At 33.0% G+C, this 72,089-nt stretch overlaps 2 protein-coding genes, 2 long non-coding RNA genes and 1 other non-coding gene across 6 annotated transcripts; 3 read left to right on the top strand and 2 right to left on the bottom strand.

Annotated features, from left to right (window-relative positions):
- Positions 1-14,084: 14,084 nt before the first annotated feature.
- On the top strand, positions 14,085-19,319 carry LOC8268837 (E3 SUMO-protein ligase MMS21). 2 transcript variants are annotated; one of them, XR_001535494.3, is made up of 8 exons: positions 14,085-14,328; positions 14,811-14,882; positions 15,798-15,908; positions 15,997-16,107; positions 16,644-16,783; positions 18,448-18,533; positions 18,600-18,817; positions 18,941-19,319. XR_001535494.3 is itself a non-coding variant. In XM_002523227.4 (7 exons), exons 1-7 carry the CDS (start codon positions 14,233-14,235, stop codon positions 18,743-18,745), a joined length of 762 nt encoding a protein of 253 aa, XP_002523273.1. In that variant the 5' UTR covers positions 14,085-14,232; the 3' UTR covers positions 18,746-19,319. The 2 variants fall into 2 exon arrangements, 1 of the variants encoding a protein (XP_002523273.1); XM_002523227.4 differs by having other exon boundaries at positions 18,600-19,319.
- Positions 19,320-20,658: 1,339 nt separating this feature from the next.
- LOC125371077 lies at positions 20,659-21,259 on the bottom strand. The gene is made up of 3 exons (XR_007217280.1): positions 21,116-21,259; positions 20,982-21,036; positions 20,659-20,887 (listed from the first exon to the last, which is right to left on the bottom strand). It is a non-coding gene; the product is annotated as an uncharacterized LOC125371077 (long non-coding RNA).
- A 6,777-nt stretch (positions 21,260-28,036) lies between these two features.
- Positions 28,037-30,410, bottom strand: LOC125371069. Its single transcript, XR_007217271.1, has 3 exons — positions 29,620-30,410; positions 29,159-29,223; positions 28,037-28,391 (listed from the first exon to the last, which is right to left on the bottom strand). It is a non-coding gene; the product is annotated as an uncharacterized LOC125371069 (long non-coding RNA).
- Positions 30,411-32,360: 1,950 nt separating this feature from the next.
- LOC8268834 (uncharacterized exonuclease domain-containing protein At3g15140) lies at positions 32,361-36,617 on the top strand. The gene is made up of 6 exons (XM_002523224.3): positions 32,361-32,722; positions 33,487-33,689; positions 33,926-34,006; positions 35,016-35,141; positions 35,550-35,679; positions 36,198-36,617. Exons 1-6 carry the CDS (start codon positions 32,471-32,473, stop codon positions 36,393-36,395), a joined length of 990 nt encoding a protein of 329 aa, XP_002523270.1. The 5' UTR covers positions 32,361-32,470; the 3' UTR covers positions 36,396-36,617.
- A 19,089-nt stretch (positions 36,618-55,706) lies between these two features.
- Positions 55,707-55,813, top strand: LOC112535509. The gene has a single exon (XR_003079625.1). It is a non-coding gene; the product is annotated as a small nucleolar RNA R71 (small nucleolar RNA).
- The last annotated feature ends 16,276 nt before the right edge of the window (positions 55,814-72,089 follow it).

Genomic DNA, 72,089 nt, shown 5'->3' with positions numbered 1-72,089 from the left:
TTTCTTATTTATAGAAAGCGCTTCTTAAGGAAGTGAGCCAATAGCCACTCATCTAAGCTAGTTGGACGACTCGGAAGTGACTCCCCTCCGAAGTTCGTATCCCAGATCAAAGACTATTGTGCTAAGCCACAATTTTCAACAACTCTCCTAAATTATGAGGAACTTGTCCTACAATGGGGGGGCGTCTCGGTGACTATGCCGAGATATTGATGCTACCGTTAACACGGGACATCGACCAGTGTTGATCTATCCATATCGCTTTCCCAATCGGTCAGGCCTTACTATAACCAACCTCACAGATCCCACTCAATTTTTTACACCGATGTATCATACTCCCTCGACCAGGTCATCATAAGAAAATACTGTGAAATCTTTCTGAAGTGAGAGAATGAGGGAAGGCGCGCTACAACTAACATAATAGCCAGCTGCAAATGCTAGCCAGCTAGGCTAGCGCGTAATGGCTTTCTCTGAGAGGGGAGGGGCTACCTTCTTCAAGCTCCGCCCAACCTGGTAAAGGTGCTACTCGCTTTCTCTCAGCCACAAGTGGCTTAAGTAGGGGTTGGCATTCCTACGTGCTCCTCCTTGTGGACCCCTACTTAAGAATAAAAAAGTAACCTTTGGATGTTATCATCACGCTTTGGTTATGAAGATTACAGGGTCTGGCTTTATGGGTGAATTCAGTCAGCGAAAGTCCTTCAAACTTAATCAATATCAACAACATGTCGTGACTGGTTAGGCTTAGTTGATTTTGTCAAAAAAGAAAGTAGGTTTTGGGGGTTCATTGATTAGTGCACCTCTAGTGCTGGTAAGGTTGGGACCCTGGTTGTCTGTCTCAAGTTTACCGGTCGATAAGATCTTTGAGATTGACCAGACGACTGGCTTGGTTTGGCTATTCCTTTCTATTGAAAAGTAGTCAATTGTTTGCGTGAGTCACCGTCTTCTAGGCTCCGCTGGACGACCCGGTATTGTAGTTCAAATATAGGCCGGCCGTACTTATGATGGTTCCCAATGATCCAATATGATACCATTTAGGTCTATGTTGCCACAACATTGATCTATGGAAGCGGGCGAGCTTGTTAGAAGTTTGACCTTATTTTTTTATCGTAGGGAAGGGATTGACCTTTATAACACACATTCAGTCGTACCAGCATGGCCCCACTGATTTGTTTTCCATCGAAGCATCAAGCAGTGCCAACCCGGTTCTACTTGACTAAGCCTTGTGCTCGTCTAAGGAGGGAGTTTGCTTTACCCAACTCCCTTTTTGATAATAAGGCGGAAACCCTCTATCGAACATTCATTAGTTTTGAATGAAGAATGAAGAGTGCCCTGCCCTAGAAAGCACCTACTCCTATCAAAATGAAAAGTATAAGGTAAGGTCGACTTTCGAGCTGTAGCTTTACAACGACCCTATTATTAGTAAGATAGGTTTTTTAAGTGCATGTTTCCCATTTCTATTAGTAAGGTTATCAATAGACTTTCCTTGAGTTTGATTGCAAGGGCGCCCTATTCACAGTAAGGGGCCTTTTCAGGCTTGTGCTAGGCGCTCACATTTTTTGGCTTCCCTAAAAAACATATGTTATTAATATCTTTTAGGAAATAAAATATCTAATAATAACCTGCCTCAAAGGATATGTCGTACTTTCTAATCCCCTCACTCAGGAAACTATAGTCACAAATAGGCTTCATTGCCATATCCCGAGGTAGCCTTCCAACAAGAATTGAGTTAGATGGGCCTGGAAAACTGTGAACTACCACTCCAACTGGCTTGGCTGGCCAGGATAAGGTATGGCCGAGAGCGAATGCTAGAAGAAAGATCATTGGTTTAGTCCTTTAAGTTGATACTCAATTGCACGAATAACTCTTTGGCAGCTCTTACCTACAAAGATGGTTTTATCTTATTTTTTTCTTGCAGTTAATCAAGGGTTGGTTTCCTAAATGGAAACTGTAATTGATGAAAATGTTCTCCTAAGTGATTTATAAGAGAGAAAGATAAAATATATAATAGCCTGCTTGGAAAATGTTCCTTGAAACCTGCAACAATACCCATAATCATAATATCAGTTGGTGGAAACTAAAATGATTCATAAGAGAGAAAGATACCGCGTAGAGAAACGCTCGAATTTTTTTCATAAGTGCTTTATAGCCGGTCATAGTTATACCGGGGAAAAGAAACTCCAACTGGAAAGAAAAAGGTAGAAGACTGGAAGGCGATGTAACAGACTCCCCTAGGTCATAGAGAAAGAATAAAACTTGGAGTGAGAAAGACTAGCACTCTAGATCCTCTAACCATGAGGAAAATAAGAATCACAAGGCATTTATTTAGGCCACATCAGCATTTCATTCAGAATCTCTAAAGCAAGTAGATATGCTAGTCTAACTACTTGTTGGATAGTTAGACTGAAGAAAAAAAACCTACCTCATATGGAACAAAAAAAAGGGGGGGACTTACACTTCAACTATATAGGCTTATCTTTTAGGAAATAAAAGATCTGATAATAACCTGCCTCAAAGGATATGTCATACTCTCCAATCCTCTCACTCGGGAAATTGTAGTCACAAATAGGCTTCATTGCCATATCCCGAGGTAGCCTTCTAATAAGAATTGAGCTAGATGCGCTTGGAAAACTGTGAACTACCACTCCAACCACTTATGTTCTTCACCGATGTTCTAAGGTGATAAGGCTTCACTTGGTCATATATACTCATTTTAAAAACAAGATGTTTGACAACTTCTCGAACGTACTTTGACTAGTGAAATTACGCTAAAATCTTTGAAACATGCCGTGCCAAAATTGCTCTGTATTAAGGGAAAGATTCTCTATATGAATATAGTTTTTTTCTAGCTCTGGTTTTTACTCGCTTTCTTTCATTCTACTCTACTGCTTTCGAGCGAGGCAATTGGCATAGAGGAGGAGAATCTAGCTTACTTCCAAGAAAAAGAAATTTTGGATCAAAAAAATTATGCTTAGGCAGTTCCTTCGTTGAGCATAACAGAATAAAGAGAATTTTGTATCATTTTAAATCCTATCCTTATCGAAGAAAAGGAATATTTGAAAGCCATTGAAAAGAAGGATGAAGTTAAAGAAAGCTGGGGGAGAATGGACATGGGTATGGTTTAAGTACAAAAGGCTTCCAAACTTTTGTTTTCTCTATAGGATTATTAGACATCTTGATAAATTCTGTGAAAAGTTTTATGATCTTTCTAACAAGAACGTTGAGAAATTGTAGGGGCCTAAATTACGTGCCTCCAATCGTAGACAATTTTAAAATACTGGTGAAAGATGGCTCCGGTCTACTTTTCGATAAGAAACTGATTCTGATCGAATGCGGCAGGAAGACCGAATCTCTGAGATTTTGAAAACCCTGAAGTCTTGAGGATAAGAAGTCAATTATTGAGCAAATCTTGTCTTTTTCCAAAATAAGCACAGAGTTAGTGGTCGTGAATATGTGGATTCGACTAGACATGGAAAGCAGATAATGGAATGAGGATCTCGGGCAAGAAAAGAGCCTATACATGCAAAGTCAAACGTGGAAGGATTAATTATAGTAGATCCAAAGCGACGTCGTCGAGTAGAGGGCTTATTAAACAATGAAAAAGAAGTTGAGGAGTTGGTCCAATCATTAATGGGCCAAGAGGGATTAGAGATTGATGGGCCAGAGGATATGGCTTATGAGCTAGACTTCCATGACCCAAAAAACTTGCAGCAGGCAGGCTCTGGTTGCCAGGCCCGCCTACAATTATGAGTTCCTTGAGTTGGAACTATCATGGGCTAGGAGGCCCATAGACAGTTCAGGATCTTTTGGACATAGTGTCCAAATATAGGCCCAATTTTTTGTTTTTTTTTAATGGAAGTCAAAATTAGTAGAAATGAGATAGTGAAGGAAAAATTTCAGTTTGAAGATTTATTTTTTGTTGAAGGAATAAACAATGAGGAAGGCTTGCTCTTTTCTGGAAAAATAAAGAGATGGCTTAGCTTCTTAGTTTTTCCTCCAAGCACATTAACATTGTGGTTTCAGTTCTTGATATGGCTACTTGGCATCTTACTGGATTCTACAGTGTTGAAGAAATAGGAAAAGAAGCTGAGGTCTCAGAGGCTGCACAAGCTAGGTTGCTTGTGCAGACCTATCATCACAGACCTCAGGGTAAAAAGGAGCAACCTTTCCTGCTGTGCAGGAAAGGTCACTTCAACCCATACCCTTAGCAGAAAGAGCTGTTAGGCAACCGTTACAATATTTTTCTCAATATAAAAAATCATGTATATATACCAACATCTTCCTGTAAAGAACTCAGAATTCTTATTTTTCAATATACAACACTCTTCATTGTTCTTTTCACATGGTATCAGAGCCTGGTTTTCACCAGTAACCATCATCTACCAATTTTTTTTTAAAACAAAAAATCCCAGCCATGTCTCAAAATGAAAAATTGACCAATATCATCCTCAAAGGCAACTTTAACTATTTCGAATGGTCCAAAACTGTGTATATTACCCTCAGTGGCATAAAAAGGTTGGGATTCATCACCGGGACAAAACAATGGCCAAAACCAGAAAGGCTGGAAGCCCCAACCGAAGAAGAGATTGACAGAATAGAGGAATGGCAGACATCTGACCATTTGGTCATGTCTTGGTTCATAAATACTATGGAGCCCCAAATATCCCGTTTCTGCATCTTGATGGAATCATAAAAAACAATTTGGGAAAAAATGCAAAGCCTTTATAGCCAACAACACAATTTTGCTCACATATTCAGACTCAAACAGGAGTTAGCACAAATCACTCAGGGTACCAAAAATTCCTCACAATATGCAACAGAAATTCTCACTCGGTGGGAAGAGTTGCAGAACTATATTCCGCCTTCAATCGACCCACAAGAAATTCAAAAAAAGGAACGAACAAGATCTAGTATACACTTACCTTGGAGGACTGGATCCAAGCTATGAAAGCCTGATATCGCAGATCCTCCTCACAACCGAGCTCCCCAGGATCGACGAAGTCATCGCCAGTGTTCAGTGCGAAGAAACGCGGAGGAACACCATGAGCGTCTCCTCCCCCCCGCAACTCACGGACAATCACGCCTATAACGCTCGACGCGAAGACGCTCGTCAGCGCGGAAGGCCAAGCATCGCGCGCTGTGACCATTGCCAAAGGCAGGGTCACTCACGCGAGGCTTACTGGCACATACACCCGCACTTGAGGCCTTCGCGGGGGTGGGACGGAACTGGAGCAGTGCGAAGAGGGGGAAGAGGAGAAAGGAGAGGGGGCGGCGGCAGGAGAGAAGAAAATTGGAAAAAATAAAGAATGGGGGAAAGGGATGTAGGGTTAGGAGTATATGCCGGGTCGGGTATCTTTAATCAAACCCAACCTGAACCTAGACTTAACCTCCGACCCGACCCGACAACCCCGGCCCTTTCCAACTTCGGCCTAGTTCAAACGTCGGCCCAACAGTCCTTATGGGCTTCTCGAGTCCAACAGTCTACGGCCCATTCGACCCAGCCGGCCCCCGACCCACCTCACTCAGCCCAACAGCCTTCTCAGGCCCAAATGGCTGACATCTTGGCCCAACTCCAGGCCTTGGTCCAGCAGCCCAGCCGGTTCGGTTCAAACCCATCCGATAGGTCAGGTTCGGTCCAACCACTATTAAATTCATCAAATAAATGTCATAATACTTGGATTATTGACTCTGGAGCCACTGATCACATGACTTGGGATCCCACCCAATTATAAAAAATTCATTCTATCAGTGATTCTCATCATGTGACAGTTGCCAATGGCAACAAAGTCAAAATTCAAGAATATGGCACCACAAATTTACTTCAGTCAAATATACATGGTATTTTATTATTGCCCGATTTTAAATCTAATCTCTTATCTGTTGGCAAAATTACTCGTGACTTAAATTGTAATGTTATTTTCTCACCATCTTCAGTCATTTTTCAGGATCGAATTTCCGGGAAGACGATTGGTGAAGGTCAATTAAATAATGGTCTTTATTATCTGCATAACCCTCCAAAGGCCTATTTTGTGTCCGCCAATTCGTCCCAAGATATGCTAATGCACCAAAGACTTTGGGCATCCTTCTGACATTATTTTAAATAAATTATTTTGTTCAAAATTAAATTCTAGCAATTATGATGTGTGTAAATTTTCAAAACACACGCGGCTACCTTTTTCCTTGTCATCTAGTGTGTTTGAAGACGCATTTGATTTAATTCATTCTGATGTTTGGGGACCTGCTCCCGTTACTGCCTATAATCATTTTCGCTATTTTGTCACATTTATTGATGATTACTCTCGCACCACCTGGCTATATTTATTAAAAGGAAAAAATGAAGTTTTTTCTCGTTTTCAAGATTTCTTTAATTTCATCAAAAATCAGTATAATGCCAAATTAAAAAATTTTCGCTCCGATAATGGTACGGAGTACGTAAATCACAATTTCTCCATTTTCTTTAAACATCATGGTATCATACATCAAACCACTTGTGTTAATACCCCCGAGCAAAATGGAGTGTCTGAACGCAAAAATCGACATCTTCTCAATGTCGCTCGCACTCTCCTTTTTCAAAATCATGCTCCTTCTATTTTTTGGTCGGATGCCCTGTTAACTGCAGCCTATCTCATCAATCGGCTCCCTACTGTCACCTTAAAAAATCTCAGCCCTCTAGAAGTTCTAAAAAATTGAAAAATAGAACTAGGCCACCTTCGAGTTTTTGGATGTGTTTGTTATGTTCATATCAAGTGCTCACACAAACTCGAAAAAAGCTCAGTTAAGACCATCTTTTTAGGCTATTCCTCCACCCAAAAAGGGTACAAATGCTATGATCCTTTAAACCACAAAACTTATATTTCTCGTGATGTCACCTTTGTGGAAACCGAACCTTACTACTCAACCTCCACCAATGTTCCCTTCCCTCCTCCCCCTTGTCAGTCTTTATTTCCACTTAACTCTGACTTCTCTCTTAGCAGCTCTGAACAAGGTTATCAGCCTCAAGGGGAGTCTCCGTCTGTCTCAAGGCCGCTTCCTTCAGGGGGAGAAATGCAGCCTCACGAAGAAGAAATTGCCTTGAGAAGATCAACTCGCCAATCCAGACCTCCTGTAAAATTTAGAGATTATGTGTCTCATACGGTAACATATCCAATTCAAAAGTTCATTTCTTACAATGTCTTATCTAACCAATATCGCAACTATCTTTGTCAGATCTCAAAACACACTGAACCCACAAATTTCTACGAAGCCAACACCGACCCTAAATGGTGTAAGGCTATAGAAGAAGAACTTCATGCCTTAGAGAAAAATGACACATGGAGTATTGTCCATCTTCCAAAAGATAAAAAACCTGTGGGATGCAAATGGATATACAAGATCAAGTATAACAGTAATGGAACTATTGAGAGATACAAGGCCAGACTTGTAGCCTGAGGCTTCACTCAAACTTATGGAGTTAACTATCAAGAGACATTTGCTCCAGTGGCCAAAATGAATACAGTCAGAATCCTCCTCTCAATAGCAATTAATCAAGGCTGGAGCCTATTTCAAATGGATGTCAAGAATGCATTCCTACAAGGTAATTTAGAAGAAGAAGTTTACATGAGACTTCCTCCTGGTCATAAGTCAACCTCAGACACATCCATGGTATGTAAACTAAAGAAGGCTATCTATGGTCTAAAATAGTCCCCGAGGGCATGGTATGCTAAACTCAGTCGTTTTTTATTAAGTATTAATTTCAGCAAACGCGAATCTGACTCATATATGTTATGTTCGTCAAAAACACTTTTAATCTCACCATTGTTATCTTAGTATATGTTGATGATATTATAATAACAGAAAATGATGATCAAAGTATAGAGGATGTCAAACAAAGTCTAAAACGAAATTCAACATCAAAGATCTTGGTTAACTGTCATACTTTCTAGGCATAGAAATGGCAAAATCCAACAAGGGCTTATTTCTATCCCAAAGGAAATATACCCTCGACCTCTTGAAAGAAACTGAAAAAATAGGTGCCAAACCTGCCTTCACACCTATGGAAACCAAAGTTAAACTCAACTTAGAAGATGGAGACCTCCTAACCAACATAGGGCACTATCAGCGCTTGGTAGGAAAACTGATTTATCTTACTGTCACTAGACCTGACATTTCATTTGCAGTTAGTGTAGTAAGTCAGTTCATGCATGCCCCTCGCACCAGTCATCTAGAAGCTATATATCGAATCCTCAGATATCTCAAGGGAACTCCCGGACAAGGAATCTGGATGAAGAAGAACAATACTACTAACATAGTTGGCTTTTCTGATGCAGATTGGGCTGAAAGTTGTGACAGGAAATCAACCACTGGTTACTGTGTCTTTGTAGGAGGAAACTTGGTAACATGAAAAAGTAAAAAACAAAGTGTAGTGGCCAGATCAAGCGCCAAAGTTGAATATCGTGCAATGGCTTCCACCGCAAGTGAACTCATTTGGATCAAACAAGTCCTCAAGGACATGAAAGTTGCAAGTAAAGGACCAATGCAAATGCATTGCGATAATCAAGATGCTCGGCACATCGCATCAAATCCCGTGTTTCACGAACGAACCAAGCACATTGAAGTTGATTGTCACTTCATTAGAGAAAAGGTTCAAAAGGGAGAGATTAAGACTCCCTACATCAAAAGTCAAGACCAGCTGGCAGACATATTCACAAAAGCTCTTGATAAGCAGAATCATCATACGATCCTCCGCAAGATGGGTTCTATAAACTTACTCGAACCCACCTTGAGGGGGAGTGTTGAAGAAATAGGAAAAGAAGCTGAGGTCTCAGAGGCTGCACAAGCTAGGTTGCTTGTGCAGACCTATCATCACAAACCTCAGGGTAAAAAGGAGCAACCTTTCCTGCTGTGCAGGAAAGGTCACTTCAACCCATACCCTTAGCGGGAAAGAACATTGAGCAGATTACAATATTTTTCTCAATACAACAAATCATGTATATATACCAACATCTTCCTGTAAAGAACTCAGAATTCTTATTTTTCAATATACAACACTCTTCATTGTTCTTTTCACATACAGCTATCCAGAGAGACATCGCCGTCGAGAGTCTTAGAATCCTCTCCACAATCTCAATCAAAAATCTAATTTTCCCTGGTGTTGTATTGGGGATTATAATGACTTGTAGGCTCAATTTAAGAAGAAAGGTAATCTGTGTCACCCTAATTGGCTCATCAAAGGTTTGTGTGATACAGCTAATGCTTGTGGTTTACAAGATATAGGTATAAGGGTTATCCCTTCACTTGGGAAAGAGGTTCGAGGTCTTGTATTGAAAAATAGTTTAATAGAGCTCTGGTTTCATCTATTTGGAGATCAATTTTTCCTGATGGGGTTGTGCCGAATATTAAAGTGGCTACATCTTATCACTCGACAATTTCTCCATTTTCCAGTGTCAAATTTTCAAAAAAATCATAGATTTCATTTCGAGAACAATTAGATAAGGGAAACCGATTGCTCGAATACTATGGAGCAGAGCTGGTCCAGCACAGTGGGATTGGCATTTCCTTCTAGAATCTCTCAATGTGGTAGCGACTTGTAATGTTGGGGTGAAGACTTGAGGAAGAAATTCAAATCTCAAATTTCAGAACGTAGAAATCGTATTAGTCAATTGAGAAAAGCTATTGGTCGCAATGTATCAGATCAGATTGAGGCAGCCAAAACTGAATTTGGTTTAATTCTAGCTAAGGAAGAAGATTTCTAGAAACAAAGAGCAAAGTTGTTCTGGTTGAAATCTAGCGATTCAAATACAAGATGTTTCCATGCATATGCATCGGCAAGGAAAAAGAAAAATAGTTTTGATAGATTAAAAGATAGAGATAGGAAACGGCACTCATGGGATGAAGGTTTGGCTGAGTTGATTTCATCTTATTTTACTCAGCTTTTTCAATCTAATTGTATTGCTAAAGTCTTACGGGCAGTACCTTGCAAAGTCACAAAAACTTAGAATTGGGATTTGATTAGACCTTTTGTGGCAGATGAAGTAAAGAACACAGTATTCTCGATGCATCCAGTCAAGTCTCCTAGACCTGACGGGATGAATCCTGCATTTTTCTAGCATCAATGGTCTATAGAGGAGCCTAGTGTAACTGAGTTTTGCTTATCATGCCTTAATACTTGCAATTATCCCTAAATGATTGAACGACACTTTAGTAGTTTTGATTTCTAAAAAGAAGCAGCCTATTCAGATGACAGATCTCCGACCAATTTCATTATCCAATGTCGTTGTTAAGATCATGACTAAAATAATTGTGAACTGATTTAAGTTTATTATGTAGGATGTAATCTTAGAAATGTAGAGTGCATTGTACCCAATCGTTTGATCATCGATAATATCTTGGTAGCATTTAAAGTCAATCATTATCTAAAGCGCAAGACTCAAGGAAAGGAAGGATGGGTTGCACTCAAGATCGATATGTCCAAAGCATATGATCATATTGAGTGGAGTTACCTTTGCCATGTCTTGTTGAAACTGGGTTTACAGAATCAGTTTGTGGAGCTTGTGATGCTTTTTGTCTCTTGTCAGATATTCAGTCTTACATAATGGTAAGGAAATTGGTCCAAATATCCCTAAGCATGGTTTAAGACAGGGCGATCCACTATCACCTTATCTCTTCATCTTATGAGCAAAATGCTTATCTTGTATCATTGATGATTATGCTTCTAGTGGGCGTATCCATGGCTGTAAGGTTTCTAGAGCTGTGCCGGCAATCTCGCATCTTTTTTTCACCGAGGACAGTTTTTTTTTTTCAAAGCTAAAGAAACTAAGAGTTGTGCGATTAAGGCATGTTTACGATCCTATGCGAGAGCATCAAAGCAGGTTATCAACTATGAGAAGTCATCAACTTTGATTAGTTCTAATGTTAGCCTCGCCTGTCAGAACTCCATTTGCCAAATTTTAGGAGTTAATTCTACATCTGATCACGGATTTATTTTAGAGTCCCTTCATTTATTGGAAAGAATAAAACAAAGACCTTCTCTTATGTGGAAGACAAGGCTTGGAAAAGAATTCATGGCTAGCAAAATAAGGAGCTATCTCGGGCAGGTAAAGAAATACTACTCAAGACGGTGATCCAAGAAATACCGTCTTATGTTATCAGTGTCTTTCTATTACCAACAGGTTTATGTAAAGATATTGAACGAATGATGAATAACTCATGGTGGGGGATCAACAAACAAAGACTCCTTTGGTATTAAATGTAAATCTTGGTCATCACTAAGTGCACATAAGAATGTTGGGGGCTTGAGCTTTCGCAGATTACATGAATTTAACATTGCACTCCTTGCAAAACAAGGCTGGAGGCCTCTAAATGCTCTAAATTCTTTGCTATCTCGTGTTTACAAAGCTTGATATTACCCTTCTTGCTCGTTTCTTGAAGCTAAATTGGGTTCAAATTCGAGCTATTCTTGGAGAAGTTTGATGGCTATCCAAGACTTAATCCAACGTGGAACTAGATGGAGGATTGGTTCAAGTGAAAGGATTAAAGTATGGGGCGATGCTTGGTTACTTGATGAGGATAATCCAACTGTTGTGACTCCTTGTATTGAAGGTATGGAAGGTACTATGGTTAACTCATTAATCCTTCCAAATGCTAGGTGGAATTTTGCTCTTATTGACACTTATTCTCTAGCCGAGATAGAGATCTAATTATGTCTATTCCATTGAGTATTCATCAGCATGATGATATGCTAATTTGGAGTAGTGATAGGAAAGGTTCCTATTCTATAAGTGGCTATTATGAGATGTTAAAAAGTTGTTCTAATATTCATCAAGCTACTCCTACCCCATGGCAGAAAAGGTTCCTATTCTGTTAAAAGTGGCTATTATGTGATGTTAAAAAGTTTTTCTAATATTCATCAAGTTGCTCCTACCCCATAGCAGAAAATCTGGCAACTGAAGGTTCTTAGGAAGGTTAAGAATCTCGTATGGCGAGCATGTGCAGCTTACCTCCCAACCTAAGTTGCCTTGAGAAGTCGTTAGGTTGATGTTGATATTCAATGCCCTCTATGTCATAGCACTACGGAAAATACCATTCATGCAATGGTCACTTATAGCGTTATGAGAGTGATTTAGAACTTATCACTAATAGGCGATGCTTTAGGAGACAATCAGACCTTTATTCAATGGTAGAACTCGATCTTATCTAAGAAGTCAGCAGAGGATGCATCTAAAGCTGCAATGATCCTATAGTCTTTCGTCCAGTCGAAATGAACTGATTTAGGAAGGTAAAAGGAAAAGTAATGCTCAAATTGTTCATTATGCTATGGATTTGTATGCTAGCTGGTTGGTAGCGAACCTGTCCCAACAGTCTTTGTCTCCTGCTATGTCAAGTACTTCCAGTATATGGTCAAAACCTCCACATGGTATGTACAAATGCAATGTTGATGCAGTAACATTTTATGGAAGGACTGGTTTTGCTCTTGTGCTTCGAGATCATGATGGTTCCTTCATCTCAGCAAGTTTAGGCTCTTCCCCTGTGTCTGTTTCCCCCTTGGTAGCAGAGGCTATGGGGTTGAGAGAAGTCTTAAGTTAGCTAAAAGCTATTGCAGCTCAGAATGTATTGGTTGAATCTGATTCTCTTGTTCTTGTTAATGCTTTTCATAGTTCTTTGTCATAGTCTTCAAGCTTTGGTTTAATAGTTGATGATTGTAAATTCCTTCTCAAGGAATTAATTTGTGTTTCTGTTTCTTTTGTTTCGCGATCAGCAAATCATGTTGCTCATGTTCTTGCTAGAGCTCCTGATTCTATTACTAATCTAAAGGTTTGGAACGGTACTCCGCCCCCATTCCTTTGTGATGTTCTTAGTTGGGATTCGATTTAATGAAATTATCCTTTTATTTCAAAAAAGTGGTTTCTATTACCCCTTTATAGGTCAAGATATTTCTTGATCACAAATCCAAAGAAAGAGAGCTGTTATAAAAGTTTAAATTTTAATACCAACTATTCACTATCCTTTTTAGTTTCTTATTTTAACATTTTATAACAATGAAAATCCTTATCCTTTTTCTTATTTTAGCTCGAAATTTGAAATTTAAAATACTTATTAAAGATTTTTAAATTGATAACTTTATCCACCAATTTTGTAAAGTATAAATAGCAAATTAGATGATTTAGTTTATAGAGAATATAGTCTTCTAATTTTATATTGATTTTCTATTTTTTTTAAAAGATAAAACTCAATTTTCTTTAAATGCAATTATTTTTTTTAAAAGATTGATAAAAGGTCAATTTTCTAAAGATAAAATATCACTAATTATATTTACATGAAAATTAAAAATAACATTCACTAAAGATTGATATCTTCTGATATTGTTTAAAATTTTCAGATACTTATCTACCGATTCTTCATATTTTGCTTTTGGATCAAATATTTTGCCTTGATGAACTCTTTGATTAGCCTTCTCCCTTACTTGTTTCCAGAGAATATTTTTACTAACATGCAACCATATTTAAAGAAAAAAAGGCTATGCACAAACAATAAATAAATCTAAAATTTTGTTATTATTAAAATCAAGTTAGTTATCCACTAAGACTAGCAAGAAATTTAAGCTTAGCTTGTAAAACTAATTTTATACATTTAAACTCTATTTTATGTATGATAAAGCTTCAAATAGCTCACTCATCTCTTTTTTCCATCTAAGAAATCAAGTGACCATGTTCAAATTTTCTCTTCTCTAAAATTAAAAACTATGGTGCTTCCCCCAATTTGTATTATGATTATGACATTGTGAAACTTATAATTAAAATAATCGCATGTGATATATGATTATTGACATTATGAAATCTATAATTAAAATAATCGTAAGTTACATTGTGAAACTTTACTTCTCATCAATATGAGATTAATAAAAGAACTCTTTTTTCATACAAGTATCATCCTTTTTATTGATAATAAGGCGATACATGCACTTTTTACAAAAAGTGAAGGCGAGCATGTCTATGCCAAGAAAAGGGGCCACATTGAGCTTCTTTTATTAAGTATTGGGCTAAAAGGGCATAGAAAGGCATAAATGGCTTATGTGGTCTCGCATGAAAAGTTCAGGGGGTTAATTTGGACCTTATTCCCTAAGTTTCTGTTCCCTCGTCAAAACTCCCTCCAAAATACCCTCTGCTCTCGCACACACATCACTTGCGGAGCCAAGCGCATCTTCACCAGTGCCACTGAACCTGCCATCGACGAACCTGTTTCCTCAAACCAAAACCATCCTACATGGCATCCACTTCAGCTTCCCGTGACGGTGGTGTAGCTGGTAGAATCAGAAACTTAGCCTCAACACTTGCCGCTGATAACCAGACTCTCCGTACTGTAAGTCGTAAAGAATTTCCCACTCCATGTTTACATTTGGTTATATTTTTTATTCAATTAAGTTAAGGAAAAGATCGATTGGAGACTGTTAATTCAGTCATGCGTTAGATTTATCAAGTTGTATGTAGCATTAGGGTTTTTAATCATGCCATTATTATGCAAAACAGATTGTTTTTAAATTTAGAAAAAAAATATATGTTGTTCTCTACTTTGTTGAAGCAAAATGAGGAACTTATTTCATGTTTAAACCAAAATAGTATTTTAGAAGTTTTTTTTTAAGAAGGGGAATATTTGCATCAGAAATGCGATTATATTATGCCTCAGGTTCTCAGGTTTAGTATCGTTGGCTTTTTTGGTACCATTTTGGATGTTTTATTGCTTTCAAGAGCTAAAGATGTCAAAATTTTGACCAGCTAATAGGAGTTTGTAATTTGGGTTTCATCTGATATCTTACCAAGCATCAAATTAATTCTTTGTCTCAGGAAATTCTCAAGAGTTTGATTATGATGAAGAAAATTGCAATTGACTTGGAGAGTGATCATGAATCTGCACAGGTGTTTCAGAGCTTTTATTTGAAAATGCTCGCACATCGAATATTTAAGTTGTATTTGGTTCAAATCTTATGTTTTATTCATTTCATTTATAGTTGAATTTCTAATAGAATTCGTTTACAAATCTTTTGGTGTTTGATATGCTGTATAATAGATCCAGAATCAAGTGTGAAATTCAATTTTTATATTTCAGTTTTTCAAAAGTACTCTTCATATATATATATGTATTGCATATAAATATTATGTATGCAAGTTAAGTATTCTTCCTAAAAGAAAAAAAGATAGTTAAAATGAGCGAGCGAGAGGGAGGAAGAAAGAGATAGAAATAGAAAGAGAGGAGAGAGAAATAAGAACTTGAATTAATAGTACTTTTGTCATAACAAAAAGAAAACCTCACATTTGTAGAATTCGTTTGAAAGTCCTATCAAAATTGAGAATTTGGTATGTTATAACCAATTCCATGAATCTAGTAAGATAGAATTGCAAATGGATTTCCATTTATACCGAACACACTAAATTTGGAATTAGAAATGAATTCCAAAAACTTATACCCAATACAATGTTAGTATTTAACTTGATTTGATTAAGAATTAAGAATCATTTTGCTTTATTTATTAGACAGAATATCTCAAGAAATTTATTTTAATTGTCATTTTCTCTGCAGTCCTTTGACTAATCTTGATGTCCATTAGGTAAAAATCATTTTGTGATTGTTACTCACTGATTGTTCCTTTCTTGCCATTAAGGCCTTTCTTTTCTTTTTCCCCCTTTGTAGCTGTCATAGTAGAAATATAAAAACGAAATGTTAAAGTACGTTTTAATTTGGATGTGTATTTGCTTTAACTGGAGAATCACAAATTTGAAGATGGGATTCTCGTTTTTGGTCTCTTCAACTAATTGATAGATTAACTATTCCAGGTAAAGGAACTTGAAAATGCTGTTGTTAAGTTGGTTGAGTCTTACAAAGATTGTGGACATCATGCATCAGCAATAGAATCAGTTGGAAACATATACCAGCCCGGGTCAGAGGTGCTTGAAAATTGTGCATACTTTAATTCCATCTTCCCACTTTAATCATGTTATGTGACTTACTGCTGTTATGATGATTAAATCACAGTTAACGGATTTCAAGAAGTTGCTTCAGGCTGAGTTTGAGAAGCTTAAATCTGGTTCGACTTCTGATTTCCAAAATGATATGCTTTTACGTCAGTTTAGAGAAGCTGTCTGGGTATGTTTTCCAGATATTTTAAGCAAATTCCAAGATAGTACCTATTCATAACATGGTCCTCATTTCTTGCTAATTATTATTGCTTTCCTTAGTTGTTAAAAGCCTAATTACTTTATATCTTGCTTAAATGAAGACTAAAACCATGCTCTTATCTGCATTATAGCTGTTATGCTTATCCGCGCATACTCTTCTTGTGATATTGTGTTATTTGGAAGTAAATATGAATGTCTGTATAATTCCAAGAAGTGGGAGAAATGACAATCAAGGAAAAATATTCTATATGTATCGTTACACCGACCATATTGAAAGCTTCTGTTTTTGTTTTCTTGGTTCTAATGGTTGCCTTGATGTTTAGAAAGCCTGAGTTGATGTAATATATTAAGTACTCCACTTCTAATCGTTTCTTGATTCTTTCTCACTTATACAGACATCACTTTGCGTGGAAGCATACCCCTGCACATAAACACGTGCCTTCTGCATTATAATTTATTATTGTGGGTAATCACCTTGTGTTCTGTGCTCCACTTTTCCTTCAGGATGTTCATCACAAAGGGCAGCCAATGCCAGGTGAAGAGCAGGAAGACATTGTAATGACAAGTACCCAGTCCAACCTTTTGAATATCGTTTGCCCACTGAGTGGAAAGCCTGTTATTGAACTAGAACAGCCAGTTCGTAGGTACTCTTTTCTTGCTTGGAATTTATGTTCCTTACTGTCATTAATGATTCAAGTATTGGTTTCGTGGGTCAACTGCTAAAGTATTGACAGGTGTTACTGCACATGGAAAACCCATGTGCATGCCTAAATAGATGCAGGCTGTTTTCCCGTGCATGGAGTGTTGAAATTACTGAACATTTTCCTTTACAACATTTGACCCGCAGTTTAGAAAAAATAAATGTTGGATTGGTAATTAGAAAAGCGCTACTTCCTCCCAACCAGCCCCCCTCTTTCCCTTTATCCTTTAACCAAAATCAAGTTTTATTCATATATCTTTTAAATTCTTTCCCAGTTTTCCTTTGCATCAACATTCATCTTTCAAAAGTTTTTATTGCCTGTAATTCCCTTTTATCGAAATTGGCATAACAAAACGATTCAAACATCACTTTTAGCAGAATCAAACTGGTAGAGCTACAACTCTTGAAGGCCTCTATATTGATGCTGTAGTTTATCATGTTAATATCACTCTTGGAGTATCCACAGTTAACAAACCCTTTGATGGAACATTATCCGAAGCATAGAATCTTATTATCCTATATTATGCTACCATTACCATGTTGGAAATATTTTGGATACCAAAACCTCCAAAACATCTTAAAAACTTTAGAAAAGTTTCCCATTATGTTTTAATATCTTCTTTCATGTTTTGAAAATGTGATAAAAAAAAATCTTAAGTTAAATATTTTAGGATGGGGTTTCTCGTTTTCTTTTCCTTTGTCATAGTTTTAGAATATTATATGCTTAAAGAAAAAGAAAAAGAAAAAAGAATGAAAAGAAAAAGCCTAAATTTCATCCTTTTGCCTATGTAATTGTTGAAAATTAAAATCCTTTTTGAACTGTACTTAAAGATATTAAACTCATTGAGGTCATTTTTAGACCAATTGAACACTTTTTTATGAAATTTCTGAAAGGATGATATGTAATATTAGAGTTTGACAGTTCATTATTAAAAGTAATGCTTGTAGTGTAGTGTCAGAATAATTTTTATATCTAAAATTATATTATTTTTGCATTATCTCTTTATCAACATGTGTTCTCATGTATTGCCGTGTGTCTTGTTTCCATTTCTTCAATCTTATTCAGAAAATTACATGTACCAGTTGTAGATATCTATTTTCCATGGCAAAAATTCCATTACTTTTTTATCTGGCGAAATGATGTTATCTTAACATAAATGCAAAAGCAGTTTATCTAATTTTTTTTGTACTAATATAATGTTATCTCCCATTTCCATTGCTGTATGTATATCAATGGTGGTAAAGGACTTTATAACTGGAATAAATTTTTTCACTTGTCATCAAAGTTGATATCAATAATTCTCAAGTCACAAAAAGAAATAGGTTATATTGAAAGTATTGGCTGTGGCAGCAACATTGTGAAAATTTTGTGTTTGAATAGGGTTACTTCAGGTCTGCTTATTTTATTTCCCTCTGCCCCGAAGCCGAAGTGTAATTTGTTGATTCTGCCATTCCAAGTTCTGCATTGAAGGGTACTGTAAAATCTGACCCATGGCTTACATGGAATATTGACATTGCTGAATTGTTTATTCCAAATCTTCTGTACTGACAATAAAGTTTACATTTTTTTTTGCCTTCCATACTAATGCTTTATATTCCTTCGTGTAGTGTGGAATGCAAGCATATTTATGAGAAGGAGGCAGTCATGCAGCACATAGCAATGACGAGAGGACAAGCACAATGCGCCATAGCAGGTGTTCAGTTTATTTTTTGTTTAAATCTTAATATGCTAGTCTTATATTTATGTTTCTTCTTGTCAGGTTGCCCTAAGATTCTGCAGGCAGAAAAATTAGTATGTGATCCATTTTTAATTATTGAAATTGAGGAAATGCGATCGAGTAAACAAACTGCTAGGACTAATGTTGTAGAAGATTTCACTGAGCTCGATGAAGACGAGGGTAACTGATAAGAGTGCTTACTTGAAGATGTCAATCATAGCTAACATCAAGATTCTGAATACTCATTAGTCCTCACTTCGGTAATCTGCTGTAAATATGCTAGGGAGAAATGAAATATTAACTTCAGTTTCATCATTCTAAGCTCTTCTGAACTCGGACCTTGTGGTAATCTTTTGTGAACTTGCTTTTGTCTTGAATGCCAGTGAAAGCAGTAGTAAGTTGCTATAGTTCCTCGCTAGGCTTGCACAAGTCTGTGGAGGCAAGTTGCGCAAGAATGACTCTTCATTTTGATTATCAATTTTGAAAGATTTTTATTGATCTAGTAATAAGGTCCCCTTTTATTTAGGGATGGAAGTTTGTGTTGGTATTCCTGAATACCCGATAGAACGGATTTGGAATTTGATTTTACCAGTGCCGGTTCGGGTAGGGTTCGGATTTGAATTGGCAAACACTTGTATTTGAATTCGATTATGTTAAATTTTATTGCATTTTATTTTAATTATCTAGAACATTATTTTAAATTCTATTGAATGTATTGCTTGGATTGTATTAATATATTGAACATTTAATATTGGATACTTAGATTTTGATTATTCTGTCTTATATTTTTTTGCTGGACTAATTACCTGAAAGTTTTCAAACTATTCATAATTTTTTAATTTTATCCCATTGAAATCTCTATTTTTTAGTTGTTTTTTTTGTCAAAATAACAATTTGGCCACCAGAATTCAAAATACACGGTGGTTGAATGGTGATGTAGCATTTTCAATAAATTTAAAAAAAAAAAGAAAAAGAAAAAGAAATTACTAAGCAAAGTCATCAAATTGCTAAAACTCCCTGCCTTTGTTGTCCTAAACCCTTTTCTCTAAATTTGAATAAATGCTAGGGTTGAACCATCTAAATCCTTTCCCTAAATTACAAAAAGTGATTAGGACGCATAATGTTTGAATGATCTAACAATCAAAGTTCTTCTGTCTCGTCGATCACTAGGGTTGTGTGTAGGTAAGGTAATGTTGAATTATTGATTTTGTGGATGCTGGAAAACTCATGCATGAGGTTCTTCAGGTGTCGACATAGGCAACAGATGATATTATTTTCTTCAATTGTTTTGAAATTTAACCATTTGACCAAAGATTGATTTTCTTGAGTGCGGATGATTTGTAAGGAGGAGATTGTAAAAATTTTTAATGGATTGAAGATCCTTACACTAGGAGGGTGCGAGAAGTTTTAATTGAGATTTTCACGAAGATGTTAGAGGAAGCTTGTAAGCTTAAAAATACAAAGATTGAACTGTTAGAGCAAAAACTAAATGTTTACATCAATAAAAATCATAGTGTTTTATATGAAGTTGACAGTGCTAATGAAGGGAAGGCTATTCTAAAAAATGGAAAGAAGAAGTTGATGATTGAGAATAAGAACTTGATTAATGATATAATTCAATTGAAAAAGCATTGTTTGTTGGCAAAAATGGTGATTATTGTTTTATTAACATTGTTAATCAATTGTTTTATTTTTATGCCAATAGATAGAGCAAGTGTTTTGTACTTGCCTTAGGTTGGTCTATGAAATTTGAATATTGTACTGAAACTTTAAGAAGTAATAGAACAAAGCTGCTTTGCAAATACTTTGATTTAAGTATTTGCAATTGTTTGTTAAATAATAGATACATCAATACTGGACAAAAGCATTATAACCCTAAAATTGTACTAGTGCAGCACGCAGTAGTTAGAGCAGTTTCTATCTAAGTCTTACATATGATCAAAAGCAAAATATCCATGTGTTTCAAAAAGAAAAAAACTATTATTTTGTGCCCAAAAACTAGAAATAAAATAACAAGTATCAATAATTGCACCTTTGCTGAAATAGTAGTATTTAATCAATAAAAAAGTTCCCTTTATGAAATAACTTCATCAATCCTGCAAATTCACATCCTAAGTAACAATTGATCTCTATCTACTAATTAAATTGTTTGTGCTTTATCGACCACTGGAGCTTATGCTGAAGCCTCTGTTAATGCCTGTGTTGATGCATGTGCTGCTGCTTGTGCCGCTTGCACTGCTGGTCCAGGTGGTGGTGCTTCTCTGATTGGTGGTAGATTGACTGATCTAGCAGCTGCAGCTGTTGCATTACCTCCACATTCATAATTCATTCTGCTTTTACCAGACATTTGTAATAAAACATTCCAATTAATATTAATAACAGAATCATACATTTATTCTAACACAAGAAAGTGGAATTACATACCTTACTCCACATATTACCACTAAGAAAAAACCTTCACTCCATAGCCTTGTTGTGTCTATAGTAAAAACACAATTTTAGTAACTAAGTTTACTTTTCACCAATCACTACAACATTCACAGAAAACAATTACTCACCATATGTTGCTCTTTGAATTCAGTTGCAACTTCAGGATTAATTTGTCTTACAGGCTTTCTTAGCTTGTGTTGTACATTTCTTGTTGCAGGTTTTCTCCTAGTTTTGTTAGGCTGTGAAGTTTCCTATTTTCTTCGTCTTCCTTATTTTCCCTTGTGTTGAAAGTAATAAATTAATATAAATTGGATATATGCATCAAGATGGACATAAGAGTATAATATTACCTTAGGTTTTGGTGCAACAATCAATGTAGCATTAACATCATTCTTCTTTAGGCAGATTCTTTTATTGTGATCAAATATGCCACAAATATGACATTTCATTTTAACTCCAATTTTGGGTAGCTTGTGAGGGTTCCTTTTCTCATCCTCAACCCCTTTTCTTCTTTTTAAATCTTGGTCTCCCGAGTGGTTTCACAAACACATGAGGTATTGGGTCTTCAGTGACTTAAGGCCACTGTTTTTGTCCATTTAGAAGTGCTAGAGAATGCTCATAATTTAAAAAGTTGGTAGAACAATGGTAACATCCATCAACATAATTAACTGGGTCATCCATCAAGTATTGTTTACATGCAACAACATGGCAATGAAGAATATCAGTTAATTCCCAATACCTGCATGTGCAATTCTTGTTATTCAAGTCCACAACATATACTTCATCAAAAAAAGAAACCTAATACTTTTTCCCATAGCAAGTTTGATAGTGCAATATTTCACCAATTTCTTCATCTTCTAAACTTTTTTCCTAATCCTAGGACAAACCAGGTCTTTGCACCTAGAAATTTGAGCAATAGTTTTATACATCCTAACCATGAAATGTTTCCTAATATCTTCTAGCATGTCTATTATAAGTTTGGTTCTACTTTTGACAATATATCCTTTGAACATCTCACAAATATTGTTATTAATAACATCAAATTTAGTACATGCATTTATAAAGGATTTGCAGAAAAGTGCATGGTTTCTCTTCAAAAAATCCTCATAAGCTTCCTCTGACTCATCTTTCAAATCCTTCAAACATGAGTGGTATTGAGACTCACATGTAGACTTGGCAGCATTCTAGAAAAGTTGCTTGAACTTTGCCCACTGTACTATTTCTTCCAATTAGCATAGTTTTTGTACTCAATTTGTGAGGCCAATTTCTTTAGAGCATTTAAAAGTCTCTGACCTATAAGCAAAAGACATAGAAAAGTAAGCAATAAAGTCCCTCAATTAATACACCACATAAAAATGGACAAAACATAAGAAAAAAGATTGGATTGGTGTTACCTTTTGTTGAACACTAATGAATAATCAACCAAACCCATCAATTATGCCAAACTCTTGAAATAGAATTTCAAGACACTAAGTCCAAGTTTCTTCATTCTCTCTTTCAACTACTGCCAATGTAATAGGGTACATCTTATTATCTGAATCCTTTGCAACAGTAGATACAAGGACACCTCCTAATACTGTCTTCAAAAAACAAGCATCAAATCCAAGCATGCTTTTGTAGCCAACATAAAATCCTCTCCTAAGTGCACTAAATTTTATGTAGAACCTTTGAAACACGCATTTTCCCTGATTATCAAGTTCAGCCTTCAATTCAAACTGGTCATCTCTATTTATTCTCTTTAATTCAACAGCATATTATCTCAACTTACCATGATGCTCCTCAAATGAACCCTTGATTTTATTGAGTGCCTTCCACTTAGCCCTATAAGCTGTAATAAGAGTCATATTGACATCATATTTCAGCTTCATATCATCAATTATATGCTTAGCACCATAATTTGGATTCCTTTTAATTAAGGCTTAGTACTCTTTTGCTAACTATTTTGGTGTAATTTGCTTATTATATGGCTATCTAACATAAGTATGCTCCCAATATAGAGTCTTTTATTACAAAAGTGTCTTCTCCTAGCATCTTTAAACCATGAACTCTCGAATTGCATCCTTCCACACATTTAGCATCAAGCTTCCCACTACCAAATTTGTGCCAACGAATAGTATGGCCATTTAAAATAGCCCACATTCGAAATGTTTTCTTGCATTCTATATCATCTTTGAGTCTCAATCCTAGCTCTAACTTCAGGTTCATGTGATTACAATTAGTTGCATAAACTTTAGGTCTCTCTCTTCTTCTCACATGGAGACTAAAGTCACTCTTTTCACTAGAAATAAGAGTTAGGATAGAATCATCTAAAGATTGATATTCAAATTCATACCGACTCTCTTCTTTTTCATTGGCAGCCTCAATTGGAGCTTTAGATGCATAACTTTCTTAGCTTGTCCCTTAACATTTTTTTACTTTCACTTTCTTCCAGTTTTTAACAATTGAAAATTTTTTCCACTTAGGTCTGCTTGTTGCCTCATTGTCATCAGAATCTTGAACTTCTTGTTCATGTATCTTGCCCATTTTAGGTTCCTTCTTACCTCTAATAATTTCTCATCATCACTACTAAAATCTTCATCATTCATCCCATCATTTGTCTTACTCTCTTGAACAAGAACATATTTTGGGTCTTCACTTTCGCTAGCACCATCTATCCCAAATTTTGCATTGCCTTCCATAAACCCCTCAAAGGTTTCTCCTATAATTGAAGCTCCCACATTTGCTTCAAATTCATCTGGTTGTGCTTCATCATTGCTTTCCACATCATTCTCAATAGCACCATTTTCTCCTGTATCATTCTCACCTTCAAAATCCACAATGAGTTCACCCTCTATATAAACATGGAATACACCATCCCTCACACAACTAAGCATCTCCATCACTCCCTTATTATTATAAAAGAAGCAAAACACTCCTTGTTCTAGATTCAAATATGTTATTTTGCTTAAACTAGAATAACCTAGTTCTCTAACATCACTTAAAATATCCAGATATCCACTCTTATCTAGGTCACAGTTATCAAAGTGCATAAATTCACCTCCTTCATATTCAACGATACCTATATCATTTTCAACAAACAATCCTCCATGGTGAAGCACCATAGTGTACAGATCACCCATTCTGCATGTAGCAGCACAAAAAATAACTTATTGCATGTACATTGCTATTTAACAATTATTGTTAACTCATCTCTACCAAATATAAGTTAATCATAAACATTTCACTCGTATCCCCAAATAGAATCAACATATATTATATTGCTTGCAAAACTCTTGAAATAATAAATAAACATTGAAAAGTCGTACCTGTCAATATTTTAGTCTTTACTGCATTGAACTCCTTACAATAAAGAATCAATGGTGTTCCTCTTTTGTCGCCTACCACTGAATCGAACGACTAAGACTTCGCTCTCTACCCAATCGAATGACCAATGTACCAACAAGAACCATAAAACTCTAGATTATCCACACTTTCTTGTCGTCTCTAAGTCATAAAGTTAGGGTTAGAAAAGTGAGCTTTAGACTTTGTCAATTTTTTTCCTGATTTGGGGAAAGGGTTTTAGGACAATAACGACGGGAAGTTTTGCCAACTTTGATGACTCGGCAGTTTTTCTGCTTAGTCATTTTTTCTAAATTTATTGAAAATGTCATGTCACCATTCAACCACCACGTATTTCGAATTCTGGTGGTCCAATTGTTATTTTGAAAAAAAAATAAAGAATAGAAATTTATAAGCTCAAAGTTATAGAATGGGATATAAAATTGAAAAGTTGTGAACAGTTTAGGAATTTTCAGGTAATTAGCCATTTTCTGTTTTCATTAATTTTTGTTAATATATTTTAGAATTTAATTATTATAAACGGGTTCAGTAAACAGAAAGTCATTTAATTACTTGAATATTTATATAAACTGATATTTAATAGGTAGGGTACCAGCTACTCATTTAAATATCTATAAAATATATTTAATAGTTATTTAATTTAAACAAATTTTAATTAGATCCAAAGTAGTGTGTGGGTATTCTTATTCAAATTTGAGACAGGTTCAGCTATTTGCTTTTAATCGGGTTCAGGTTTGAATATATTCAAATCGGTGAATATCTTAAATGTTCCCAGTCTTAATTTTATTGCTTATTAATTTAAAATAATTGTTGAAAAGAAAACTCTAACCGCTTTTTCTTTCTCTTCTCTAATTGTTCTTTTTCTCAATTCTTATTTTTGGTCCGCTGCTAATTATCTTTTAGGCTTGTTATTATGTTTGATTCGATAAATATATATTCTATATATTTTTTTATTTTTTAAAATTTTCTTTTAAAGAGCATTTGATTTTCTTTATGGAGTTTATATAGTATTTGGTTTGCTTTGTGGAGAAGATAATGATATTTAATTTTTCTTTCATGAAGATATTTATGGAATTTAGTATTAACATAATAAAAAAAATTTGTTGTTCCTACAATGGGGTTCAAATAAAAATCAAAGGGTTAATTTGTAGTTTCATATAGCCACTTAATGAAGCACATTGATTGTTGAGTTACATATTTAAGAGCTTTTTATAATAACTAGTATTGCTAGTCACTCATATTGATTGTTGAGTTACATATTTAAAGAGCTCTTTATTGTAACTAATATTGCTAGTCACATGCATTGCACTCAAATTTTTTTATTATTTTATAAAATAAAAATATTTAATAAATTACTAGATAATACAATATGACATAATATAATATTTATTAAGCATACTTAACTATTTTATGAATTTTTTTCCGTATAGTAGGAACTTATGTGTTATTATCTAATGAATAATTAGACTTCAAATTAATTTATATAATTGATAACTCATTATTAATACTAAGCTTTATATGCCTATTTTATCCAATTATATCTTTATTAAAATTATTTTTTATCAAAAATAATTTATTTTAGTTGAAATAATTCTATTTATTTATTTTCTTGCAATAATATAATTATATATTATATAATAATTATTTAATAAAAAATAATGAGATAAAATCTCCATAATAATAAAAGAAAGAAATATGAAAAAATTTAATATTTTAGTTTTAATATTTTCAATTTTTTATTTTGTAATATTATATTTTTAATTGTAATAGAAATTGTTTTAAAAAATAATAATAATAAATACATGAAATGAATAAAATAAAATTAAAAGTGTCTTATTTTTTATTCTGACTTCTTATCTTCAATTTTTATGAAAATTTGTATTAAATTATTTGGATTTATTATAGGTATTTATAATGATACAGTAATTTATTAATTTCTTATAGAATTAGGAATATATATGAAATTATGATAGGAGTGGGATTGAATTAAATTAGTCATTAATTAATATTATTAAAATTAAAAAATTGAATTAATTATGTATAAAATTGGAATAAAATTAATAATTACTAATTAATTCTAAAGATATTTTAGTCAGTTCAAAAATTTCCTTCTCCTATAGCATAAGGACTCATGTGTTAATATAAACTTTATAAATTTAATAGATAATTTGACTTCAAATAAATTTATATAAAATCATAAAATATTTAAATTTTTTCTTTGCTTTGATTTAATAACTCATTATCAATACTAAACTTTATATGTTTTATTTTATCTAATTATATTTTTATTGAAATTATTATATAGAAAAAATTATTTATTTTAATTGAGTAATTATTTGAATTTATTTTCTTAAAATAATTTAATTATATTATTTGATAATTACTTAATAAGATATTAAAATAAAATGTTCGTGTTAATAAAAAAATATAAAAAGAAGTTTAATATTTTAGTTTTAGCAAAAAAATTTGAATAACTAAAATTAAATAATAGTATAATTTTCATTTTTCAAATAAAAGAATAAAGAATATAAAAATATAAGAAGAGGTGGATTGGATTTTAATGATAAACAAGAGCAAAAATAATAATAATTAATTAAATAGTAAATAAATATTAAAATTGAAATTGTATTTTTATGCTAATTGATATATTGCATTGGATACACTAACAATAAAGCTAGAATAGTTCTTTGAATTTATAATATTTCAAAATTTTTATTTACATTAAATAAAACTTAAATTTACAATAAGATATGATAATAAAACTCAATTTCATATATATGGACACTTGATGTTTAATTAATATACTATATAAAAGAATTACTGACTATATAAAATAATTCACTTGCAATAATCCTACTAATGATGTATTATAGTAATAATGAACACATTAAATATATATTAATAAAATAAATCAATTCCTTTTATTTTTTTCTTACTTTTTATCTTTTATTTTTAGTATTTTAAAATAACCAATAAAGTCATAAGTCTTTTTATACATTTTATATACTATATTCAAATTAATCTCTTTAATTTAAAATTAAATTGTTGTAATTCTTTAATCTTATAAGTATATATTATGAATGAAATCAATTAAATAAAAGTTGAAATAATAACAATATAATTAGAAATGCTCTATATAAATTATCCTTTTAAAATTTAAGAATTTGATATATAATAAGTTTAATGTGATGCATAGGATCATAGTAATTTATTATATAAAATTTGAACTATTTTAAGAAAAAATAAAATAATATATTAAACCAAATTTTAAAAATATCATAAAATAGAGTCGATATGTGTATCACTTAACTTCAAAAGATGGTAGTAACTAATCAATACCTGCACTTTTCGTGGAATTTAGTTAGATATTTTTTTAATATATTCTACATGTTTTATTTATGAATTAATTTATATTGACTAAATTTATTATACTTTATATAATAATTATATTAGTCAACTTTAATTTTTAACATAAATTAAATAATTTATGGATATGGATGTTAAATATTTTTATTAGTATTAATTTTGTATATTAAATATAAATATAATAATTATTCTAGCATTTATAAGAGTATAATTTATGGCAACAGAATCGGGCAGTTCTGATTCACAATTCTGATTCCAGCCAGTTCCAACCAACTTTTAAAAAATAAAAAATTAATTTTTTATGAGTTAGAATTGGAACCGATAGTTCTGATTTCAGCTGAGGAAAAACCGATCTTAAATTGGTCTTCTATGTGACGACCCGATCTGTGGGCCCGTGACCGGCACTAGGGAATGGGTAGATGTAAGGCCACCGAATCCCGTAGTAAGCCTGACACTCATTAACTTAATTACATCTCATCTAATATCACTGATGTCACAATTTCTTAACCATTAAATTCTACATATTTAATTCGGTCTGCCATAAGAATTAGGCGAGACCCGAAACTATATAAAATTACAACTGATAAGTCTATTACTTCTACTGTGGAGAATATAAAATTTTACAAGTCAAACATACCAAATCAAATACATCACTCGATGATGAAGGAGTTGGGTTGCTAGGTAAGAGCTGCGAGAAGACTAACAATCACAGATTTGAAAAACAGTAAAATTGAGACTGTCAGTCAGTGAGTTAAAAATCATATATCCAAAAATATTTACAACACTTCCATAATACATTTATTTAATTTGAAATAAATAATAAGTCATGCAAAAATAAACGTGTCATATCATGCTTATATAAAATAATTTTCACATACTACGGGACGGAGTATCTTAGCAGAATTTTAATCCCAACACCAACTCTCTCTTATTCTAACAGAAATGGTGCCCAGAGAGCGAGGCTCGACCAGGGTCCTTAAATCTAATTTAGATACTTAATTATCATTAACACTCTTAGCCTTTCGGCTCTCTTACTCCAATAAGACTGGCGCCCAGAGAGCGAAGCTCGACTAGGGTCCTTAACTCTAGTCTGGTCACTTAGGTTTCCAAATAAGCCGGTGCCCAGAGAGCAATGCTCGACTAGGGACCTTTACTCCGGCAACATACTGTACTAAGCCCAGAGAGCGATGCTCGACCCCAGGGCAAGTCCTAAACTTACTTTTTTAAATTTACCAATTTACCCTTTTTCCATCCCTTTCGGATTTATACCGGTGCACTCATCAAAATAATAGGTTCTATTGCCGTCCCATCCCGAGTCAACAAAAAATTGATAAAATCATAATGCGGAAAATGAAACATATATAAACAGTATATAACTAAATAATCAAAATATTAATCATTTAATCAGAGATATCGCGTAAAATATTAGCATGACACACGTAAGCAGATATATGACTTTAACTCACAGCTTTGACGACCTCATAGCTCTGCTCCGATGCCTCGGATGGAGCGAGCCGAACCGACAGATTATCTAATCACGAAAAATAATTAATCAATAACGCTGAAACAGTTGACTATTAACCCTAGGTCTAGATTCCTAGGACTGACTATCTAAAAAATCTCGACTCGGAAGAATTCTACTGAAAATCCGGCAGAACCTCCTTTAAAATATGGACATTTACCCCCCGTAAAACGGATCCAGGACCTACCAGAAAACACTTTGAATAATCAACATTTCATTTTAACAGGAGTCAGGTCCCCAATACTTCACTATTTTCCCGACTCCGCCACACATCACAAAACACGACCTAAGGCAGGCAGTCCGACAAACAATTATTTTGACTCACAATATTTTCTAATATTCAACACAATTCAATAAACATAAACTTTACCAAAGAATTCTAAAATCAACGGGTCGAAGAATTACCAAGACGCTTGATCGCTCGGTCAACTCGCCACCAGCCGCCGGAATCTGAGCGACGATCCGAACGCACCAACAGACTCAAAATGACGCGCTGATGACGATCCCTGCTTCCGATTTTTCGATTCGACCCCTGATCATCCGGAGAGATTTACAGACGATCTCGGCCGTCGATTTTTAAACAGGGTTTGATCGCCACGAAACCGGCGCCATTGTGAAGCTTGAGCTGAGGAGAGTCCGGATATGCCATCCGATCATCCATCCCTCGCCGGAAAAGCTAGAAAACGCGACTGCCACCAAATTTCTCTCTCCACTGCGAACTTCCAATTTCTGCCACCATTCGCGTCGCTGCTACTGCCAAAACAAAGCCAAGACCAATGGGAGTCGATCGCCACCAAAAATAGTGGCTACCGACGCCAGAAACGCCATGAACGGTGCTGGACAGCCGTTGCATCATCTCTCTCCTTTTTTTTCTCTCTCTTCGGGCTGCCGCTTGCCGCCAACTGAAGCTGATGCCGCCGGCGCCGGCTCTTTCGCCAGCTACCGCCACCACGCCCCGAGCCGACGGACAGCAACGCCCTCTCTCCCTCCTTCTTCTTCTCCCCCCGACGTCGACTCCCTCTTCCTTCTTTTTTTCTTTCTTTTCCCTTTTTTCCTTATCAGCATTTAGCCCTTGGACTTTTCTTCATTACTATTTGGTCCCTCAACTTTTTAATTACAACAATTTTGTCCTGCAGAAATTTCAATTAACCCCTAAACTTTTCTTTAGCTTTTCAATTAAACCCCTAACTATTTAATTTGGGCCAAATTAGAATTATTGAAAATACCCAATTACATATTTACTATTGCTTTTAAATATAAAATTACCAAAAAGCCCTTGCCGATATATTTAATTACAAAAATACCAAACATATAAATTTCCATTAAAACCCCATATTAATAAAATTATACTTTTAATCCTTATTTCAAATTAATTTTTTAATTTAATCCTAACACCCAATTAATTTAATTAATCAATTTTCTAAATATTTTCTAATTAAAATTTAATACCATTAGCTAATTAAAATGCCATTTTCTCTAAAAATTCTTTTATAAAATATCCTTTACAAATTCTTCCATAATTCTCAAATATAGAATTTAATTTATATATATTCATTTGGGGAAAAAATTTGAATAACCAAAAATATAATCTATTTCTCAAATAATTTACTTAATTAATTTCTTAAAAATCAAACTAATTGGATATGGAAATTAACTCCTTTATTTGTCTAGCATTAAAATTTCTATTAAATCATTCCAAATTAAAGCAAATAAAAATAAAAAAATTAATTTAAATAAAAACTCATTTATCAATTATTATTAACATTATCATTATTAAAGGAAAATTCCGGGTATTACATCCTAGTTCTAAGCCGGTTCTGCTTCGTTTTTACCAATCTAGTTCCATTTATCGAACTTATAAATTTTTGACACAAATATTAAAAATTAATATAAATAATATGAGAATCTATGAAATATAATTATTAAGTTCTATTTACATTTCAGTCATATAAATAGAATAAAAATGAAAAATAATATTAAAGTATAAAGCATAAAAAGAGAAAAAAATTGATACAGTTTAAAACAAACTTAAATAACTTCAATACATTATTATTGAAATAAGTTTTTTTTTCTAAGGCTGTTTATAAGTAGAATTTATAAAATGTTATAAAAAAATAATAATATTTATGTTTTTTATAATTAATAAATAATAAATAATTGAAAATAAAATAAAAGCCATAAATGAATGTAAAGATTAAAAAACAAATAATTAAATTATAAGAAAGAAAAGAGAAAATAAATTTATTAATAAACTCAAAAATTAGTAAATAAAGAAAAATAAAAAAATAAAAAATAAATATACCTAATCTAATATATAGAAAGAAATATGGTATAAAAATAAAATAAAATAAATAAATAATTCAGAATAATAACAAAAAAAAACACATATAAAAATTGAAATTTAAAAAATTTATTATTATTACAATTATAGATTAAAAGAGAAAAAAATATTTTTTTATAAATTAATATTTACAAAATAAAGTGTCAAATGTCATATTTTAGCACTCCTACATAATTAAATTTTTTCTTCAGTTTTAATATATATATATATATATATATATATATATACACTGAGCTCCACATATTCTTGTACAATCAAAAGGGATCGATTATGTAAAAGATGAGATCGATGAAATGCAATTTCACCGAAATTGAATCTTTGTGAGATCGTCAATATTGTACCAAAGGTTTCTTTAAAGTATACCGAATCAAGATAGTTATCCTTCTTCCCGACGCGAAAGAACGCAACTTCAATCAGTATCGAAATGAAATCTTAGATAATACCATAGTAGCAGCATGTATTAGAGCCGAAATAGGAGTAGGCCCTTCCATGGCATCCGGTAACCATACATGGAGAGGAAATTGCGCCGATTTAGTAATTCGCGCCAGAAAATACTACAAAGGCACACAAAGTAATAAATAAATAAATATATATATATATATATATATATATATAAATTTTTTATTAAATTATAATTTAATATATTTTTATTTTAAAATTTAAAATTTATTTTTTATCACTTTAGTATTATGTGAATATAACTATTAACAAATAAGGTTAAATTATACAATAAATGTTAGTAAATGAAAAAACATGTCTGTATTTGACACTTATTTATTTAGATTTTTAAATTACTTATTTTTATGAAGGTCCGAGTTCTTTATGGTATTTAATGCAAAAGCAATAGACCAGTCACTCACACCACACAGCTTGATTGTATGCGTTCTCTGCTGAAGCAGCAGAAGCAAGAGTATTATGTCTCTTGTAAGGGTAATTACTCCCTGTAAAATTCCTTCTTCCTGCAGCAACTTCGTCATCCCTGTCTTCCGAAATCCACGAAATAATCCTCTTGCATTCCGAACGCTCCCTAAATTCAATATCACTGCTAAGTATGCCCAAATCACTTCTTCTGCTTCTTCAACAACGCCGTCTGCTACTTATGATGATACTAATACTTATCGATGGAAACCTATGTGCTTGTATTTTACTCATGGCAAGTGCACCAAGGTCAAGCTCAAAATTCGCTTCTCTATGCCACCTGTTTGATAAATTGTCTCTTCTATTTTCATTTTTAGTTTTTCTTTTTTTTTTTTTATGATTGGATTCCGCTTGCATTTTTTTTTTTTTTCTATATATGTTTTTATCAATCTATCAACCTATCCGTATATGATGTACATTGGCTAATAAGCACAAAAGTGTCCAACTTCTGGTTTCTCTCTTATGCTTGCCACCCGTTTGATGAATTGTCTCTTTTTTTTGTTACATTCTTCTAATGTAATTTTTTATTTATTTCCCTTTACGTGTATCTGCAGATGGTTTTATCAATCTAACATATGCATGCTTGTGTACTTCTGTTACTTATGTATTTTGAACGTAATGCATTATTGGGTCTGCAAATTGAACAATTACCAGGCCTCAAACTGGAATTTAAGGCTTTTAAATTTTACCCAATTGCTTTACGTTGTCATTTTTTATTTCCCCCATTTATACTTTCACAAGTTGTTACTGGAAGAGAATATTTCTTTTTGCTTATTTGTTGTATATTTATGTCGTTGCATCCCGTTTTGCAAGAATAGGTGATATTTGTCTATTTTTAGTGGCTCAATCTAAAATCTAAGCTTTTGTTTTTTATTAGTCTGCTTTTATTTTGTTTCCGTCTATAGTTATTAACAGGAAAAAACTTTTTATTTGAATTAACCCATTGAGATGCATTAGATGTTGGGATTTTGAATTGTTATCTTAATAAAATATTAAATTACCATGGCGTTCAGATGGATGATCCTACCCACCTAGAGGTGTTTAATCATGATTGCTCTAGGGACCTCCCAGTGAATGCTGCTGACTTCAAACGCAAGCGTCCCCAAGATTTTGAGTTTTTCTTGGTGTTTGATTTGGAGGGTAAAGTTGAGATTCTTGAGTTTCCTGTACTGATAATAGATGCAAAAACCATGGCTTTTGTGGATTTGTTCCACAGGTTAATCTCTTTTTCATTATGATTTGCTCTTTCGAATTCTCTGGTTTAGTTTGCAAACTGCAGTGCCTTTGTCACTGTAAATGAGATTCTACTATAAACTTCACTAAGGAAGAATCTGACTTTTACATTTTGCACCACTTATGGCGATTATTTGTGACAATTATTGTTGCTTCTCTGCATAATCTGTTAGAATTCCTTACTATGTATTATTAAAGTTCCTTATTGCTTCTTTACAGGTTTGTCAGACCATCTGCAATGAGTGAACAAAGAATAAACGAATATATTGAAAACAAATATGGCAAGTTTGGGGTTGACCGGTATGCTATTTATACTTGCAGTGTTGAATATGTTCCTATTAATTATCGTTTCTTTTTCACATTGCTAGTACACAGAAAAGCTCCTAGATGATTTAGGAGTTGCTCCGGAGTTTTTACTTGTGCTTGCTTCTTTGGTGAATGATAAATATCGAGTTGTCATCTGGCTGCTTTCTAATCTTTGGTCCACGTATCATGTTTTATGTGTTAAGTAAACCAGTGATGTTACCGTGATAAAATTGCTTAAGGAAAAGTTCATAAAACATATTTGTGGTTTAGCACTTTTCCAAGTTAGTTCAAGTTCGTTTATTTTTTCCTTGCAAAATGTGGTATGTGCTTTTTGCAATTATCAAAATCTAGTATATTGCCATAAGGCCTTCGGTTTTTGCTGACATGGCCCTGCGTGGCACACTTACCACTTATGCGACAGTCCTTTTTGTCAACATGATGCTTGTGTAGAACACTTTCTGCTTACCTGGAAGACCTTCCTCTTCAACCATGTAAGCACCACAATCTGCAAAACTGATGACATTATACTGCATTTCGTTGTAACCTCTTGCCAATAAAAATATCACATATTTAAAACTTGAAAACCACTAACTACATGCATGTTCTTATGCCCTGGGACTTCTATGGTAGCATTTGTTGTTGCCCTTATGTACAATTATTACTGTTTGTGACTGCTTAAGATGTGCTTTATGAGGCATATACCTTTCAAATCATTTAAATGAGCTGCATATCCCCACCCCTGGATTATGTCATCCTTACTATTTTAATCACTGCTAGTGTATGCCACAAAGGAGGCTATACGACTACTGTGTCAGACTTAATAAATAAATAACTTTGTTCAATAAAATTTAATAAATAACTACTAAGTATGGCATTTCAGATGCAAAAATCAGTCCGGAATGTAAATAATTATCTATTTTTCAAGTGTGATTCCTTTTTCTTTTTTTAACTATTATTCTTTGTGTGTGCTTGGGGATTTTTGATCTCTGACATTCTTTTACAGTGTGTGGCATGACACAGCTCTACCATTTAATGAAGTTATTCAAGAATTTGAGGCTTGGTTGACTCACCACCATTTGTGGGAAAAGAAGCATGGTGGACATCTTAATCGGGCTGCTTTTGTAACTTGGTGAGTTTGATTTTTTTGGATTATTTGTTTATTCTAGATTGTTTAATAAAGCATAAGATTTTAAGATCTAGTCTGGTTAGATCATTATTGCATAATAAAGCATAAGATCTCATCTGTTAGATTCCATTTTGATCTCATAGAGGTATATCTCTTAAAGATCTTATAAAGAGACAACTATTTTGTTTTTTTTGTTCTTATTATCTGGATCCATTGAAATTTGCAAGCACTACTTAGCTATTTCAGATGAAAATTTAAACCAGACAATCTATCTACATTAGGCATCTGTCAAGCTTCAAAATTTCAAAATGGGATTTCATTTTAGCGTTACTTTATAATATTTAGTCGAGTTCAGACGATAAATCTCTTTATATTTTGTTGGCTGATGTGTTTTTGTTAAACTGGTAACAGCGGAAATTGGGATGTGAAAACACAGATCCCTCGGCAATGCACAGTTTCAAAGATAAAGCTTCCTCGATACTTTATGGAGTGGATCAATCTAAAAGATGTTTATCAAAATTTTTATAATCCAAAGCAAGAGGTATGTATGTCTGTCAAGTTGATTATTATCTTTCATTAAAGAACAGCTGTTTGTCTCTTTTCTCATGGTTCAAATCATGGAACTTAAAATCAATGTTTCAGAAAAAAGAAAAAAATTTCAAAGATTGATGGGTGTACCACATTTATAATTTAGAGCCTCAAATTGACAACGGAACAAACCGGACTGCTGATTTTCTTGTCAACTAGACCTCGGTCATTTTTTGGAGCTTAATATTTTATGCTTCAGTAAAGAAGAATTTTAAGGGGCCACTTTTGGTTTAATTCTGCTGACAGTGGAGTAAACCAAAGTGATAATCAAGGCATCAATCTAATAGCTGACCAAATTATAATGATGAATTTCCCAACTGTATGTGCGGGTTCTTACTTACCCAGTCAACTCCATCTGTCTTAATTGTGAACTAGACCTAGATCATTATTTTTGTTGATATGGGATGGTGGAATCTACTTTTATCTATATTTCTTGGTAATGTGTATGTTTTACCTTTGTATGGATGACAGGCTAGAGGAATGAGGACAATGATGCAGCAACTGAAAATACCAATGCTGGGAAGTCATCATCTTGGAATTGATGACACTAAAAACGTAGCAAGGATTTTACAGAGAATGCTTGCAGATGGTGCAGTGATACCAATTACTGCTTGGAGGAATCCTGATTCAATTGGAAATGTTAACTTTCTGTATAAGAACCGCATTTAGCTATTTAATTAGTTTTTGAAGGCTAATTATAGGAACAATAGTACTTGTTTATGGCGACTTTTCATTTCATTCTTTACATAACATGTAGCCCTGTTCAAAACTCTGGCCAGCCAGGTCTGTTCCGGGTTTAGTTGGGTTTGAATTTTTTTAGCCTTGGCTTGACCCTGTCCCGCCTCTTCCATGGGGCCTTAGAAGTATATAGCTTTTTTACTTGTTTTTTCAGCGGACTGGCGCTATTGAATAGGGTTTTAAAAATTTACATTCTCAAGCTCGTAGAAAAATAATTGGCCTTTCTGGGTCTAAGCTCGGTTGGATTTAAAATAAAATAAAACATTGTCCAAATTTAAAAAATTTTGAAAACTTTTTATAAATATTTAAAATCAACAAAAAAAATATTATTTTTACTGTGTAATTTTTCTAAAAAAATATTATTATTATTTTTTTTAAAATACAGTTGATTTCTTTTGAAAAAATACTATTTTTATGATTTTCTTTTTTGAAAGTACAGTGATGACTCTAGTTGTTCTTTTGGGTTTTCTTTTATAGATTTTTTGGTTGGTTTATTAAAAAATAACTAAAAAAAACTATATTTTTGAAAAGAAAAATTAAGAACCTGTACTTTTTATATTTTAACATGATAAAAATAAAAAGATAGCAATGTGTTTTTTATAAAAAAATATTTTATATTTTTCAAACTTAGGGATGCTATAGATAAAAAGTAAACAACATGGTTTGACAATGAACATATGGAAAACCTGTGAAGCTTTGTAGGCTTGTCCAGGCAAGCGTTTGAAAGTTGAAGAAGACCAAACGAAACTGGACTCGACAACCAAGTCTGAAAACTGCAGTGTCCATTTCTCTTTTGTGTTTTTTCGGAACAAAGGTCTAATTATGAAGAAATTGGCTATTTTTTTCTAATAATCTCTTATAAATTAAGGACAAAAGGATAAGAAGTTTAGACCTTAGATCTTATTACTGAAATCTTATTACTGAATTACATTTGTATATTGTACAACATTCTGAATGTTGTCAATAAATGTAAAAAAAATTATAAATAATAAATGTTTAAAATAAATATTGGGTCAGTGAACATCTAGTCAAGTGAAAAAAAAAATTACAATGTCATTTAGTAGTTGAGTCTGAACCTTATAAAACTACTATTCATGTTAAATGTAAATTTATGACTGTTTTGTGAAGGTTTTAAGACAGAATTTTAACAGATTTGAAATCTTAAATACTTTTATTTAAAAATATGTTTTTTTTTTTTGTAAAATCTATTATTAAACTCTTGAATTTTTATTTTTATTTTATTGAGTTCTTTAATTTTTATTTTTTTCTTGAGACTTTTATTTTTGTTTGGATTAAGAATTTCATATATGTATTTTATGAGATTTTTATTTATTTTGTTAAGTAATGTATTTTAATTTTGCTTTGATTAAAGACTTTTGAGTCAATCAAAATAAAAATAAAAATAATAAAAACTCAATAAAATAAAATATAAAGTTGAAAATCTCAATAAAAATAATAAAAACTCAATAAAATAAAATATAAAGTTGAAAATCTCAATAAAAATAAAATTGAAACATTGAGGGTTTTAAAAATATAATTTACCATGTCTTTCTCCAAACAGTATCATCCAATGCAAATATAAATTTGCAACAGAATTTCAAATTGATCTTAGCCATCCATTTTATTCAAAAAATTTCAGCCATTAATTTTGTGACTGATTATTTATTCAACTAGTTACATTTCACTTTTCTTCTACACTTACCAACATATGAAATTTTTATTATTTTTTTTCATTTTAAAGACAAAAAGCTAAAATTTCTTGAGTTTGAATTCTTTTCTTTTTTAAAATGTCTCATGAAATTTCTTCAAATTCTTTCTAAAAGTATTCTTAAGAAATTTTAACAACTGCACCAGCACATTAGCTGATTAATAAGTTATTAAAAGGTACAAAAGATTTATCATTTCTATAATTTAACTTATATATATATTTCATCTTACATAAAAAAATTCTTTTAGTTTTTTATCCATTTGAAAGAAAAGAAGCAAGACACGGATAGAATAGGTATGATAAAATTAGGATTAAAAAATCAAAATAAATGATATAAAAAAATAGAGTTGTAAACACCAAATTTTGAAATTAGATATTAAGTAATTTTTAGAAATCTAGTGATGAAAATTTGATGTTCTAAAATTTCACGGTGGATTTAAAAGTCAAAATTAAGGGTTGACTTAGTTCTAATTAACTTGGTTAAAATTTTAATATTTAATCAAATCCTTTTTAATAAAATAAAAACATCTTTAAAAATTGGTTAAATCTTTTTAATTAGATCAAAATCCTTGAAAATAGTTAAAATTTGGATCAAAATCTTGAAAATATTCAAAATTAGATTTTTTGAAGACAATTACATATATATATTTTTTATAAAATTGGAATGATTATCATATTAATTTTAAAAGATTTTATTTGATATTAACAATATTTATCACTTAAGATATAATTTTTAAAATTATCTTTAATTATCTCTAAATAATGATTTTTTTATTTAGTAATTATTAACAAAATTCTATGATTTTTCTTCTCCGATAACTAGAAGTCCTCAGGCAAGAGGTTATCAACTAGACGTAAAGAAAAAGCACAGACTTAATATTCTAATATTGACCTAAATACTTTCAAAAATTCAAATCATATCTTTAAACTCAATTCTCCTACTAAAATTTACGAATATGCATTGAATGGCGAAAACCTGAGGGTCCTGTAGACTTGGTTAAATGAGGTAAGCTAACAACAAGGTCTTCAAATCTGACCCGAGTTCTAGAGTATTTGAAGTAATGGTTAGAAAGCTCTGGAGGAGGTTATCCAGCCACTCATTTTGATGGCTAAGTCAGTAAAGGTTTAAGGTGGTATGAAGCATAATGAATAAGTAAAATGGGATGTCCTTGACATGTTGTGTCGCGGTCCCTTATATAGGGATTGAAAGTCTCCTAGTCCTACATGAGTAGGACTTTATGAATGCAAGGTGCTTTAATCCTATTATTTTTGGTTGTATAACAGAGTCCTAGACTAGATCGGACTACTAAACTAGAGTCTGACCATGACTTAGTCTCCAAGAATCCTTATTGAACTTGGATTTGGACTTGAATCTTGTGTTTCTCGACAATGACAACTCAGGCTTTGATGCTCGATTATTATTAGTCTCCCCCTTTTGCTAGAGAGTATTTATGCTCAAGATAATCTGTATTTTCATGCTCAGTCATTCTAGTCGTATAACGAGTTTGATACCTCTCAGTAAGCAAGATCAAAGGATTCAAACTTGATCGGATCACGAGCAAGAGATATACTTGGTGGTACAATTTGAATTTTTGACCTCTGGTAGGTGAGACACTTGATATTCCTTTTGACGTTTCTTACATCGTGTCTGTAACTATGACTGATGTTTCCTATCTTGCTCTTTCAAATGACCATATCGTCCCTTATTTCTAAAATATTCCTTTGATAACCTAAGAGTACCAATGGTCTTTAAGATGACCTATAAAATGGTCATTCTTTATTTTTGTTACCTTTATGCATTTTGCAATATTTTTCCTCTATCTTCTAGTCTTTTCCTAGTTCATTGCTTTTGTGCAATTCTCGCATTTTTTTTCTCTACTATCGTCTTGCTTAGGGTTGTAAGCATTTGCTAGAAGTAAGTTTCCTTTACCCATTCACTTCTTCTTCTTTTTTCTTTTCTCTCTTTGTTTTCATTCTTCCATGGATAGTATCCCAACTTCTTCCTAAAACCTCGCTCTTGGGCCTAATAATAAAGAGGAGCATGTCCAAACTCACTCTCAAAAACATACTAATGAGTTTGTCAATAAAGAGGATCCTTCCTCTCATCAAGAAGAGACTAAAAGTCTTGAGTCTTCTTCTCAGGATGGTGAGAATGATCACCATCTCTTTCCATCTAAAATGAACTTTCTTCGTCTAATCATCTTAGAGCTTGGTATAAAATCCTAATTGAATTTTTCCTTAAGGAGTGTCCTAAGCATTCTCTCAATAATAACACTCCCGAAGCTAATCACATAATGTTGTATGAAGAGCATTTAAAAGTCGGTCTTAGGTTGCCTTTAGATCCCTTTGTTAGGATCGTCATCCTAGATAAAAACATCTCTCTCACTCAATTACATCCCACTTCCATATGTCTTGTTGCTTTTAAGCAACTTTGCATAAACTTTAATATCGTCCCTACTTTTTATTTCTTCTTCATTTTATTTGGTTGTTCGGGCTACCAAGTATGTCTTTGTGACAGTCTGGCCTAGAAAGCGGTCTGATGAGGGCAGGAAGTGATTGCTGAGGCAAAGAAAAAAATAGGATGCCTGGACAAGGAGCGGCTTCTGGAAGGCTTCTAGGATGGCAGCACTCTAAGGTACGGGGGTACATGAATGAATCAAATTGCACATCGAAATGGGGTGGGGAATGGTTGACATATATATAAAGAGTTGGAACCAATCACATGAGGCGCCTTTTGGTTGTTTGGCTGTGGAGTTGTAGGAACTCCAAAGTTAAACGTGCTTGGTTCAGAGAAATTCCAGGATGGAGGACCTTTTGAGAAGTTCTCGAACCCGCCAAAGGGATAAAACCGTGAGGCCAGTTAAGGACCAAAGCGGATAATATCTTATGTGATCTGGTTTCGGGTCATTACAAATGGTATCAAAATAGGACCCCTCTAGTAGATGTGTGGTTCGAGGACGAACCAGGCGAAAGCTGGTGGGCATGTGATAGCCTGGCCTAGAGAGCGGTCTGACGAGGGTGGGAAGTGATCGCCGAGGCAAAGAAAAAGATAGGATGCCTGGACAAGGAGCGGCTTCTGGTAGGCTTCTAGGATGTCAGCACTCTAAAGTATGGGGGTACATGAATGAATTGAATTGCACATCGAAATGGGGTGGGGAATGGTTGATAACATATATGTAAAAAGTTGGAACTAATCACATGATGTGCTTTTTGATTGTTTGGCTGTGGAGTTGTAGGAACTCCAAAATTAAACGTGCTTGGTTCAGAGAAATTCCAAGATGGGGGACCTCCTCGGAAGTTCTCGAACCCCGCCAAAGGGACAAAACCGTGAGGCCAGTGGGGGGCCCAAAGCGGACAATATCTCATGTGATATGGTTCCAGATCGTTACAAATGGTATCAGAGCAGGACCCCTCTAGTAGATGTGTGGTTCGAGGACGAACCAGGCGGAAGCCGGTGGGCAAGTGACAGCCTGGCCTAGAGAGCGGTCTGATGAGGGTGGAAAGTGATCGCCAAGGCAAAGAAAGAGATAGGATGCCTGGACAAGGAGCGGCTTCTAGTAGGCTTCTAGGATGGCAGCACTCTAAGGTACAGGGGCATATGAATGAATTGAATTGCACATTGAAATGGGGTGGGGAATGGTTGATAACATATATGTAAAGAGTTGGAACTAATCACATGAGGCCTTTTGGTTGTTTAGCTGTGGAGTTGTAGGAACTCCAAAGTTAAACGTGCTTAGTTCAAAAAAATTCCAGGATGGGGGACCTCTTGGGAAGTTCTCGAACCCGCCAAAGGGACATAACCGTGAGGTCAGTGGGGGGCCAAAGTGGACAATATCTCATGTGATCTAGTTCCGGGTCATTACAGCCTTCATGTATCTTAGGGCTTGTTTTGGCCATAAGATCCTAGATGGTCTCATATCTTTTATTCATTATTGGCGAGATCATTATTTTCTTGTTTACCACTACCGATTTTGCCAACCTTCCAAGAATATGACATGTTCCTCATGCTAGGAAATGAATAAAATTAGTCCTTAAAAGAGGACCTCAAAAATAGAAAAATATTAATGAGCGTTAGGAAGATAAGGACTCCCATTTTTATTTCTCCCCTTATATCTTAGTCTCTAACTGAGCTTAAGACGCCCGAACATCGAGGGCCTGAGCTAGGTGACAATTCTTCAAGTATACCTACTTAACCTTTTCTTATTTGGTTGCTACATTTTTTGTTTATGAAATTCTAATATGATCTTTATTCTTATTGTTCTTGCAATGATTGATTTGAAGCAGTTGAAGAGAGCTAAGCTCGTTAAAGGTAAAAATTCGATGAGCTCGTCTTTTGCTCTCCCTAAATCTACTATCGAGGATGGGACCTCTAAAGATAATTATGGCCAATTGATAACAACTTCATCAGGTCCTTCTCCAAGTGCCGATCATGAGGTCAGTATCTTATCCTTGCCACTGCCTTCTTTTATTGGGAAGCATCCTCATCTTATTGATGAGGATGATTGTGTTGAGGTGGAGAACCCTCGATCTTCCACTAAGTGTTCGGATCCCTAGACGTATCTTCAAAAGAAGTATGGGACGACTCCTACTGTGCAAACAATGCCCTTAATTAAGGAGCTTGCTAGTTTGATCAACTTCTAGTATGATTAAGGGAGCTGGAGAATGTCCATCATGACAATCTTCATGCTTATCAAATGTCTCTCATCCTTCAAGTATATCGATCTTTATAACCTTAGTTTTATAAATGGTTCTTCTTTTTCTTTAACTATTCCTTTATATAGGATATGACCCTTGGTAATGCTCGAAAGCATTACGAAAGGCAACTGAGCAAGCAAGCCTTCCACGATCAGACTCGTGCACAGACTGGTGAGTTTGTGCTTCAAAAACAAGCTGAGGATCTCTCTGCCGAGGAGAGAAAGCTGGAGAGTGATCTTTAAGCCGAGAGTGCAGCTACCTAGCTCAGCAAAGCTTTATCGGAGAAGAAAATGTTTGACCAATGGGTTGCTAATCTTCATTTGGAGTATGCTTCCCAGACCTTGAAATGTGTCGATCAGAGCTCTATCAATGAGAAGCTTGAACCTGGCAAGGAAGAATCTTACTCTGAGCTATCTTTTATCCTCAACAGCTACAAGAAGGTAATGAAGGAAGCTGTTAAAAGTAAGTTTACTAATGCTTATATGAGTTTCTTTGATGATATAGATTTTAAAGAGATAGGTAACAAAGCTTAAGAGAGGGTCACTCAAAAGGCTTTGGGTGGCGAGGTAGCTCTAGGTGCAAATATAAATCCTCCTTTGAAAGATGATTTGAATGTAGAGAGCGACCTCATTGAGGCTGGGGACATAGTTAACGATAAGTCCTGAGCTTAATATATATGTAACCATTCTTATTAATGAAATCTTTTTTCCAATCCGATCTTCCTTAATTGCTTTCTAAACTTTTGGTGTTTGTCTGAATGTTGAAGCTAGTCTGCTTGTCTTTTCCTTTCTTTTTGCATAAAATATTACCAAGTATAGTAACTCGGTAATACTTAAAATTGGACGAATTTTCATACTTGAGTATTTTATTTATTCTTTCTTCATGCCTAAGTGTAGTTACTCGATATCTTTATATGATGCACTGATAGTAAATCGACATTTTTAGGAAAATGCTCTCATAATATGCTAAGTGCTCTAAACTGAGCTTGGTGCATTTAGATCGGTGTCTTTTATGGGAATGCACTAATAAGGTGCTTTATGCTTTAAACTGAGCTTGATGCACCTAGATCAGCATCTTTAGGAGAATGCACTAATAATGTGCTCTATGCTCTAAACTGAGCTCGGTGCGCCTAGATTGGTGTCTTTAGAAGAATGCCTAATAATATGCTCTATGCTCCAAACTGAGCTCGGTAGGGCTAGATCAGCATCTTTAGAAGAATGCACTAATAATGTGCTCTGTGCTCCAAACTGAGCTCAGTGGGGCTAGATCAGTGTCTTTAGAAGAATGCATTGATAATGTGCTTTGTGTTCCAAACTGAGCCCAATGCGCTTAGATCGATGTCTTTAGAAGAATACACTAATAATATGCTCTAAAGAAGATACTTTATTGATAAAGTAGAAATAATGAAATAAAATTAAAAAGTTTACACTTAAGGTGCTACCATCTCAGCTTTTTTTATTGTCTATTGATAGTACTTTTTTTAGTACCTGAACATTCCATGACTAAGGAAGCTCTCTCCCTGCCATGTCAGCTATTCTGTATGCACCTCCTTTGAACACTTTAACAACCTTGTAAGGACCTTCCTAGTTGGTTTGCAATTTTCTAACACCATCTCCCCTTTTGCTAAAGTCAGCTCTTCACAAAGCTAACTCGCCTTTCAAAAATGAACTAAGTCTGACTCTCTGATCATGGTATCTCACCATTCTATATTTGTAGGCTTCATTCCTTATGTTAGCTTATGCCCTTCTTTCTTCTAAAAACTCCAGGTGCAACCTCATGTAATCCTCATTTTTCTTTTCATTGAAGTATTATATGTGTAAGGTCAACATTCCCATTTCAACTAGGATTACTGCTTCTGCTCCATAAGGTGTTTCCACAATTGTCGTTCTTGACGTTGTCTTGTATTACCAAAGAATATTATGGAGCTCATCAACCCATTTGCCTTATCTTTCATCTAGTCTTCTTTTAAGCCCTCAGAGAATTGTTTAATTTGTGACCTTTGTTAGCCCATTAGTTTGAGGATGGGCAATAAATGTAAACCTTAGGTTAATCTTTATACAATTATAGAAACCTTTGAAGTCCTTATTATCAAACTGCATTCCATTGTCAGTTATAGTGGTGAGGAATGTCATATCTATAAATTATTTCTCTCCAGAAAAAGTCGGTTATTCTCTTTTCTGTGATAGTCACCACATCTTCTACTTCAACCCACTTTGTGAGGTGGTAAATGGCTACATGGAGGAACAAAGGGCTAATTATGAAGAAATTGACTATTTTTTTTTAATAATCTTATAAATTAAGGAAAAGAGGATGAAAAGTTTATACCTTAGATCTTATTACTAAATTACATTTATATCTTTTTCAATCGTGTCACTTGTAATTACAATTCATTTGATAACTTTAGTAGTCGATGAATTCGTTGAACTGTATGATTCGTCAGAAAAGGGCATGATAATGAATGTGGTCAATAAATGTAAAAGAAATTATAAATAATAAATGTTTAAAATAAATATTGGGTAAGTGAACATCTAGTCAAGTGAAAAAAAAATTATAATATCCATTCAGTAGCTGACTTTGAACCTTATAGCAACTACTATTCATGTTAAATGTAAATTTATGACTGCCTTGTGAAAGTTTTAAGACAGAATTTTAACAGATTTGAAATCTTACATACATTTATTTACAATTTTATTTTTTTGCAAAATCAATTATTAAACTCTTCAATTTTATTTTTATTTTATTGAGTTCTTTAATTTCTGTTTTGTTTCTTGAGACTTTTTTTTTGTTTGGATTAAGAATTTTTTATATATATTTCATGAGATTTTTATTTATTTTGTTGAGTAATATATTTTAATTTTACTTTGATTAAAGACTTTTGAATCAATCAAAATAAAATTAAAAATTATAAAAACTGAATAAAATAAAATAAAATTAAAAATCTCAATAAAAATAAAATTGAAACTTTGAGGGTTTAAAAATATAATTTACCATGTTTTTTTTCTCCAAACAGTATCATCCAATGCAAATATAAATTTGCAGCAGCATTTCAAATTGATAAAATTTAAGGTCACAATACGATATATATATATATATATATATATATATATATATATATATATATATATATATATATATATATATATATATATATATAGACAAGACCTATGTGGATGTATTTGTAATCTTTTTATTTATGTTTTTGAAAGGTTTTTGGATTTAGAAGATAAATTTTCTTAAAAGGCTTTGAAATTTAGATATCCCTTTCTTCAATTTTGATGTTAAAATCTGTTTTGAAGATAAGAAACTTTGAAAATTCAAAAATTTGCTTCTTTTGAATTTTGGGTATTTACCAATCATCAATATGCTTTGTAAAATCCTCAATAGTGATTTCTTCACCATTTACTAAACCTTTGGATCTTGAAAATTCAGAGGTAGAAGAGTTTGAAAAGAAAGATGATCTACAAATAAGTGGTTCTAAATTCATTTTAGAACACGATAAAATAACTTTATTTTAAACAAACATAAACCAAGCCACCAGTTTTACTGCCCTTATCTTAAAAACGGGTCTTACTACTGTGCATAAATGAACAAGTTTGTTCAATAAAGATATGATGCAGTTGTTTAAAACGAGTTTAAAATATGTTGATGTAAATAACCTTCTCTTCCTAGGGACCTTATAGGATCTGATACCAGTTGGGATGTATGACAAGTAAACGCAAGTTTTTGATGTGAACCAAAAGCAGAAATCAATATGATTTCAAAAGAGTTTCAAATCAATAAAAAGCTTTTACATGAAGATTTCTACTCAAAGAAAAACCATTCTTAAAAACTCTGGTTTTTAAAAAAAAATCAAATGAAATAGATAGTATCCAAGAAAGATACTATGAATTTTGTTTACAAAACAAAGTCCAAATCACATTTTTTGATTGGTTTCAAATTTATTGCAAAGAAAATGGTGTTTCATACCCTTTCAAAAATAAAGTCATTAGTCCTGTTACCATTAGGAACAAAGCCTCAGAATGGAAGGTAGGAAAAAATCAAACCATCCAATCTGAACATCCTCCTCTTTGGAAGATAACTACTCCTTATGGATAAAAGGAAATTGAAGCCACACCTTACAAGCTAGTAGGAGAAGATTTTAAAAAGAATATCAAAAATATTGTTCAACAAAGATATGATGCAGTTGTTTAAAACGAGTTTGATAATTCTCTTCCTAGGGACCTTGCAGACTTTGATACCAATTGGGGTGTATGACAAGTAAATATAAGTTTTTCTTTATAAATGGGTTTTTTGGCCCATTACAGAAAGTTACCGTGAGCCGCCATTCCTAGTTTTCAGCCTAAGGGCTTTACAAGGCTTTTGAACATTTTATTTTATGGGCTTGAATATTCCAAAATAATCATCTTCATTTGAGTCACCATCTAAGTCAATGGCTGCAGAGCTGGTGCTTGAAGAGGATGATGAGGCTTTAGACTTTCCTTTAGAGGAGGTGGTTTCTGACAACTGTTTGATTAGTTGTAGAAAATCTTCTTCCGTCTGGGCCGCCGCCAGTTTTGAAAGTATAAAAGACTTCTGTGCTTAGAAGGTAGCTTGTTCTTTAGGTGCTAGTAAGAAGCTGTTCTTTGTAAGGAAATTTTGGACCATCTTTGTAGATAGCTTTTCTTGGTGGTTGAATTTGTCCCACCACTTTACTTTGAATTTGCGGGTAAGCATGACTTCTCCATCTGCTACTTGATTGAAATGGAAATACCACACATATACCCAAGGGAGGAAGAAGTTTGAACAAAATAAAAGTAAGGGGGGAATTGTTTTTCTATTTTGTTCGGTTTATAATGAGCTTTGAAGATGTTAAACAAGGAGAGTACTTCAGGTATTATGGTTTCTGGAACATTACCATAATAGTTCCACCAGTGTTTAAACCAATACGAGATCTTTAAAGTTTGGATCGTGCTAGTATCGAAGTAGAAAAGCCAAGAATGGCTTTGTCCTTCATTTTGCAAGAGAAAGGTATTGAACCAAGCTTGCTGATAATCCTAGTAATTAGAGGTGGTACTGAGACTTGGGGGATAAGTATTTTGAAGGGTATTTGGGAAAGATCTTGAAGAATGCAATTACATTTCCTAATCTGAAGGGTGAAGGATTTTTTGAATAGTACATGTAGAATAAGCTAGGTCTTTATAGTTTTTGTATTTTTTAAAGTGTTTAAACTTTGTAGAAGCAGTCACCTCTAAGATAGACTGGTAATAAAACTGCGGTTTAGTCTCATTCCAAGGTTTAAAACACCATCCTGGAGAGAGAACTTTTGAAATTAATTTTGAGGGGCCTTCTATACAAAATCCTTCCTCAACATTTAAAATTCTTTGGAAATTTGATTTTTCTATATATTTATTAGCTTTAAAAAGTTTTGTTTAAGACAAACCTATTTCTTGAGAATTTGGTTTTGAAATGCTTTAAGTCATGAGATAGATTTTGTGAGAAAATTACTATCTCATGCTTTGAAAGAGGGATAGAGAGTATACCTTTATCCTTAGTTGAAAAAGAAGATGACATTGGAGAAATCTCTGATTAAACGTCAGCCACATGCTTTGTCTTTGAATATTTTTGGACCATTTCTGAGAATTCAGGAGGTTGTTGTGCAAGCCATTCCTGTATTTGAAATTGCTTATTAGCAGGTTCTTTTTTATGAGAAAGAATTTCTTCCTGGATGATTTCCGTCCAGATTCTGATTGGCTTTGAAGAGGAGGGAATTATCTCATTCTTTGGGCTTTGTACTGATTTTGAACTTTTGGCTTTTCTTCTTTATCCTTTGCTTTTGTTTTTCGAGGCATTGTCACTCCTATTTTTTAAGAAACTCTCTCGTTAGAAAGTCTGGTATTGAATTTGAATCTCCTCTTATGTATTCAACTTCAAAATCAAAAACAGAAAGAATAGCTTGTCATTTGGCAAAAATTTATTTTGAAGCTATGTTTTAAACATCTTTTTTTAATACTTCTTTTGCAGATTTACAATCAATCCTTAAAATAAATTTTTGATTTAGAAGATCACTTTGAAACTTTGAAATGCACTATTGAAAGAATTTTTTTTGATTGTTGAATAATTTTTTTAAATATCATTCCAGTGTGCAGAAGTAAACTGGACAGTGCATTCTTTATTGCTTTGAATTTGTTTAAGAATTCCACCATAACCTAAATCTGATGCATCAGCTTCAACTATTTTGAATATAGATGGATCAGCTAGATGCAAACATGGAATTTCAGAAAACTTAATTTTTAATGCTTTGAACAATCTTTGTATGCTCATCAGACTATGCATGGGGTTTTTTCTTCAACCTATCATGGAGAGGCTTTGCTAAACAGTTTAAATTTGGATAAAATCCATGATATAATTTAAACTGCCAAGAAATCTCTGCTATTGAGCTTTTCCCAAAATTTTATCAAGAAACTTTGAAGTAAAGGCTAGAGATTTTTCAATTGGGATAATAGTTCCCCGAGAGATATAGTGCCCAAGAAATCTAATCTTTGTTTGGAATAAAGAGATTTTGGATTTTGAAACAACTAAAATATTTTTCTTGACAACATAGAAAAACGTCTCTAAATGTTTAAAATGTTGTTCAAGAGAATTTGAAAAAATTAGTACATCATCAATGTACATAATACAGAAATTTGAATATGGATTAAAAATATCATACATAATTCTTTGAAATTCAGAAGGAGCATTTTTTAAACCAAATGGCATTATATTTCATTCATACTGGCCAAATGGAACTGTAAATGCAGTTTATAATGATCTCTAGGATGAATATGGATTTACCAAAATCCTGACTTCATATCAAACTTTAAAAAAATGAAAGCAGAATGAAGCTTTTGAAGAAGATTTTTTTTGTTTGGAATAGGATATCTAATCCATTTGAGAGCTTTATTTAAAGGTTTATAGTTAGTTACTAACCTAGGGGTACCTCTTTCTATTTCACTATTTCTATTTACATAGAAAGCTGCACATGACCAGAGGAATCGTGATTTAGTAATTAAACTTTTTTTCTTTAAGTCTTGGATTTCTATCCTATAATAGTTTTTCTAAGGCCTCATTCATTTGGATGGGCCTGACTTTGGTAGGCATTTGTCTTTCACTAAATTCTTTTTCATATGGTAGATCTACTATATGTTGTTTTCTTTTCCAGAAAGCATTTGGAAGATCTGAACAAACTTCTCTTTCAATTTTTTCTTAGAAATCAGAAATCCTTTTTTGAATAAAATCATTTTGCAATTTGCTTTGAATTCTTTTTAAACCCATATATTGTCTCAAATGGAATAGCTGGGTTTACTTTCCTTTAATCAAAATATTTATCTTAAAATTATAAATCGAGTGAGCTTTTATAAGATTGAGATTTCTTTTCTTAGATTTTTCTAAAAAAGGAAAAATGACTTTTGAATTCTTAGCTTTGAAAATGATGCCATCTGTAGTTACTTTGAAGGGAGTAATCAAATTAATAAAAGGAGTCCCCAAAATAATCGTTTGATGTAAATCCTTTGTAAGAATAAAAATATTTTTTAAAGCAATGTCTTTGTTTAAAATTGCAGCTTCAGTTTTTCAAGCAATGTTAATCTTTGAATTATTAGCAGACGTAAGTCTTTCATTTGTCTCTTGATGATATCTTTTAGGAACTAACTCATAATTTATACAGTTGAGATATGCTCCTGTATCAAACAAGGCTATAGTTTCTATTTGAAAATCACCAGAGAAAATGAGTTTTATTTGAATAAGATATTTTCTTGAGGTTATTTCTTTTAGAACATTTATTTTTGGAACGTTTTCAGAAATCTCAAGATTTTGAAAATCATTTTCTTTATCAGAATCTGATTCACTGTTTTGTTTTAAAATCAAGTTTTGGAGTAGAACAAAATCATTCTGTTGCTTTTCTTTTAATTCTTTGAATTTTATCTTAATAGTTTTAATTTCTTGTTGGAGTTCTTGGATAGTAGGAAGGGGATGCTTTTGCCTTTTTCCTTTTTTCAAAATCATAGTTAGATCGTAGGTATTATTACTAGATGAAGAGATAAGAGTTTCAGCTTTTAAAATTTCTTTCAAAACTTGTTTTTGAATTTGGGGGGTCATTAATATGCTTGACAACTTCAAGAAGAGCTTCTTGTTGCCTAGTGAGTATAGTAATGGTTTTTGGAATCTTGTCAGAATATGATTCATAGTATTCAGATGAGGTTTTAATTTCATCAATTTGGAATTATTTCTCATCATTATAAGGATTAGAAAACTCTGATTCAGAGGTTTCAACCAGAAGAGCTGAAATTTTGTTTAAAATTTCTTCTTCTATTTGAAGCTCCTCAATTCTTTTAGAAAACTTGCAATACTTTAAAGTATGACCTTTCTTGCCACACTTGTAGCAAGTAATTTTGCTAAAATCTTTTTTGGGCTTTTGTTTTTTGAATATCTTGAAGAAGATGGCCTTTTGTAAAAACTTTCTTTATTCTTTAGCACCTTCCTGCTTTTGTGAAAACGTTTTTTCCTATAATATTTTGAAAAATCTTCCTTACATTTTCCTTTGCATGCAAGGGAAGGCTCTATGGGATTATACTCAAAGTGGTTACAAAACTACCTAATCTTGCTTAGTTTTCTTCATTTTTCATTTTAGTTGTCTTTGGACCTTAAGATCATGGTAAATTTTTAGTCCTGCCTTCTAGGTAAGGCTAACTAATTCACCATAAGTATAGAGATCATAAGGGATTTGGTTAGTTCTCTTTCTCAATAGAGACAAAGAGAGGAATTTAGTTTCACCCAAACTTCACTGCGATCATGGATAGATCATTCAGTTTGAGTCCATAAATAGTAATAATTGTCTTGTGAACACTTGCTTTCACTGCAATTTTAGTGGGTTTATTTAACTAAGCCACTGCTTATGAGCCGTTGACTCTTTCTTTAACAAGCACGATGTCAGAACCATAAAATATGTTTCTCTAAGTATATTATTTTAATTTTTTTTCTTTTCTCACTTATCTTATTTGTTTCTTTTTCTTTTTCTCTCCATAACCTAATGTTTTTTGCAAAATTGCCAACTACATAATTTTCATTATTATTAATTTATTAAAAGATTAAAGAAGAAAATGGAGATCAAAATAAGATTCAATAGTAAAAAGATTAACTTAGAAACTGAACCACCAACACCCAATTGCTCGAAATTTGACTATTGGATAGTCTAGAAATCATATACATAGCATAAGATTTGCTTCTTTATAGCTCAAATTCATCACTTTCTCAAGGTATTTGCATTACTGCCACCTTTGCATATTCTTTTACCTTTTTTCTATTCTTTTTTCTTCTTTTTTTTTTTCTATATTGTAAGATAAAAGAAAAGAAAAGTAGAGCAAATAAAGAGAGGGCAGTTAGAGTTGGATAGATTGTCTTCACAATTTAATATTTCAGAGTTGTAGATTGTGATTGGGCTTGTTGATTTTGAAACTATTACTGATTTTTTAATTTGAAATTGATTGAGATTTTATGACATCACATAAAGCATATTATAAGTGGCGATTATTGTCACTAAATTAAATATAAAGAAATAAAAAGGGACAAGAATGAATTTGTTCACTAATAATTTTTTTCTTTCTTTATTAATATTTTTCTTAAAAAATACATGTCGCTTAAACTTTATTATATTGTATTTCGTTGAAATTAATTAATTAAAATTTATGGAGTTCACTTGTAAATTTAATATTTATATGTTTGAGTGAAATGAAAGTTCGTTTAGAATCTATAAAATAAAATTTGTAGAATTAGCTATTTTTAAATTAAATTTTAATAGAATATGTAAAATTTCTAAATAAATTTCATGTTAGTAAGTCAATATATTTTATGGCTAAATTGTTTATTTAACTTTTATAACTTTATTTTCTTTTTCTATACATTTTTTTCTTATTGAAACTTATTTCCAATAGAATATTTGTTTTATTAAAAATGAATTCCATAATTTTTAATTAACACATTAAACATAGAAATTCATTTGTAAATGAATTTTATTCATTTATAAACAAAATAAATTATTTAATAAATTTTAACTAAACACAAAATTAAATAAAAATATTGTAGTAATTTATTTAAAAAGTACACATTAGATTCATTTAATGCTCTAACACAGATTGAGAGAGCAAATTATAAAGGTGGCAAATTCCACCTTTATTCTTTTACCCATCCTAATCAACCCTTGTTGTATGGGTATAGGTAATAAATTGGTAATATTTTAGAATTAAATGGGTTATAAAATGATAATAAAAAAATGACTCTTATTTATATGAGTTGGATTAGATTGGATATAGATGCCCACTAATGAATCATTTCACCATTTTTTTAGATTATTTACAAAATTCTTCAGTTTAAAATCTCAATAATATTTTTACCTTCAAACTAAATGAGTTTGCAAAATCCAATTCTCATTTCTAAAAATACCTATTTCTTAAACACCAATAAATTCTTAAAACATATAGTACTTTTCAAAAAATGACATGACATAGCATAATCATTTATTGAAAAATAAAAAACACAATTTTTTGTTGCATTTTTATGCCTTTTTTCCTTACTCATTTTTTAAAATTTTAAAAATTGTAACCCATATTATCAATGTAATTATATTTTTTTCAGATAGCTTATACTTTTAGTTAATTAAAAAATACACTTCAGATCTTGAAGCTCTAAAATCGCAACGGTAACATGCTTTAACCATTATTTGACTTGGATGCTTTCTATATCTCATTTATTTATTGAATTAAAATGTTAAATAAATATCTATTAAAATTAAAACATCAAATTGTGAAGCAATCGTGACATATATTTCAAAAAATAAGGGAATGAATGAATCAACGAATGTTTGGACCGTCATGCTTACTCCTTTTTGTCACTCTCAAGATTCATTATTTAACTTTTTATTTTTTTCTTTTTAATAGAATCGGTTCTTATTGATTAATGAATTTAGTGAGGTTTAATTAATTAATAAGTGATCTTATCCTTCAATTCTAAAGTTTAACTTCTTTTTGCTTTCAACACTATATCCATTTATAAATTTATATACATCATTATTCCAAAAAAAGTATATGTTATTAGCAATTAAATGCACTTTCCTTTTATAAAGTATTACTTAAATTTGAAATATTAGAGTTTTGAAGTTAGTTTTAATATTAATAAGACAAAACTTGTTAGTATCTGCCACTTCTTTTACTCTATCTTTTACTTTTGTTCTTACTAAAATTTCAGTCCGTTACTGATAATCTTTTAAATCAACGATTGTTTTACTTGTTACATAACTTTTAAAAAAGAAATTTCTATTACAGTAGCTTTTAAAAAGTCTATACCATATAACTAAAGATGAAAAGAATCGAGAAAAAAAATCAAACCGATCGGAATCGAGCATCAACAGCTCCGATCAATAGAAAGTAAATTATAAACATATTTAAAAAATAAAATATATAAAGTTTAAATTTTAATGTGAAACTTAAAAAGTCTCAATTTGATGACACTTATGCCCCTAAATAAGTCCTCTTAAAACTCACACACAAGGATTATAAAATATATAATATTAAATTATAATAAAAAGTTATTTTATATGAGCAAAATATCAATTTATTAAAATACATAAAATTTCTATAAAATTCTTTTTCACTTTAGTGAATTTCTTTTTTTCCTACTCCATTAATACTTTCTCTCAGAGTGAATAAAGATAAATTAGAAAATAAATAATTAATACTCCATTAGTTACTTAAATAACACTTAATAAAGAAATTTTTTTTAAAACGACACTTATTTCAAAATGGAAAAGTAAAATACTATAATTTATAGATGAGATAATAGCTAAGTAGTTTAATTAAATTCATTAGAATTTAGTATAACAATAAATAGAAAAAAGAAAATATGAAAATAGAAGAGATTTATTATACGAAGTTTTTTTTTGAATGAAATTTATCATGTCTAGCATTCATAGAAATAAACGGGTACATCTTGACACATAATTATATCACAATAAAAATAATTAAAAAATATTAAAATAAAAAATAAAAGTTTCCACCAAAAATTTCTTTCGGATCTTGTATGCTTCTTCTTGAAAAATTTAATGCAAAACATAAAAACAAAGCATTGAACTGATAATATATCAAGAAGCTACAAAGAAAATTTCACTAGAGAGAAAATGATGCTAATAAAATTGTAGAGATAAAATTGAGAGAAGTAAATAAAAAAAGGAATTGTGCCGGTTAAATTTATTTATAATTATAACAACGATAAAATTAAAATAATTCACCAAATTTAAGTATTAATAATAAAAAAACTAAGGTCTATAATAATAATAGTAATAATATATTTAAGATAATATTTCTTATTAAAAAATTTGAATTAACAGTAATAGGATAAATGGGTGGGTAAGAGTATATATGAGTTATATAAGTTTGAATACCTAATAAACTTTAAATGGGTCATATATGAATAAATTGGTTATTTAAAATCCACCTTCTTCATATTCAGTCCACATCCATCCATACCATCTATTTGCCACCTTTATCCATACATTCACAATATGCACAAGCTTATCTATTAGAAGAAAAATCCTTATTAATAGCAACTTCACATGCTTAGTAAGATCTGCTACTTGCATAGCCATGTCACTTTGAGCATTGATTTCATAAATCTCTAATGGCCTGTTATTGGGAATTCATTGCTAATTCTCATAGATTTATTGCACTTCTTCAACAGTTTTATCTCCATAATACCCACCACAAGTTGTATCAACTAAAGTTTGATAATGTGCAGTAAGTCCATCATAATAAAACTGCACTAAAAGAGACAGAGGGAAATTTGATGTGGGCATTGAATCAAATAAACCTTGAATCCCTCCCAAGCATCAAGAGAAGATTCTCCTTCTTTCTGAGTGAAATTATAAATTCTAGACCTATAATCTAGAGTCTTTTGAGGCTAATAATACTTCAGCATAAAAGCATTATAAACCTCATCCCAAGTAGTCAATGATCCTTCAGGTAATTTTAACAACCATGTTTTAGCAAAGTTTTTTCATACAATAAGGAAAACATTTCTTCCTAGATTCTCATTCGTTCAAATCTCCAAGAAGGAATGTTTGTATCACACTAGAATTCTTTCATGACCAACAATTGATCTTCAGTATCCATTCCTTTAAAATGCAGTAGCATTGTCAAGTGGATGGTCTTCAGCTCATAGTTCCTAGCATTTGTATACAGTTGAGTGCAACGGCTACGACTACATCCCTCTCGTTCCCCATTTGTTCCTTTCTGCTTTTCCTATTAGCTTTGCAAGTCTTTTCGCTATCAGGATCGAATGAGACAATTTTTGCTCGCTCTACACTCTTGGATCTCCTCAAGAGCACGAACTACCTACAAATAACTCAGAAAGATAATTAAAAACAAAGTTAACTAAAAATAAATAAAAATACAGAATCTTAAACTGAGAATTAGCAGTTATCCCCGGCAATGGTTCCAAAAATTTGATCGTTGAAAACTTAACCTGGAAATGCACAGGGCAATTATAATATGTGATCTTAATCAAGGTCGATCTAACGAGGATAAGGTTAATGTCTAAATCTAAGACTATGCAAATAGAGTGTAGATTGTATAATGAAAAATTACAAATATCAGAAAATAACTAAAAAGTATAGATTGATCAAATTTTAGGGTAATAGAGATCTGAACTTTATCTTATCGAATTAATCTTGGAATTCAATTTTAGAACTATTTTGAACACAATTGTTCCTAAATTATATTAATCCTCTTTCAAGATATCAACATGTATTTAGCTAAATAATTATCATTCTCAAGGATAATTATCTAGCTAAACCCATGAAGTAACAATTTTTGCATCACAACAATAAGATATATTTCTTTACCTAGACTGTTATGTTTATTCTTCTAGATCTAGATTTGTATTTCTTCTTTGAGTTCATCATACAAATCTCAATATGAAAATACTACGGTGGTCAATTAAAGCATTCACAATTATCAAAAGAAGAATAAATCAAGACATAAACACATTATATTGAATCCAAAATTATCCAAAAGAGTACATCATTCTCTCTAGAATAAGAGTTAGTTTTTCATATTCATTAAACAATAAAACCAAACAACAACTAAAGAAAACATAACTATAGAAAAAATAGAGTAAATACTACTTTGAATCTTAAAGTTCCTAGAACTCTTGAATCTCAGAGCAATTCTTGTTCTTTTGGCAATAATTTGTTTCTTTCTCTCTCCAAAAACTGTCTCTCTCCTCTAACGATGTAAGTAAGATATATGTATAATCCTCACACTAGGATTAACTCAAAAACCTTTGACCACCTTTTAAGAATATAAATTAAAACATAAAGCGTGTGTTTTTCATCCTCAACTAGCTCTCCAATCGGTCCTGATGTCTTTCTTTTAGTGAACCGGTCGTAGAGCTAGTTCACCTAGCTTCCCTCTTATTCTGGATCAGTCATGTGTCCTGGTTCTTCTCTTCAGGCAAGTCGGTTTACAATAGCGGCTCATTCTTCCAACTTCCTCAAATTTTTTTCTGAGCCAGTCTTGGAGCTGATTAAGCCTGAAACTTCAAATTCTTCACATGTGCTTTCTTTAAATCGAACTAAGAGTCGATTTATGCTCCAAATTGCTTCAGTTCCTCACAAAATTGTTATAAAACCTTCAAAACAGATAAATCACAAAATCAAGTAAAAATCCTATAGAATTGCAAGTATATGACCCAAAAACACATGTAATTTCTCATGAAATATACTTATAATTTAGAGTTATCAAGAGCTCCGAATCTCAAACTCATGATTCAGCATGGATTGAAGACACCATCAATAAAGGAATACTTGATGCTTTGAAAAAGTACTAAACATGAAGAATAATGAGGGTTCAAGTCCTTTCTAAAGGCAATCCCTTGTGTCTGAGCATTTTAGCAGAGCACTTCCTTGAAAAGTTAAGGTTGCCACCCTTGGAGTCCTATAATGTCCTCGAAGATCCGTTGGGCCATGTCAATAATCTCAACATCAAAAAAGGGTTACATAATGTATCAGATATTATCAAATGCAGAATCTTCCCATCAACCCTAAAGTAGAGTGCTCAAAAGTGGTATCATAGCTTACAAGATAGCTCAATATACGACTTTTCAATGCTTGTTAACTATTTAAAGCTCAGTTTATCACTAACATTCCTTCGAAGAAGAGGTATAGTGATATGAAAAGTGTATCCATAGAAGGCATGAAAATTTGAAAGATTTTATTGAGAGATTTAATAAGAAGCTATTTAGGCGGAGAAACTCAATCAATATACAGTTATATACACAATGACCGACAATACCTATATGAGCAAATTGAAAGACTCATTACTAATAGATCCACCGGAGTCATATGTCGTGCTTATGGACCGAGCTTATGGCTTCATCAGGTTAGATGAAGATTACTGAGTTGGAAGAAGGACTGACCATGATGATCGGTCGAATGAAAGATCTAACCAACTTAAAAAGGGATGTAGGGATGATAGGAGAAAAAGTGATTCCAGGCGTGTATAAAGATATTAATGACCAATATCTTGACGTGAGTTCAAAAGAATAAGGGAGATATATGATATCCCAACCTAATGAGAGACCATATTGCAAATTCTAGGGACAAAAATAAGTCTTGCAAGTTCCATAATAGTCATGGGCATGACATAAAAGACTGCATTGATTGATGGAAAGAGGGAACCTTAAAAGATTCATCACCCAAAAAAAATGATCAATCAAATAGGGATAGAGGTTCTGGAAGCTCTAAAGGATAAAAATGCAGAGATCGAGATGAGTCACCAAAGAAGAGAGATTTTGAGAAGGGTGATGTTTTTATGATTTTTAGAGAAGCTGTGTTTGTTGCCAAGAGCTCCAAAAGAAAAAGGGACCGAGTTATGATGTTCGAGCATAAGAAACTTCTAGATATAGTTTTCTTAAGGAAAGGTGGAGAAAGAATTGAGATGCCTCACTAGGATGCTCTAGTAATCTCAGAATTTATTAAGAATTATTGGGTGAGACAAGTATTTATTGACTATGGAAGTGCAGTTAATATCATGACTTTAGAATGCTACAAAGCCATTAATGGGGAGTAATGAATATGAAGCCTAGTACAACTCCACTTTTTGGCTTAGGAAGCCAACTAGTGCAAGCTTTGGGAATAGTCAAGCTGATTTTAGAGCTTGAAGAGGAAACTAGAAAAGTGGATATAATTAAGGGCTTGACCAAAAAAAGTGGAAAACTTCCTTTATCATCATTGACATCCCATTTGCATACAATCTTGAAATAACCTATGTTGATGGAGACTAAAGTAGCCACAAGCATCAATTATCTAAAAGTAAAAATACCAATCTCTAGTAGGGTCATAATAGTATATGTTCTTGTATTTACATCCTTTCTATTAATTTCTTTTTACACTTTAAAAATTATTTTTTAGTTGCATTGTCTCAGTCTGTATATATTATTGAACGAATCAGAAATATAAATTTATGAAGATTTGTTCCATCTTTTTTCATTAAAACTGGATTACTGAATTACTAGTAGTGATCTAAGTATAAATTAAACGCTACAACGACATCAATTTCTTTTGGAACAATAAATTTTAGTCAACAAGATTGTGCTCTATTTAATTACAAATGAACTTATTTGGCCTAATTTTAGTGCTAGGTATTCAAAATTAAAGTCTAATTATGAAATACCTAAATGCTTTAAATTAAATTATATATGTAATTTATTAATCATATATGCTTATAGTCTAATTCTAGTATAAGGATTGCAATAGAAGTGTGTAAGGATTGCATAATAAATACATTTTATACCTAATAATGTGTAAAGGATCATTAGTGCTATGTATATGTTTAATTAATTTTCATTGTATTTACTTTAATTATTTTTCTATATTTTTTTAAGAAAGGCACCTAGAACTAAGGGCAAAAGCAAAACGAAAGCCAACCAAACCAAGTCTCAGCAAAGTCTTGTAGATCAAACTTCCAAGCATGCTTTAAATGATTCAACAATTGTCAAAGGTATTAGAGGGCTTTTTGACAAAGCAAATATGGCATTTGATAGTGGAAAATCAAATGCAGGAAAGCAGGCATTTATGTTAATTGAAACACATATAGGTTTATCCAAAGGAATTGAAGCTACTACAACAAATCAACCGTTTGAATATGACATAATGACATAAAACACTATAGTTCCATAAACTTCAAATACTGCAGATTTAACAGCTCAAAACCCTACAATTCCATCAACTCAAAGTCGTGCAATTCCATCTATTAATAGTTCCATATTTCAATCAACTAAAATTGCTATACCTCAATCAAATTAAAGGTTGAAATTCCACTAACTAGGAGCCTTGAAGGTCCATCACTTGAAATTAATGTTCAAGCAAGTATAAGTTATTTTTAAAAAAAATAAAGAAGTTTTTGAGATTGTAGATTGAATGATTTTTTACACTTTTAGACTAATTTAAGTTCTTGAGAACTAATGATCTCTAATTATCATGTATGTAAAAGAAAAAAATTATAATAATTCTCTAATGAACTTGGAGCTTCTAGCTCAAACAAAAGAGGTCATGGACAAATAATGGGCAAGGGTATTATGAAGGCATTTGCTGCTTCTAAAGATTAAAATGAAGGTGACAGTTGATCCATTGATTGGAAGGCTGATAAATAGAGATGAATCTACAAAACTTTCAAGTCAAATTGGTATAGTAACTCGTGATGTCCTTCTAGTGTCCAAAAGATGGAGCGAAGTAAAGGAGAAAAATGATTTGGATCCAGGTTTTGATCACATACATGTATAGTTACAAATGTTGATATTTAAGGATTTGAGTCTCTCCCACATTGTTAAGTTATTAATTTTTTAGGAGTATTTCTCCCACATTGCTAAGTTAACAATCTTGAGGTACCTTCCAAGCCTATATAATAGAGGCCTCACCTTGTTATTCAATCATCCCAAAAATAAGAGAAAAATATTAGAGAGTTATGCAATTATTTTTCTCCTATTATAAAGAGAGAATTTTTAATGTTTTCTCCTTTATAAATAGAGAGTTTGTAACTCCTATTATTTTCTTATAGTAAAATTCTTCTATCCTTGCCCGTGGTTTTTACCCTAATTTGTTTAAGGGTTTTTCACGTAAATCTGTGTGTTCTATTGTGTATTTTGTCTTACTTTATCTTTATTTTCTCAAATTATTAGCTGTGATTTTGCTCTATCATGTTCATATTTTTCTACAATTGGTATCAGAGCTTGGTTGGCAAGAAATTTCTTAAACTTCAGTGGTTGCAGCTCAGTCTGATCTTTCACATCATAAGAGGATTTTTTGAGGTTTCTTTGGTGCAAAAGAGCTTGTGTGGAGTAGTAAGAACACTTACAATTTAAGGAAGATTCTGTCTAAGGAGATTGGTACTTAAGAGGTCCGCTTGTGACCCTCCAGTCTTTCCTTGGAAATTACCTAGTGAGTTGTATTCATTACTGCGGTTCATTTTACAAGCTAAAAGGCACCATTTGTGATAGAAGCAATGGCGGCAAAATTTGAGATTGAAAAATTCAACGGGAGTAATTTCTCACTGTGAAAATTAAAAATAAAGGCTGTATTGAGAAAAGACAATTGTCTTACGGCTATCAGTGAACGACCGACAACACTCACAGATGATAATAAGTGGAACGAGATGGATGGGAATGCTATTGCAAACCTTCATCTGACACTTACAGATGGGATCTTGTCCAGCATAGAAGAAAAGAAAACGGCAAAGGAGATTTGGGACCACCTCACTAGACTGTACGAGGCCAAGTCATTACACAACAAAATTTTCCTTAAGAGGAAACTTTACACCTTAAGAATGTCAGAATCTACTTCAGTGACAGAGCATCTTAATGTCTTGAATACTCTATTTTCTCAACTCATATCTTTGGGCTATAAAATAGAGTCACAAGAACGTGCAGAACTTCTACTCCAAAGTCTACCTGATTCGTATGATCAACTCATCATCAGTTTGACAAATAATTTTATTATCGAAATTCTAGTCTTTGATGATATAGCAGCCGCTATTCTTGAAGAAGAAAATCGGTGAAGGAATAAGGAAGACAAGAAGGCAGGTTCACAAGTGGAAGCCTTGATGGTGATGAGAGGGAGATCAACAGAACGTGGCCCAAATGGGAGTCATAATCTTGGTAGACCAAAATCAAAGAGTAAGAAGAATTATAAATGCTACCATTTTGGTAAGAAAGGTCACCTGAAGAAAGATTGTTGGAGTTTGAAGAATTTCAATCCTCAAGGGAATATGGCATACACTTCAGATGATGGAAATGTATTGTGCTGTGAAGTAGTAATATCAACTGAGAGCAGGAAGAGATTTGCTGATGTATGGCTTCTTGACTCAGGAGCAACTTATCACATGACCTCTCGAAGAGAGTGGTTCCATCATTATGAACCTATCTTAGGAGGATCTGTGTATAGTTGTGAAGATAATGCCTTAAAGATCATAGGCATTGGAACCATCAGGTTGAAGATGCATGATAGTACAGTCTGCACTATTCAAAGAGTGCGACACGTGGAAGGTCTGAAGAAGAATTTGTTATCTCTGGGACAGCTGGATGATCTTAATTGCATTATCAAAGTTCAAAAAGGAATCATGAAGATTAGCCGAGGAGCGCTTGTAATTATGAAAGGAGAAAAAATTGCTGCTAATTTGTATATGTTTTGGGAGGACTGCATGAGCGAAAGCATCCGTTGCTTCAAGTAGTTCAAGCAAGAGATCTACAATGGTGTGGCATCAGAAGCTTGGACATATGTCTGAACAAGGCATGAAGGTTCTTGCTGAGAAAAATCTACTTCCTGGTCTCACAAAGGTGTCATTACCCTTTTGTGAGCATTGCATAACAAGCAAGCAGCATCGACTACAGTTCAATACATTCAATTCTAGAAGCAAGGATGTTCTAGAATTAGTTCACTCTGATGTATGGCAAGCACCAGTTTCATCACTAGGAGGAGCTAAGTACTTTGTGTCCTTCATTGATGATTACTCTAGAAGATGTTGGGTGTATCCTATCAAGAGCAAGGGAGATGTATTTGCAGTTTTCAAAACTTATAAAGCGCGGGTTGAACTTGATTCGGGCAATAAGATCAAGTGTTTGAGGACAGATAATGGAGGAGAATATACATGTAATGAATTTAATAGCTTTTGCAAGCAAGAAGGCATCAAGAGGCAGTTCACTACGGCATACACTCCTCAACAAAATGGAGTGGCAGAGCGGATGAACAGAACTCTGTTAGAAAGAACTAGAGCATTGTTGGGAGCTGCAGGCCTAAATAAGGCATTCTGGGCTGAGGCAGTTAACACCGCCTGTTATGTGATTAACCGGTCTCCATTTACAGCAATTGATCAAAAGACACCGATGGAGATGTGGACTGGGAAGCCAGTTGATTATTCAAACCTCTATATATTTGGAAGTCCTGTATATGTGATGTATAATACCCAAGAAATCACAAAGCTGGATCCAAAATCTAGGAAGTGTTTGTTCTTGGGATATGCTGATGGTGTGAAGGGGTATCACCTGTGGGATCCCACTGCCCACAAGGTTATAATCAACAGGGATGTAATCTTCTTAGAAGATAAATTGAAGGGAGAAGATGATAGCACTTCAAAAGAAAATTCATAGACTACAACTATACAGGTGGAAAGAAAGTCTACAAAAGAAGATTCTTCTGAAGCAGCACCTGAGCACGAAGAGGAAGAACCGGTCGAGTTTGAAGAGCCAGCCAATTTTGAAGAGTCAGAACTTGGAAAGAGAAAACGTATAAACTTTACACCAATCTGGCAGAAAGATTATGATATAGGCAACAATGTTGCATACTGTCTTCTAACTGAGGAAGGGGAGCCATCAACTCTCCAAGAAGCAATGAGCAGTTCAGATGCATCTCAGTGGATGACAGCAATGCAAGAAGAGATTGAAGCTCTACATAAGAATAAGACTTGGGAGCTTGTGCCACTACCACAAGGAAGAAAGGCCATTGGCAACAAATGGGTCTTTAAGATCAAAAGAAATAGTGATGATCAAGTGGAGCGGTTTCGTGCAAGAATGGTGGTGAAAGGATATGCTCAGAAGGAGAGGATTAACTTCAACAAAATATTTTCCCCTGTGGTTCGATTAACAACTGTTCGAGCAGTCTTGGCGATGTGTGCTACATTTGACTTACACCTAGAGCAGCTAGATGTGAAAACAGCTTTTCTTCATGGAGATCTTAAGGAAGAAATTTATATGCTCCAGCCAGAAGGTTTTGAAGAAAAAGGAAAGCGGAACTTGGTTTGTAGGTTGAACAAATCTTTATACGGTTTAAAGCGGTAGGGTGTTGGTATAAGAGATTTGATTCCTTCATCATGAGCCTTGGATACAACAGACTTAATGCAGACCCTTGTGCATATTTCAAGAGGTTTGGTAAAAGTGATTTTATTATCTTACTGTTGTATATAGATGACATGTTGGTAGCAGGCCCCAACAAAGATCATATTGAAGAACTAAAGGCAGTTGGCTAGGGAATTTGAAATGAAGGACTTGGGACCAGCAAACAAGATTCTAGGGATGCAAATTCACCGAGACAGTAAACAATAGGAAGATTTGGCTTTCTCGGAAAAATTATTTGAAGAAGGTCTCATGACGCTTTAATATGGAAGATTGTAAGTCAATTTCTACCCCACTTCCTGTTAGTTTCAAATTATCCTCCAAAGATGAGTCCTAGCGTTGAAGAAGGAAGGATGGAAATGTCTCGAAATCGTATGCATCGATAGTGGGGAGTTTAATGTTCGCGATGATTTGTACACGACCGGACATTGCACATGCAGTGGGAGTAGTAAGTCGGTACATGGCGAATCCCCGGCAGAGAGCATTGGAATGTCATAAAGAGGATTCTAAGATATGTTAAGGGAACCTCAGATGTTGCATTGTGTTATGGAGGATCAGACTTTATTATCAGAGGATATGTTGACTCAGATTATGCAGGTGATCTTGATAAAAACAAATCTACTACAGGGTATGTGTTCACACTTCTTGGTATCAAACTGCGGTCGATTGTGGCAACATCAACAATGAGAATATGTAGCGTACACAAGCTAGTAAGGAAGTAGTATGGTTGAAAATGATGATGGAGGAACTCGGGCACGAACAAGAGCATATTCCTCTGTTCTGTGACAGTCAGAGTGCCTTGCATCTCGCAAGGAATCCGGCTTTTCATTCAAAGTCAAAGCACATACGAGTCTAGTATCACTTCGTTCGTGAAAAAGTGAAAGAGGGCACTGTGGATATGCAAAAAATTCATACTAAAGACAACCTAGCAGATTTTTTGACGAAGGCAGTTAACACTGATAAATTTATTTGGTGGCAATCCTCTAGTGGCCTGATAAAAGTATAAGCAGCATGGAAAGGCAAGGAAGAAAGGACGGTGTGAAGATCTGACTGATCCTCAATCAAATCTTCAAGTGGGAGATTGTTGATATTTAGGGATTTGTGTCTCTCCCACATTGTTAAGTTATTAATTTTTTAGGAGTATTTCTCCCACATTGCTAAGTTAACAATCTTGAGGTACCTTCCAAGCCTATATAATAGATGCCTCACCTTGTTTTTCAATCATCCCAAAAATAAGAGAAAAATATTAGAGAGTTAAGCAATTATTTTTCTCCTATTATAAAGAGAGAATTTTAATGTTTTCTCCTTTATAAATAGAGAGTTTGTAACTTCTATTATTTTCTTATAGTAAAATTCTTTTATCCTTGCCCGTGGTTTTTACCCTAATTTGTTTAGAGGTTTTTCACGTAAATCTGTGTGTTCTATTGTGTATTTTGTCTTACTTTATCTTTATTTTTTCAAATTATTAGCTGTGATTTTGCTCTATCAGGTTCATATTTTTCTACAACAAATACATAAATTTTAGTATTGTATCACTTCGCCATTCCTGCAATATAAAATACGCTTATATGATTTAAAGTTGCATATGGATGTTAATATTGATGCTTCAAGCGTGAAATAATGTTTGATTGAAAGACTAATATCTAGTAGCCGACAAAGGCATACAAGGTACATATGCATTACAAAAAGTTTGCAACTTTGCAAAAGGCTAAGAATAACAAGCCATCTTTTTGTCGGGTTGACAAAGACAATTGGGAAAAGTTATGTGACCATTTTGCAACACCTAGATTCAAGGTAATAATTATGAAATTTAATACTTATCTTTTCTTGTCATACATACTTTTTCATCTTACAGTTCTATTATTAATCTGTTGAGTATCATTTTTTTTCCAAAAAAAAATAGCGCACAAGTTTTGTGAATGCCGAAAATAGGACATTGTTGCGAGCTCCACATATTTCAGGGAGAAAGCCTTTTACTGTTCGACGACATGAGATTGTGAGTTTTTTTTTTTATTTTTTATCTCTATCTTGTAGTAATAAAAATATATACGTATTTAAAAATGCGAAGACGGAAGAAGGTAGTAATGAAAATTGTGTTAAAATAATATAATTTATGGAAACATCTTCATCAGGGCATAACTTTTTACTCGTTGGTCGGATTGGGATGATTTTTTTAAGTTGTGTAACTTTTCGAGATCTATTAATTGGTAGACTGATGAAATATTTAAACTAAAAATCAGACCCGTTTTAGATGATCAATAGAAATAACAATAGTTTCTAAGACTCACATATATAGTATTGTATTTCTAACTATATATTTGTACAAAAGTTTTACTGTAAGAAATTTGGGTTGATAATTTATTTCTTAAAATTTTATATTTTTTTTGTGCTAGTCTCAAAAGGAGCTAAATGGAGATCCTTGTGATAGAATTGAATTGTATAAATGTACTCATTATTCAAAACAGAAGGGTTGTTCATCCAAAGTGGCAAAAGAGAATTGGGTTAGCTTACATTAATATTCATTTTATTTATGTTCAATCTTGTTAATTTAAATGATACTCATTATGCTTTTTTCACATCTATATATTAAAATAGAAGTTGATGAAAAGGGAGTAAGAACTACATAATGAAGAAGGATCTGAGAAGAGCACAAATGATATAGTTCTTGAGGTACGTGGCCATGAATCGGGCTACATCAAAGGCCTTGGATATGGTCCAAAGCCTCCAAGTAAACAGACCAATGCAAATGATTTAGCCACCCAACAACTTCAAAAGAAACTTCAAGAGACTTAAGAAAAGTTGGATATGTCTAAATCTCAAGTGAAGGAGCTTAAGACACAAAGGACTGAATTTGAAAATCAAGTGTCTGATCTAAAACATCAATTGGGACAACAAGGTTCAAATATTGAGAAAATTGTGGCATTATGGCAACTAATGGGATGAGCCTTTAAGTTAAACTTCTTGCTCAGTGCTATGTAAGGTTTCCACTATACTGTCACAATTATTTTTCATTTAGTACTTGATATGCATATACTTATATAATTTTTTTTTAAATACGCAGGTTAATCTTTTCATGCAAAGAAGGTTATGGATTGACATATTAGAGTGTGGAAAAATTTAAGCTGCTTGACTTTTTAAATATCTTTAAATTGTCTTTTTATTTAAGACTTATAGTGGTTTGCTTTAGTACTTGTTTATTTTAGATGTTAAATCTAGATATTTATCATTTTATATATGTATTTAATGTTATTAAACTTAAATGTGATTGGTTCATTTATTCTTTATGCAAAATATGGGTATAAAATGTATTTGTAAATGAACACCAAAGTAATAACAAAATATTTTTATTAAAAATATGTAAATAAAGATTAATAATATTTTTAATTTACATAATTTTAAATATGACAAATTAATTTTTTACCACATAATAAATTGTCACTATACTAATTATTTTATTTACGATATATATTTTGTCACTGAAACTAATCTTTCATGATGACTTTGATAGTTATATATAGTTTTATTTTGCGTCATGTATAGATTCATTAAGTGACAATGAGATATATTGTCACTCAAAATTAATCATTTGTTGACACATTGCTCATCACTATACATGTTGTTTATACGACAAGTATAAGTTTTTATCACCACGCATAATTTAGTCACAATACCTATAACTTGAATGATGAATAGTCTGTTTTCTCATTAATTGTTTATTTTTATGACGTAAGATGTCATCACCACACATGGTTATTTGTGGATGATAAATATTTTATCACTAAACTTTACTCTTTATGTCGTCATCATAAATGTTCATTGAATAACGATAAATATTTCGTAACCTAAAAATGTTTTATTGTGACAAATTGCTTTAATTTTAATGAAATATTTAATTTAATTATGACGACGGTAACATCACCAAAATTTGTTGATTTCAATTGCATATTCATATTCATCACTTAAACTCAAAGTTTTGATTACAAAATATGTTTTCATCATTTAAAGTCCTAACTTTCAATAACGAAATATAATAAAAGATGACAAAAATATGAACATAAAAGTGACGCATTAAACGTCACTAAAATTGATAATTAATTATGACGATGATCTTAATCGTCATTAAATATGAAATATAAAGTGACGAAATTAAAGATTGTCACATATACCTTTTGCCACACAGCTACTGTGATGATCGCTGTGACCCTAATATTTCATAGCATAAACATTTTAGTGACAAAAAATGATATTTATATGACGAATTTTAGTGTCATATTTTGTCAATTTTCTTGTAGTGTCTGATGAGGAGAAGTGCTCTTTTATCATTGACATTGGCACTTTTTACTACAAATAATTCCTTTTGGTCTAAACTACGCTGGAGCAACATACCAAAGATTGGTCAACACCATGTTTAAAGTTCATATCAACAAAGCTATGGAGGTATATATAAATGATATAATCATAAAGTTGGTAAAGGTCGAAGATCATGCTAGGGATCTAAGAGAAGCATTTAGCATCCTAAAGAACTACCAACTTAAGCTGAACCCTAACAAATGCACATTTAGTGTGAAAAGCTAGGAAATTCTTAGGATTCATGATCTCGCAGAGAGGGATAGAGGCCAATCAAAGAAAATTAAGGCAATCATAGAGATGAGACCACTAAGAAGCACTAATAAAATGTATAAGTTGAATAATAAAGTCATTGCTCTTGGTTGGTTCATCCTTTGCTCGATAAGAAGATGCTTACTTTTTTTTAGAACTTTGAAGAATGTTAAGAACCTTAAATGGACTAAAGAATGTCAAAAAGCCTTTGAAGAGCTGAAGAAGTTCCTAAGCTCAGTAACCCTACTGAGCAAACCTCTAAGTAGGGAGAATTTGTATCCATACCTAGCAGCGACAAAAGAAACAATTGCACTAGTCTTTGTCAGGGAGGATGATGGAGAGCAAAATCCCATCTATTGTATGAGCAAAGTATTAAAAAGAGCAGAAATCAGAATCTAATGATAGAGAAGTTAGCTCTGGCCATTATTACTACCATCACCAAGCTCAAATAATGCTTTTAAGTGCATACAGTTATAATCAGAACAAATCAGCCACTAAGGAAAGCACTACATAGGCTAAACGTATCAAGATAACTTGTCCATTGGTCAGTCCAAGTGGAGGCTTTTGATGCTCGGTACGAGCCGAGAAAAGCTATGAAAGCACAAGTATTGGCTGATTTCATGGCAGAGATGAGCATGCCTAAAAGTGTAGAGAAAGTTTATGAAGCTTTAATTCAAATGGACTTTAAGTATTAATAGAACATCTAAATGTTAAAGGAGTAAGAGCAGGAATACTCTTTGAAGGACTAAACAATGTCTAGCTTAAATGCTCGGTAAAAATTAAATTTAAAGCTTCTAACAATGTAGTTGAGCATGAAGCATTGCTCATTGGTTTAAAGATGGTACTAACGGTTCGAGATAAGCATCTAAGCATTATCAATGACTCACAATTGGTAGTCAATAAAGTGATAGGCATCTTTGAGGTAAAGGATCCTAGCCTCGCCAAGTATGTAAGTCGAGCAAAGGCTATGTTGAAGGGGATTGAAGACATTTGAGGATAATGAAGTATTATCCAAGTGTCGCAAGATGAAAATAAAGAAGCAAACTGCTTAGCTAACTTAGCCTCACAAAGTGAGCCGAGTAAGAGTGTACCACTCTACATACTTGAAGAGCCCAACATAGTAAGAGAAGAGGTACTTATCATTGAGGAATATGATCCCTAGATGTAAAAGATTATCTAATACCTTGAAGAGTATCAATATAGAAAGTCCTTATCTCATCCTTGGTCTAGGTACATCATAAAAGGAAAAGAAGACTATGTCCTTAGAGAAATTCATGAAGGAGCCTATAGAGCTCATAAAGCAACAAGCACTATTGCAAGAAAGGCCATCCTCTAAGGATATTCTAGGTTGACTACGTATAAAGATGCCAAGAAGCTCGTGCAGGCTTGCAGGAAATGTCAAGAGCATCAAAATGTATCTCATTTACCTTATGCACTTTAATATCTGATCATCAGTCCATGGCCTTTTGCAGCTTAGGGCATGGACATCCTCAGACCTTTCCCACCCATAATAGGTCAAAAGATGTTCCTCCATGTAGCCATTTACCACCTTATAAAGTGGGTTGAAGCAGAAGATGTGGTGACTATCATAGAAAAAAGAACAACCGGCTTTTTTTCGAGAGAAATAATGCGCAGATATGACATTCCTCACACCATTATAACTGACAATGGAAGGCATTTTGACAATAAGGACTTCAAAGGTTTCTATAATTGTATAAAGATTAACCTAAGGTTTACATCTGTTGCTCATCCTCAAACTAATAGACTAACAAAGGTCACAAATCAAATAAGTATCCAAGGGCTTAAAAGAAGGCTAGATGAAAGATAAGGCAAATGGGTTGATGACCTCCATAATATTCTTTGGTCATACAAGATAACGTCAAGAACGATAATTGTGGAAACACCTTATGGAGCAGAAGCAGGAATCCTAGTTGAAATGGGAATGTTGACCTTACACATACAATGCTTCGATTAAAAGAAAAATGAGGATTATATGAGGTTGCACCTGGACTTTTTAGAAGAAAGAAAGGCAGAAACTAATATAAGGAATAAAGCCCACAAACACAGAATGGTGAGATACCATGATCAGAGAGTCAGACTTAGTTCATTCTTAAAAGGCGAGTTAGTTATGTGAAAAGTCGACTTTGGCAAAAGGGGAACTAGTGTTGGAAAATTGCAACCCAACTAGGAAGGTCCTTACAAGGTTGTTAAAGTGCTCTAACGAAGATACTTGTTTAAGCACTTGAACATTCCATGACGAATGAAGTTCTCTTCATTATTTTTACTTTATCAAATAAAGTATACTCCTTAGAGCACATTATCAATGCATTCTTCTAAAGACACCGATCTAACCACACTGAGCTCAGTTTAAAGCACATCGCACATTATCAGTGCATTCTTCTAAAGATGTCGATCTAGGAGCACCGAGCTTAGTTTGGAGCACAGAGCACATTATCAGTGCATTCTTCTAAAGACGCTGATCTAGGTGCATCGAGCTCAGTTTAAAGCACAGAGCACATTATTAGTGCATTCTTCTAAAGACACCAATCTAAATGCACCGAGCTCAGTTTAGAGCACTTAGCACATTATTAGTGCATTCTTTTAAAGACGTCAATCTAGATGTGTTGAGCTCAATTTAGAGCACTTAGCACATCATCAGTGTATTTTTTCTAAAAATGTCGAGTTACTATTAGTGCATCACATAAAGATATCGAGTAACTACACTTAGGCATGAAGAAAGAATAAATTAAAATACTCATGTATGAAAGTTCGTCCAGTTTTAAGTATTATCGAGTTACTATACTTGGTAATATTTTACACAAAAAGAAAGGAAAAGACAAGCAGACTAGCTTCAACACTCAGACAAACATCAAAAAATTAGAAAGCAATTAAGGAAGATCGAACTGGAAAAAATATTTCATTAATAAAAAATGGTTACATATATACTAAGCTAGGAACTCATCGTTAACTATATCCCCAGCCTCAATGAGGTCGCTCTCTACATTCAAATCATCTTCTTAAATGAGGATTTACATTAGCACCTAGAGCTACCTCGCCACTCACAGCCTTTTGAGCGACCCTCTATTAAGCTTTGTTACCTATCTCTTCAAAATCTAGATCATCGAGGAAACTCATATCAGCATTAGTAAACTTGCTTTTAACAGCTTCCTTCATTGCCTTCT

Source organism: Ricinus communis, chromosome 9 (genome assembly GCF_019578655.1).
Source record: "Ricinus communis isolate WT05 ecotype wild-type chromosome 9, ASM1957865v1, whole genome shotgun sequence".
NCBI classification, from domain to species: domain Eukaryota; kingdom Viridiplantae; phylum Streptophyta; class Magnoliopsida; order Malpighiales; family Euphorbiaceae; genus Ricinus; species Ricinus communis.
The sequence above is the reverse complement of the archived record's forward strand: the minus strand, read 5'-3'. Positions and strand labels throughout refer to the sequence as shown.

Bases quoted from the DNA above. Each gene is read 5' to 3' on its own strand.
- LOC8268837 (XM_002523227.4), top strand. From the start codon at position 14,233: ATGGCATCCACTTCAGCTTCCCGTGACGGTGGTGTAGCTGGTAGAATC. The intron at 14,329-14,810 runs GTAAGTCGTAAA...TCTTTGTCTCAG, and splicing joins ATAACCAGACTCTCCGTACT to GAAATTCTCAAGAGTTTGAT. The intron at 16,108-16,643 runs GTATGTTTTCCA...CTTTTCCTTCAG, and splicing joins AGTTTAGAGAAGCTGTCTGG to GATGTTCATCACAAAGGGCA.
- LOC8268834 (XM_002523224.3), top strand. From the start codon at position 32,471: ATGTCTCTTGTAAGGGTAATTACTCCCTGTAAAATTCCTTCTTCCTGC. The intron at 32,723-33,486 runs GTCAAGCTCAAA...CATGGCGTTCAG, and splicing joins CTCATGGCAAGTGCACCAAG to ATGGATGATCCTACCCACCT. The intron at 35,680-36,197 runs GTATGTATGTCT...TATGGATGACAG, and splicing joins TTTATAATCCAAAGCAAGAG to GCTAGAGGAATGAGGACAAT.